The sequence below is a fragment of the Vicia villosa genome, unplaced genomic scaffold, assembly GCF_029867415.1.
Source record: "Vicia villosa cultivar HV-30 ecotype Madison, WI unplaced genomic scaffold, Vvil1.0 ctg.001193F_1_1, whole genome shotgun sequence".
In the NCBI taxonomy this organism is placed as follows: domain Eukaryota; kingdom Viridiplantae; phylum Streptophyta; class Magnoliopsida; order Fabales; family Fabaceae; genus Vicia; species Vicia villosa.
The window spans coordinates 256403-328491 of NW_026705528.1; the positions used below are offsets into that span (position 1 = coordinate 256403).

The 72089-nt window shown below is 37.1% G+C and overlaps 2 protein-coding genes across 2 annotated transcripts; both read right to left on the reverse strand.

Annotated features, from left to right (window-relative positions):
• Nucleotides 1-27878: 27878 nt before the first annotated feature.
• On the reverse strand, nucleotides 27879-29005 carry LOC131633957 (histone H1). The gene is made up of 2 exons (XM_058904634.1): nucleotides 28708-29005; nucleotides 27879-28596 (listed from the first exon to the last, which is right to left on the reverse strand). The coding sequence occupies exons 1-2, from the start codon at nucleotides 28903-28905 to the stop codon at nucleotides 27982-27984; spliced, it is 813 nt and encodes a 270-aa protein (XP_058760617.1). The 5' UTR covers nucleotides 28906-29005; the 3' UTR covers nucleotides 27879-27981.
• A 4749-nt stretch (nucleotides 29006-33754) lies between these two features.
• LOC131633944 (histone H1-like) lies at nucleotides 33755-34817 on the reverse strand. The gene is made up of 2 exons (XM_058904622.1): nucleotides 34660-34817; nucleotides 33755-34583 (listed from the first exon to the last, which is right to left on the reverse strand). The coding sequence occupies exons 1-2, from the start codon at nucleotides 34708-34710 to the stop codon at nucleotides 33993-33995; spliced, it is 642 nt and encodes a 213-aa protein (XP_058760605.1). The 5' UTR covers nucleotides 34711-34817; the 3' UTR covers nucleotides 33755-33992.
• Nucleotides 34818-72089: the final 37272 nt, after the last annotated feature.

Below are 72089 nucleotides of genomic sequence, written 5' to 3' on the forward strand. Positions count from 1 at the left end.
TATGTTTTATGATACTCAACTCCTGCTAAAGCTGTATACCTTTTGAGAGAGGATGACGAAAGCGATACCGTAACCTCATACAGTATGCTTTCGAACAGACTATGCTGACGATGTACAGGCATTGTTTCAATTCCTAAACAGTGGAGATATAAGGATGATAATCCCTCGTCAACCCCTTTGAGCCTAAGGAGTAGAAGTTTTATTTCTTGAACAAATTAAAATCCTTGATCATAACCTGGGGCAGGGTAGTTCTCAGTTATTTTGGCTGTACATTCTATTTCAAGGGAATCATTTAGTACACCTTTCAACAAAGGTTTCAATTACAAGCGTTCATCCGCACACATCAAAGAAGTGTTGGAGACACCAATCAAAAGCCAATGATGGTTCATCAATCATTAAACAAGGCAGTCAATATCTTTCAAAAAAAAATGATGGAAAAAACATATACAAAGAAAAGCCTGCTAAGTCAAAAATCAAAAAGGTGACTTAGGCAAAAATCAAGGCATCCCGCTGACTGTAAGCTCAAGATAGACAGTTCAGGCAAAAGTTAGGGATATCAAAAAGATGAAAAAAAGAGAAGTCAATAAATTCCTGAACAACACAATGTTGTAACTACCAAAAGGAAGAAGTGACTGCTGTCTCAAAAAGTGCTATTTGCTTGTGAACCATCATCATTATCAAAAGGTGCAAAAGTCTCTTGGAACCCGAATGCATAAGTTGAATTAACTGAGCTTAGGACTGAATAACATCACGAAGAGGGGTGGGTATAATAAAATTTTGAGCCTTTATCCTTTGTTTCTTAAACCGTGAACCAAGCCACGTTACAACCCTTGAAAGTCCTAACTGAAGCATGGTTAGTTCGAAAGCATACTGTTACCAAAAAGGTATCCTGACTCCTTAAAGTTTACCAAAATGCTGAGTTGATATTTCTTTTTTACAAACATCACGTTGTTACAAATATCATGTTTTACAAATATCGCGATTTTACATCTCTTGTTTTAATGTTTTCAAAAACTCAAGACAAACGTATGCATTGCATCTCATGAATTCATTATTAAACATATTCTGCTACGTAATTTCAAATGATAGCATCAGAATAAATTTGCACAGGGTACAACTAACGATCGAAAGTTATCCCGACAGACAAGATTACTCCAAGAAGTCATGTCTCTTACGTATACAAGGGGCATGACATGTTTTGCCCAATCAATCTAGGGCAATCCAGTCAAGATTATAAGAATCTCTCAAGAGCCAAGCAATCAAAGGCATACACCTCAAGTGGGTTTCAAACTATTTCCCAATCAATCTGGGGCAATCAAGTCAAGATTCCGAGATGCTCGAACAATCAGGGGCATGCATCCAAGAATATCTAAAGCTACTCCCCAATCAACGTGGGGACATTATCTTGAGCCTATGATTACTAGGGGCATGTCGCCCATAGTGTACATCTCATGAAGTCCTCGCGAGGCGAATCTTTCCAAAGTTCCTACTAGCTGGGGCAAATCTATGCAAGTCCAGTCCAACATCTGGATCGATACTCATTGGCGTGTCCTGAATCAAGTAGTAAGTTACTATGATACTGGGGGCAACTTTCAAGACGCCCATGTCTCCCCACAGAGCCAGGATCACAAAACCACATCCCCGCAGAGTAATCATTAAGAAGACATCTTCAAATACTCTCGTCCAACAAGAGATATAGATCCCCAACAGAGATTACATCTTCAATACTATCATCTCTCCAACACTTTGCTCTTCTCCAAACATGGTTTACTAATATCTCTCATCCTCAGTCAGGGTGCATCAAGATTCTGATCATCTCCAAGCAGAAATCATAAATTCCCAGCTGAGCATCTTCAAGACAAGATCAGGCAGTACAATTACAAGGACATAAAGATCTACTTTCTTAATCAAAGACCACATAAATCATATTCACATATCATATGTCATAAACATGTTCATACACTGCATACATTACCTCATAATGAACTCATACATAACATACGAAGCTTCTCATTTATTTTGAGAGACTCATTATGTAATCCATGCATCATGACATTGCATAAATTTAATCTTACCTTTTTCAGAATACAGGTACCGACAAATGAACGAAATCTCCAACTTTCCAAGATCTAATTCAGCTACTACGAATGGTACTGACACGATCAACGCTCGAAGATCTAATTTATTTACCACGAACGGTAATGACACGATCACTTTCAAAGTCTAATTCAGCTACTACGAACAGTACTGACACGACAAAAGATCTAATTCGGTTACTACGAACGGTACTGACACGGTCAACTCTCAGAGATCTAATTCTATCATCACGAACGGTGTAGACACGGTCACTGACCTTCTCGGTCTAATTCAGCTACTACGAACGGTACTGACACGACAGAAGATCTAATTCAGATACTACGAACGGTACTGACACGATCAAATTTCAGAGGTCTAAGTCTATCATCACGAACGGTGTGGACACGATCACTGGCCTTCCCAGTCTAATTCAGTCACTACGAACGGTGCTGACACGACAAGAGAATCTAATTCTATCATCACGAACGATGAAGACACGATTATCTCCTCAAATCTAATTCTATCATCACGAACGATGAAGACACGATTATCTCCTCAGATCTAATTCTATCATCACGAACGATGAAGACACGATCATCTTTCCAAGATCTAATTCAAGTATCACGAACGATACTGACACGATCAATTCCCAAGGATCTAATTCATCTACCACGAACGGTAATGACACGGTCAACGCGCAAACAACATCTTCTCAAAATTCAACTACCAGATGGCATCCACAAGCCCATCTCCGACAAAAGTCCCTACTTCAAATAGGGCAAATTTCTTGGTATTCTTATGTTCAATCATCTTCCACCTTCAGATACCGACTGGCGCGCAAACCACTCTACATCTTCAGGTTTAAGATAATTAAACAGGGGCAGCTGTCATACCCCAAAATTTGCCCATGCTATCTTTCATACGTAAAACCAAATCAAAAGACAAAGCTCCAAAACACAGTCTCCCACACAGAAGTCCTAAACTAGGGTTTGAATAATTCAGAGGAAAATCATTGAATCAATGGCTCAAGGTGGTTCCATAAGGTCACTAACATCCCAAAGCATCTCCATATAAAATTTCAAGTCAAACTGAGCAAGTGTAGGCCCTCAAATCCTGATTAGGTCAACAGTCGACTCTCAAGGGCAAAACAGTCATTTCAAGTCAATATATAGTCAAAACTCAAGATATTTGGTCAACAACATCCTCATAACCCTAAAATCATCATTTGATCAAGGGTTGATCATGATGATGCAAGGAAAGATCAGAAAAGTCAAAAGTCAAGAGTTACTATTTTGGGCATGAACTGAAAAAGTCAACCAAACTTTGAAAATTCACCAAATATTCATACTTTATCAGAAAAATTCCCACCAAAGCTCATTTTAAAGGGAATTCACTCCTCCATCCAAAGGTCCAAGAATCAGAGCTCATAGGTCAATGGTTTGAGAGATATGACTTCATACATTATAGGTCCTTTTCAAAAGTCAACAAAAAGATACTTCTTTCAAAAGGACATAAAATAAGAATGGAAAAAGATTTTTGATGTGAGACCAAAGACACTGGTTAGAGGACTCCCTAAGGTTTCTAAAAAGTATTAGAACACTTCCATATCTCAAAAATTGAGAGAAATAGGCCTTGTCAAAGTTGAGCTATCTTGGAGGGAAAAATGTGAAAGAATTTGCTTTTTTTTACAAATGAGCCCAAGTCATTCTGATTCAAGCTTGATCCACAAGTCACCTAAAGCCCAAGGATCAATTCCCACGAATTTATGGGGTTTATTTAATTTATTTTGATTTTTTATTCAATTTAAAAAAGGATTAAAATCAAATAAATTAAGGAAAAATCAAATATTTGATTCAAGTGCTTACAAAGACCAAATCTAATCTCCAATTATGCCCCATAAACATCACAATTTCGTGCACTTGATTATTGGATCATTTAAGCCAAATTTGGAAGGATTCCATAATATTTTTCAATCAAATTTCTCAAAAATTCAATTACAAGATTCAACAAGATTTGCCCAAGTTATAGTGACCTAATAGGCTCTCTATAAGTAGACAAACCATTTAGAAGCAAGGGGACACGGTTTTGCAGCCAGAGAAACCTTAGTGAATCTTGCAAAATTCTACAAAAAATCAACATTGGTTTCTCAATTGCAGCAAGATTCAGAGCTTATTACCGACCGAACACGCTTCTCTGATATCTCCTGAAGATATCTGAACCATCTCCAGGGTCGCACACACTCAGAATCGTGCCCAGTTTGTTACGGTTTAGCCACGGCGGACCTGGTAGCAAAGTGGTAACCGAATCGTAGCAAATAAAACCAGGTCCAAACGGAGAAGATGAGCCAAAGCGCGCGCTCCTTTCTTTTAAATAATATGTGTCTATTAAATTGTTTATCTCCCAGGTTTCATCAGCGCGCGTCTTTGGTTGAGTTGGTAACGTGAAAGCCTTGCAACCTCAAAGGGGTGGGATCGATTCCCAGCAACGTACCCTTTGCATCATTTTTTTTATATTTGCGTGTGACCCTTGGCTAACAGATCACACGCCTCCAGCTCGCGCATACCCACCGTACGTCCTCAAGTCTCCGCCTTTGGATCTCCAGTGATCTAAATCAAAAGGCCCAGGACATGCCAAACCACCATGGACCATCGCGGACGCGCCGCACCCAATTACAAGCTGAGTTTCTAATTCCTTTTTTTGTTTTTATTTACATAATATTAGTTTTTATTTCTTTATTTCATTTTTCTTGTTTGTTTTATTTATTTTCAAAATTCCTTCAAAATAATTCTTTAACAAAATTGTTTTAAAACTTATTTTCCATAAAATATTAAAAAATAAGTCATTTATTTTAAGTATTGATAATTATTTTATAAATATTTAAGTTATCTTAAGTAATTATAATTATTTATTTATTTGTTTAAAATACTTACTAGGATTAGGAAATTTCAATCGAAACCTAATTTTCACCGATTTAATTAATTGGGTTGAAAACCAACGATTAATTAATTCGATTTCATTTATTATATTAAACTTAGTCAATTCGTATCCTAATCAGGGTTTACGAAGATCAAGCTATACACTGATATATTTCTTTTTCTGTGTTTTATCAGGGTTAGTGACATGATTCGTCCCAAGGGCGCGCCTTCAACAAACCTCGAAGTTAAGTAATTTAATTTTAATTTAATTTAAATTATATCTAGATTATTTTGATATTAGGGTTTGTTTTGCATTCACCTCTTTCTGCCTTGCCTTTTCAGGGTCAACCCTAAAGGCGCCCAACCAACCATATCAGATCAAATTCGAAGCTAAGTATCTATTTACTTTGTTTATTTTAAATTTCTTTATTCGTTATTTTTAGGATTAGTGACGTTTGCCTCCGAACCGATAATGCACTCACCCCTCTGTTTATTCTTTCTTTTCCAATTTTCAGAGTTTATCAAATGCCAAAGCTACGCGTATTGGTAACCCTAAACCCTAACTCTAATATTTTCTGTTTTAATTTTTAAATTATATCCCGCTGGTTTCAATTCCCCTCTCCTCCGCTGGTTACAATTTCCCTTCCCCATTATTATTGTTATATTATTGTGTGATTAGTAATTCTAGGGAGTGCAAGCCTGTTAATTGAATTAGAATAACTAATTATAAGATAATTTGATTGAATTAACCACGTGATTGTTGCACCCACGCACACTTTTGGGGTAACCTCTCTGTTGCCTTGCTGCCTGTTGCCTTGTTGCCTGTTGCCTTGTGTTTTTGCAGAATAAGCCATGTCCCTCGAATACGAGGATACCTCAGCCATGTTGCCTCGATAAAAAGGTCACGACCCTAAATGATGCTGCCTTCGATACACAAATGACCTCGACCCTCGGAAGTTGCCTACGGAAAAAGGCTGAGGTATCTTCTGGCTGCCTACGAAATGGCTTATTCTGATCCTTGCCTTAGACAACCTGCCCTTCTATGGCATGGGACAGTCTTATGGCAAAGGATGCTTCGATGACCCTTCAACCTCCAAACGAAAGGCTTCCTGCCCTCTCATGGCAAGGATAGACCCTTTCACCCTGAAAGGCTAAAAGGACTCTTTTTTCAAATTATAAGGTAATTGCCCCTAATTGCCTTGCTCTGGCTAAAATGTCTTTTATCAACTTTTTCTTAAACAAACACTCTCAAGGCTACGCTCATTTACGAGCTAAAGTCCTTGTTTCTTCATCTTCTATACATTTCTAAACTTTTGGTTTCAAAACGAGCAAAGCAATTAAGAGCCCATGGAAAACCATGGATGCAAAGGGTGCCTTACACCTTCCCTTTGCATAAATTACCCCCCGAACCCTATTTTATTTAAAAGGTTTTTCCTGTTCTTTTAGCATTTCCGATTTAATTTGGATAAAATAAAAGTCGGTGGCGACTCTTGCTTACCGCGACATTTCGATTGATAAAAAGTCAGTTCACCGTATTACACAAGTATTGAAGTTGAAGTGCAAACTTAAGCAAGTACCAACATACCTCAAAGAACTAGATACATGGCAACTAGATTGTAAGATTGTGTAGTCATTGTAGATGATGTTGCCAACGATGAAGGTGAGTTGGTATACTATGAATTCTATTTAGACATTGAGCTAGTAAGTGTAACTAAGGTATTAAGGGATGTTAAATGGAAGAGTAATGTGATATAAGAGTTGGACTCTATAGAAGTCAATAAGACTTGGTCACTAGTTGATTTACCACAGGGAAAGAAGTTGATTGATGTGGAGTGGATATACAAGGTGAATCTAAGTTTTAAAGGTGAAGTGATTAGACACAAAGCAAGGCTTGTAGTCAAATGGTTTCTTCATAAATAATGCATTGACTTTGATGAAGTATTTGCACTTGTTGCTTTAACCAATGTCAACAACTGGTCCATATGTTTGAGTAGGTGTAAAGTGTGTTTTTATGAATGGTCCTTTAGATAAAGAAATGTATGTGTCACAACCAGTTGGTTTTGAGAAAGAAGGTCAATAAAACAAAGTTTCCAAATTGCATAAGGCATTGTATGCTGTGATACGGTGAACTGACTTTTTATCGATCGAAATGTCGCGGTTAAGCATGAGTCGCCACCGACTTTTATTTTATCCAAACAAATTCAGAAAGGCTAAAAGAAACAGAAAAAAACCTTTTAAAGAAATCTAAGTTCGGGGGGTAATTTATGCAAAGGGAAGGTGTAAGGCACCCTTTGCATCCATGGTTTTCCATGGGCTCTTAATTGCTTTGCTCTTTTTTGTTTCAGAAATGTAGAAGAAAAAGAATAGGGACTTTAGCTCGTAAAACGAGCGTAGCCAGTTTTTGAAGAATTTTGAGAAAGAATATAGAAAATAGAGCATGGCAAGGCAATTAGGGGCAATTACCTTAAACTCAGATGATAGGTCTCTTTTTAGCCTTTCAGAATGAAAGGGTCAGTCCTTGCCATAAGAGGGCAGGAAGCCTTTCGTTTGGAGGTAGAAGGGTCGTCGAAACATCCTTTGCCATAAGACTGTCCCATGCCATAGAAGGGCAGGTAGTCTAAGGTAAGGATCAGAATAAGCCTTATTCGTAGGCAACCAGAGGATACCTCAGCCTTTTCCGTAGGCAACTTCCGAGGGTCGAGGTCATATTTGTGTATCGAAGGCAGCATCATTTAGGGTCGCATGACCTTTATTTATCGAGGCAGCATGGCTGAGGTATCCTCGTATTCGAGGGACATGGCTTATTCTGCAAAAAAACACAAAGGCAACAGGCAACAAGGCAACAGGCAACAAGGCAACAGAGAGGTTACCCCAAAAGAGTGCGTGTGTGCATCAATCATGTGGTTCTATTCAGTTATTTATCTTGTAATTAGTGACTCTAATCCAGTTTAAATTTCCACTCCCTAAATTACTAACCACGCAGTATATAAACCAATAAAGGGGAGGGGAAAGTGAAACCAGCGGATCCCCAACAGGGTTTGGCACAAGTAATAATAAAAGCCATAAAATAAAATAGGGTTTAGGGTTACCAACGACGTAGCTTTGGCATTTGACAAATGATCGGTAAAATAGCAAGTGTACTATTTTGCCTCTGTAGTAATAAAGGGAAAATTCCCCGAATGTCGATCTCAAGGACTGCACGTTAATATCAAGTTCAAATTATAGTTCAATTAAACAAAAAACTAATGTTGGGGTTTTGTTTGCAAATTGTTACTAAACAATAATTAAAATAAGCAGAAAAGTAAATTGGCTTTTTGACAAATATGAGTATTATGCTAGGGTAAAGTGTGTGACTATTTCTATAATAACCTTGGATTTAGATCTCCTCAACAAGTTCATACTATTCAATTACCAGCCCTTTAGATTATTTTCCCCTAAGTCCTTAGTGGGAAAACCTTTGAACATTCATCCTAAATCCTAAGTCCTTAGAGAATTATGATGAAATCAAGCCTTTATGTTATCAAGAGTTAACCGGTAACTATAGGGTATCCCTAGTCCTAGGTGATATCTACTATAGTCTAATCGTACAAAAACCTTAACAACCGCGGTCCAGCAAATCGTTAACCGTAAATCATTCCTTGTTTGTCCGACAAAGAAAGCATAAAAACATTGTATAATCAAATTGAATAATAAAACATGCAATTGAGGAAATCAAGAATTCAAAGTCATTACAAGATCCAATCAGGGACACCCCCTAGCATTGGGGATTATCTACTCATATCGTTCAAAGAAAACAAAATATAAAATAGATACATTACAAGAATTGAGATGAAAGTTGATCTTCAATCGCTTCCGTTCATGAAGACCTTCTTCTCTCCCAAACCCTTGTTTTCTCCAATCTTCAATCGTGTCTTCTCCTAGCCAAAAAGTCCCTAATTCATCTTCAAAACCCTCCTAAATAGTGCAGACTCACTTAGGTTGGTTGGAAGTACCCAAAATGTCCCTTGGCTCAACACTTAATTAAAAATCACAAAAATCAGCAAAATCAGCGTTTTAGCCAACACTGGCCGTGTCAGGCAACACGGGTGGCCGTGTTGGCCTCCTGAACTTAATTTATCAAAATCACACTCAGCACTGCTGACACGGGTGGCCGTGTTAGGCAACACGGGCCGTGTTGGTCCTTAACTTCAGAATTTGGATTTGCGTTCTTCATGAAAGTTGTAGCCCTTTTCGTTAGCGAAATTTTGCCACCGGAACCGCGTCATTCCGAGTTACGAAGCTCCAGTTATGATCAAAATACTACACGCCTGTCACGATGAGAAACATGTTGAAAATTTCTAGATCTCACACTTGCTAACACGAGCCGTGTCAGCCCCGTGAATTTCATCTCTTTTTCATTTTCTTGGCCACGCTTCATGCTAACACGGCCAGTTTCAGGTGACACAGGTGGTCGTGTCAGACCTCATGTAGCTTGATTTTTCACTTCCTTCGAAACTCCCTTTTTTGTACTTTTTCGCATTGATTTGTCTCGATTTATTCCTTGGAGCCTGCAAATAGTAAAATACACAACCAAAGCATAAAATGACGAATAAAGAAATAAAACACTCAATAACATAACTTAAACATACTTAAAAACAACGATAAATATATGTGTGAAAACCACTGATCAAACTCCCCCAAACTTAAACCGTTGCTTGACCTCAAGCGACAATTACAAAAGTTAATGACCCTCAAAGCACACGGTGTTCATACGTGAGATATCCGTCTGTATTGATCAAGAAACAGTTGGTTCGGCATTCACATGACGCGACGAGTTTTGTTACCACATTAAACCTCAAGCTCCCGTTTCGGATACCTCTCCAACTATGCTTTGCACTTAAGTCTCTTTCCGATTTTCCTCCTCTTTCATTCGGACAATCATATTAAGGCACTCATTTCTTATAATAATCATAACCTGCATGAGACGAGTCGAGGCTTCTTATTTTCTTTTCCTGGCACCAAACTAGCAGCATTGGCTACTTTTTATTACCGATGAAATTTTCAAACTTTGCAGTTATATATTGTCCTTTTGGACGACGTTTGGGGTTCAATCTCCTTTGGGCTGAATAACCGGGTGAGGGTTACCCAACTTAGCGAGCCGATTGCCTTTTACCGCCTTTTCATCATTTGGTGCCAACTTTATATCTCTCTTTTTTTTTTCTCAACCAGTCATCATGCAAGTGAATCTGAATTATGCCAGACTGTATCAATAAACTACTCGATAAGTACTTCTCAGGAGACAAGTACTATGGTGCAAATCTACACGTTAGACTCGTATCTCTTTTAGGGAACCAAGGGTGTTTAAACAAACCTCTTGTCACATTATTCCGCACTTCCTGTCCTCAAACAATCCTCGCTTCATCTCTATATACTATTCCCGGCCGCTCTTCGGACAAAAACTTCTTCAACAAAAATTAAAATTTCGGTCAAAATTTGGGCAGAATTCACTTTATGGTTTCACATCATACCAATAACATAGAAATAACATAAAAATAAAATGCAAAGAGAAGAGAGAAGAGCCTCCCCCAAACTTGAACTAAACATTGGCCTCAATGTTTCAGAACGAGCCTGAGAGAGGTGACTCACAGAGGGTAATTGGCTCTAATGATCACTTCAAAGCTTTCACCAGAGACGTCCTCTTTTATTTCCTGAAAATAAAATAAAAATAAAAAAAACAGAGAAATTAATTATTAAAACCGTGGGTTGCCTCCCACGAAGCGCTTCGTTTAACGTCGCATGGCTCGACGGTCCATTCCTCTTGTTAGGGTGGCATATATGACACAAAGAACACATCATCTTTTTTCTTTCTTTTGTTTGGTAGCAATCCCATGAACTTAAAGTATTGATGATGTTGCTGCCAAATCCTCTTTAGCTTTATTTTTTTGAACAAGGCATAAATGTCTTCCAGTACTTTGTCAATTTCTTGTCTTTCATCTGCCTTGTTGTAAAAATAGTTTTTGGGGATACTCTCTTGTTGAAAATTTTCATGTTGGATGTCCACATCTTCACAAATTGTTAAATTTGTGGTTTTATCCAAAACTCGATCATCTTCAAGTTTCCTTATTTCTTCTTCCCCATATTTCTTTTTTACCTCAAATTCTTCTATTCTTACTGCATCCTCTTCATCTGATGTTAAGCATTTTTCTTCTGGTTCCACATATTCTTCTTCCAACTCTAACTTTCTCCAAATAAACATATCTGGATAATAGTTAGCTTCCTTACATTCATTCATAAGGATTCTTACCTCCCTCTTATATGCTTTGAAAATTTTAGTCGCCTCTTCCAAGGTGACTCCTGAATCAGGGGACCAACATGCAGGAGATACAGGTGGCAATGTATCAAAACAATACATAGCTACAAAACTCAGACAATTTGTTAGTAGCAAAGTATAGAAGAATTCATGAAGAAAAAATAATTTGAATCTTTTTTTTTTATATTTTTTTTTTATAATAAAAACAAATTCAAATAAACAAAAACAAAAACAAAATTTTAGTTGACGAGCAACAAAATTTCAATTGAACTAAAATCAAAACTCTATATTTTAGCAGTCCCCGGCAACGGCGCCAAAAACTTGATCGGTAAAATAGCAAGTGTACTATTTTGCCTCTGTAGTAATAAAGGGAAAATTCCCCGAATGTCGATCTCAAGGACTGCACGTTAATATCAAGTTCAAATTATAGTTCAATTAAACAAAAAACTAATGTTGGGGTTTTGTTTGCAAATTGTTACTAAACAATAATTAAAATAAGCAGAAAAGTAAATTGGCTTTTTGACAAATATGAGTATTATGCTAGGGTAAAGTGTGTGACTATTTCTATAATAACCTTGGATTTAGATCTCCTCAACAAGTTCATACTATTCAATTACCAGCCCTTTAGATTATTTTCCCCTAAGTCCTTAGTGGGAAAACCTTTGAACATTCATCCTAAATCCTAAGTCCTTAGAGAATTATGATGAAATCAAGCCTTTATGTTATCAAGAGTTAACCGGTAACTATAGGGTATCCCTAGTCCTAGGTGATATCTACTATAGTCTAATCGTACAAAAACCTTAACAACCGCGGTCCAGCAAATCGTTAACCGTAAATCATTCCTTGTTTGTCCGACAAAGAAAGCATAAAAACATTGTATAATCAAATTGAATAATAAAACATGCAATTGAGGAAATCAAGAATTCAAAGTCATTACAAGATCCAATCAGGGACACCCCCTAGCATTGGGGATTATCTACTCATATCGTTCAAAGAAAACAAAATATAAAATAGATACATTACAAGATTTGAGATGAAAGTTGATCTTCAATCGCTTCCGTTCATGAAGACCTTCTTCTCTCCCAAACCCTTGTTTTCTCCAATCTTCAATCGTGTCTTCTCCTAGCCAAAAAGTCCCTAATTCATCTTCAAAACCCTCCTAAATAGTGCAGACTCACTTAGGTTGGTTGGAAGTACCCAAAATGTCCCTTGGCTCAACACTTAATTAAAAATCACAAAAATCAGCAAAATCAGCGTTTTAGCCAACACTGGCCGTGTCAGGCAACACGGGTGGCCGTGTTGGCCTCCTGAACTTAATTTATCAAAATCACACTCAGCACTGCTGACACGGGTGGCCGTGTTAGGCAACACGGGCCGTGTTGGTCCTTAACTTCAGAATTTGGATTTGCGTTCTTCATGAAAGTTGTAGCCCTTTTCGTTAGCGAAATTTTGCCACTGGAACCGCGTCATTCCGAGTTACGAAGCTCCAGTTATGATCAAAATACTACACGCCTGTCACGATGAGAAACATGTTGAAAATTTCTAGATCTCACACTTGCTAACACGAGCCGTGTCAGCCCCGTGAATTTCATCTCTTTTTCATTTTCTTGGCCACGCTTCATGCTAACACGGCCAGTTTCAGGTGACACAGGTGGTCGTGTCAGACCTCATGTAGCTTGATTTTTCACTTCCTTCGAAACTCCCTTTTTTGTACTTTTTCGCATTGATTTGTCTCGATTTATTCCTTGGAGCCTGCAAATAGTAAAATACACAACCAAAGCATAAAATGACGAATAAAGAAATAAAACACTCAATAACATAACTTAAACATACTTAAAAACAACGATAAATATATGTGTGAAAACCACTGATCAACAAACCCTGGAAAGGAAAAAGAAGAGACAGAAAACAGAGAGTGAGTGCATTATCGGTTCGAAGGCAAACTTTATTAACCATAAAAGTAAAAATAATGAAATTAATAAATAAAATAATAATAAAAGACACTTAGCTTCGAATTTGATCTAATACGGTTGGCGGTCGGAGGAAACCTCGGAAATAAACCTGAAAAGGGCAAAGGCAGAAACAAAAGAGTGAACGTATGCACAGTTCAAGAAATATAAGGGCAAACCTTAAAATCAAAGGAAACAAAGTAGACTTTGAAATTTAAATGAATCGAATACTTAGCTTCGTATTTGACGTGGCGCGTAGTCGGAAGGTACTTGAAGAGTCAGCCCTGAAAAGAAGGCACAGAAAGGAAATATATTCAGTGTAGGGCAAACCCTAATTAGGATTCAAATTGAGTATAATGGTAAATTGATTTAATTAATTATTGGTCTCGCGACCTAATTAATTAAATCGGGATAAAAAAATTAAATCGAGTGTAAAAATAATTTTTAGGAATTCTTTTGGAATTAAAATACAATAAATATGAATTTTTAAAGATTAAGTAATTAAATATATAAATTAAAATAAGAAAATAAATAATAAAAATGTAATAAAATAAATATGTAAATATATAATATATAATTAAGAAAATAAAATCATTATACTAATTAAATAAATAAGTATATAAAATTAAAATAAATAAATATAATAGATAAGTATATATAATAAATATATTAAATAAAATAATTAAAAAAAGTGTTTTAGAAAATAAATATAATTTTTATAAGTAAAAGAGAAGAAAAACAAATAATAAAACCTATATATAAATATATGAATATATAAAAGAAATCATATAATTAAATATAAAGAAAAATTAAAAAAACTTAGCTGGATCCAGTGTGGCACGCGTGTAGAGTCCATGGTGGTCATGCAGCTTTGGAGGCGTTGGATCTGCTGGGCTAGTGATCTGATGGCTGTTGAAACGAAGGCGCGTCATATGTGCATAGGCGAGAAGCACCTGATCATTCACAGGAACGCGCGCGCAAATGTTTGAAGTCAGCCAACCACCGCGCGCCACGTAATCGTCTCCACTGGGATTTTTCAGAATGCGCTTTTTACAGCGCTTGTTCAGAGAAGCTGTAAAAAGTCGTACCTTCTACACCTGCGAAAACATGAACTTCCACAAAACAAAGCGAAAATCTGGCGCACCCCCATGGATACGATCGTCCAAGTGCCACGAGTTCAGTAGTACCTACCATTAATCCTAATTTTGCCTAGAACATGAAAGCCTAAATTAAAGCTTCAAAACCCTAACATGGTATAACGATCAAAACGGCATATAAATGTAATTAATTCTCCAGAATCATTCAGTATGTCACACAGAACAAATATATGCAATTGGATTTGATTATTCATGCGTGTGTTATGCAAATCGAAGAGAAAAAGAAAGGCAAACCGTGATGCTTTTAGTGGTTGATTCCGAGCGTTTCAACCTTGGAGAACGGTTGGGAATTGTTCAAGGACCTTCAGGGAATATGATTGACTACTTTGAATGCTTTGAATCGGCTTTAAACTCAGAATTGAATTTTGAAATTTTCTTTTGACTTTTGCACTCGGGTTTGTTCTTTGGAGGCAGCCAAAATTCTGAACTAGGGGTCTGAGATTGATGTATTTATATAATTGAGTGAATTAAGTCAACAAGTTTGATCAAAATCCAATCCAATCATTCTTTGCAAGATTGAAAAATTTGATTCACATATACTTCTATTTTAGTCCAATTTCAATCTCTTTCAATCCAATTTCATTTATCACTAATTTGGAACTGAATATTGAGTATTTTCTTTAACTAATGATAATTGAAATTAGAGAGGAACCAAATCTTTTCAATATTCTTTTTGAATATTTGATTAAATCATGATTTAATTGAATATAAATTCATATAAAATCAATTTTTTAATCAAAAATTCGTGGCCTTCTGATTAGAGCTTCTAGATGACTTGTTTAGCAAGATTGGATTAAAAGAAATTGGGCCCATTTGCAAAAATATTCAAATTCTTTCATATTTTTCCCTCCAAAATAGCTCAACTTTGACAAGGCCTATCTCTCTCAATTTTTGGGATATAGAGGTGTTCTAGGACTTTTTAGAAACCTTAGGGAGTCCTCTAACCAGTGTCTTTGGTCTCATATCAAAATCATTTTCCATGCTCATTTTATGTCCTTTTGAAAAAAGTGTCTTTTTGTTGACTTTTTGAAAAGGACCTATAATGTTTTAGTCCATATCTCTCAAATGAAGCATTTTTAGACTTGGCATGTGAGACACAATTTTGTAGAGAATCAAATTTCCTTCAAAATGAGCTTTGGATGGAAAATTGTGGATGTTCCATGTGAGAGTTATGGCTGGTAAAAGTTCAGTTGACTTTTCCTATACAAAACCCTAATTTAGAAACTTTTTGATTTATTGATTTTTGTTCTTTCCTTGATGAACCATGATCAATTATTGATCAAATGGTGAATGACACTTCAATATGAGGATCTTGACAAAAAATCAAGAGTTTTGACTTTGCTTTGACCACAGTTGACCTTTTGGATCAATCGGTCGACTGTTGACTTTCTGAACTTTTGAGTGACCAGAACTTTGAGATATGTCTTGATACTTGTCATGGAGGTAATGTGAGACATGTTGAGCCATATGAGATGCTTGGAAGCCATTGATTCAGTGATTTTCCTTTGAAAGAATCAAACCCTAGTTCAGAGCCTTTGTATAGGAGAATGTGTCTTATGAGTTTTGCGCATTGATCTGATTTTGAATAGGAGAAAATGTATGGGCAAATTTTGGGGTATGACAGCTGCCCCTGTTCAATTATCTTAAACCTGAAGATGTAGAGTGGTTTGTATGCCAGTCGGTATCTGAAGGTGGAAGATGATTGAACACTAGAATACCAAGAAATTTGCCCTAGCTGGAGTAGGGACTTTTGTCGGAGATGGGCTTTAAGATGCCATCTAGATGTTGAGACTGAAGTTTTTGGGAAGTAATTGTTTGAATGTTGATCGTATAGTAGATGAATTAGATTTTAGGAGAGTTGTTCGCGTCAGCATTGTTCGTAGTAACTGAATTAGACTTTGGAAGATGATCGTGTCTATACCGTTCGTGATGATAGAATTAGATCTTTTTGTCGTGTCAGTACCGTTCGTAATAACTGAATTAGACTTAGGAAACAGTTGGTCGTGTCCACACCGTTCGTGATGATGGAATTAGATCTCTGAGAGTTGATCGTGTCAGTACCGTTCGTAGTAACCGAATTAGATCTTGGAGAGATAATCGTGTCTACATTGTTCGTGATGATAGAATTAGATTCTCTTGTCCTGTCAGCACTGTTCGTAGTAACTGAATTAGACTGGGAAGGTCAGTGATCGTGTCTACACCGTTCGTGATGATAGAATTAGATCTCTGAGAGTTGATCGTGTCAGTACCGTTCGTAGTAACCGAATTAGATCTTGGAGAGATAATCGTGTCTACATCGTTCGTGATGATAGAATTAGATTCTCTTGTCGTGTCAGCACTGTTCGTAGTAACTGAATTAGACTGGGAAGGTCAGTGATCGTGTCTACACCGTTCGTGATGATAGAATTAGATCTCTGAGAGTTGACCGTGTCAGTACCGTTCGTAGTAACTGAATTAGATATTGGAAAGGTGATCGTGTCATTACCGTTCGTGGTAAATGAATTAGATCTTCGAGCGTTGACCGTGTCAGTACCATTCGTAGTAGCTGAATTAGATCTTGGAAATTTGGAGATTTCGTTCATTTGTCGGTACCTGTATCCTGCAATAGGTATAGTTATGCAATGTCATGATGCATGTATTATGTAATGAGTCCCTCAAAATAAATGAGAAACTTTGTATGTTATGGATGAATTCATTACGAGGTAATGTATGCAATGTATGAATACGTTTATGACATATGATATGTGATTTATGTAGTCTTGATTGAGAAAATAAATCTCTATGTCCTTGTGATTTTGATGTCTGATCTTATTTGAAAATGCTTAGCTGGGAATTTATGATTCTTGCTTGGGGATGATCAGTAACTTGATGGACCCTGATTGGGGCTAAAAGTATTAGTAACCCATGTTGGAGAAGAGCAAAGTGTTGGAGAACCAGCAGTGTTGAACATGTACACTTTGTTGGTAGCCATGTCTATGTCGAGAGCGTTTGAAGATATCTTCTTAATGATTACTCTGTGGGGATATGATCTTGTGAAATTGGAATTGCAGGAAGGCATGGATGCCTTGAATATTGCCCCCACTATTATAGTAACTACCATTCCTGGATTTGATTAGGACACGCTATGGAGTATTTGATCAAGATGTCACACTGGACTTGCATAGATTTGCCCCAGTTAGTAGGAACTTTTAGGAAGATTCGCCTCGCGAGGACTTTATGAGGTGTGCACTATGGGCGACATGCCCCTCAATGTCCCATGCTGATCGGGAAGTAGCTTCAAATCTTCTTGGATGCATGCCCCTGATTGTTTTGGCATCCTTGAGAGATTCTCGGAATCTTGACTTGATTGCCCCAGATTGATTGGGATGTATGCCTTTGACTGTTTGGCTTTTGAGAGATTCTTCGAATCTTGATTGGATTGCCCCAGATTGATTGGGCAAAACGTGTCATGCCCCTTGTATACGTAGGAGGCATTGCTTCTTGGAGTAATATTGTCCGTCGGGATAAATTTCAGTCATTAGTTGTACCCTGTGCAAATTCTTTCTGTTGCTAACATTTGAAATTATGTAGCAGAATATGTTTAATAATGTATTCATGAGATGCAATGCATACGTCTGTCTTGAATTTTGAAAAACATTAAAGCAGGAGATGTAAAAACATGACATTTGTAAAAACATGACATTTGTAACAACGCGATGTTTGTAAAAAATGAAATATCAACTCAGCATTTTTGGTAAACCTTAAGGAGTCGGGATACCTTTCGTTATGACAGTATGCTTTCGAACTAACCATGCTTCAGTTAGGACTTTCAAGGGTTGTAACGCGGCTTGGTTCACGGTTTAAGAAACAAAGGATAAAGGCTCAAAATTCGATTGTACCCACCCCTCTTCGTGATGATCTTCAATCCTAAGCTCAGTTGATTCGACTTATGCATTCAGGTTCCAAGAGACTTTTGGATTTGCACCTTTGATGATGATGGTTCACAAGCAGAGAGAACTTTTGAGATGACAGTCACTTCTTCCTTTTGGTAGTTACAACTTTGAGTTGTTCAAGAATTTATTGACTTCTTTTTTCATCTTTTTGATATCCCTAACTTTTGCCTGAACTGTCTATTTTGAGCTTACAGTCAACGGGATGCCTTGATTTTTTGCCTAAGTCATTTTTTGATTTTTGACTTAGCAGACTTTTCTTTGTATATAAGTTTTTTCATTTTTTTTTATTTTTTTTGAAAGATGTTGACTGCTTTGCTTAATGATTGATGAACCATCATTGGCTTTTGACTGACATCTCCAATACTTCTTTGATGTGTGCGGGTGAACGCTTGTGATTGAAACCGTTGTTGAAAGGTGCACTGAATGATTCTCTTAAAATAGAATGCACAGCCAAATTAACTGAGAACTACCCTGCCCCAGGTTATGATCAAGGGTTTTAATTAGTACAAGAAAGAAACTTCTACTTCTTAGGCTCAAAGGGGTTGACGAGGGATTAAGATCCGTATATCTCCACTGTTTAGGAATTGAAACAATACCTGTACATCGTCAGCATAGTCTGTTCAAAAGCATATTGTATGAGGTTGCGGTATCATTTTCGTCATCCTCCCTTAAAAGGCTTACAGCTTAGCAGGAGTTGAATATCACAAAAAATATGCAAAGTAAAGACATAATTTAAAATGAGTGGTAGCGAAATAATTAATTCAAGACAAGCATATGCAATGCACTGATGATGATTATTAAAACAGATAATGTCTATCATAATTCCAAAGTTTAAACAAACAGAATAGAAATTGCAAATGAAAGTAAATCTAATGATCTAAAGTTCATCCACTCTGACATTAATCAGTCTTGTCGTGACTGTGCATGGGAGCAGTAATCACTATAGGAGTCTTGGGATGAGGGAATTCAATTTCACCAGCATCGATCATATCTTGGATCTTGTTCTTTAATGGCCAACAATCATTCGTATCATGTCCAGGGCTATTGGAGTGATACGCGCACCTCGCATTGGGCTTATAGCTAGGAGCGGAAGTGTTGGGCTTCACAGGAGGATCCCTCAAAGTAATTAGCCCTTTCTTCAACATCTGTTGTAATGCTTCAGCCAAAGTCATGTTGATCTTTGTGAACTGTCGTTTAGGTGCCTCTGACTTGCGCCTTTGTTGTGGAACTGGTGTAGAGATCAGAAGTGTCCTCACAGATTGATTGTGTTCGTTGCGACCTTTCCGATTGTACACAGCCTTAGTCATGTGAGGTTCTTCAGGTGAGTTGAAGTCAATGATCTTTTCATCAATTAAGTCTTGAATCTTGTGTTTCAACGGTCCACAATCCTCTGTATCATGACCAGGACTATTCGAATGATAAGCACATCTCGCATGATACTTATACCCAGGAGCGGGATTAGTAGGAAATGAATATGGAGGAAATAGAGTTATCAAGTTCTGATTGAGTAGTTGTTGCAGAGCTTGAGACAGTGGCATGGATAACGGAGTGAATGACCGCTTAGGTTTGGATTTCCATTTATCTTGCACACCTTGCTCCCTTTGTTGGTCCTTCTCCTTCTCAGCCATAAGTGCCTTTAATTCTTCTTGCCCCTTGGCCAAGTTAAAGATCATCTCTTGGAATTGGTTGTTCTGAGCTTGGAGATTTTTGACAGATTGTTCAAGGTCCATGATGCTGAAATAAACAGCGAGGGAGGATGAGAGGCCTATTGTAAGAAACCTGTTATGCGATGTTATGAATGCAAATGCAATATTTTCAAGGATCTTTAGGAATTTAGTCAGCAACTTTAGAAAATGATTTGGTCGCGCCTTTGTCTGAAGAAATCTGAACTTTGTCTTTGAACGTCAAGCTCACCATATCGAGTGGGTCATCGCCTCTGATTCGGGATACTTCTGAATTTGAAAGTGTATGGCTAGAGGAAAATAAATCCTCTTGCCCCTTGATAGGTACTGAGTCTCTGAATTGGAAGACATGTGGCTAGAGGAAAATAAATCCTCTTGCCCCTAGATAGGAATTCAGTCCTTGATAAGAGCACCTGAAATTGCGCGCCCTAAATTCCTAAGATCCTTGAAAGGGTTAGTTAAATCATGTTATGCTTATGATGTCATGATGTCATGATGTCATGTGAATGCAGTGCATTAGGCGTAGTGTGAGATAGTAAGGACAAACAAGTCCTTTCAACAAAACCTGCGAGGAAATGAAGGTTAGTAGCAAACACAAACAAGTCACACAAGTCACACAATTTTTGGCTTAAGGTTTGCATGGAGTCTGATCAGGTGTCCTTCCCAAGGGTATTTCTATGGATAAGGAGATTTCAGCAATGGGTTCTACAAGTTATCCAGAATTGTCAGCCCTTCTAAAGCACCCTCGGACATGATGCATTCGCACCATGCAATGATACTTTGAGAAAGAACCTATCTGAATTGTAGCATCGGGTAGCGACTAGTTCTTAACATTTGTCAAGAGTAGTCCCCCCACTACATTCCTAAAGGCCAGGATGGGTTAAGGGTAACTAAAGGTCCTTGAGCTCCGGCGCACCCACAGACACATACATAGGCCCCCTCATTTGAGAAAGGTGTGCATATGCTATGGAGTCCTAACTCAAGCGTGAACTTCATATTGACTCATCTACCACATATGTGAAAGAGGTTGCCATGACTATGTCACTCCTAATCTTAAGTGTTCTTGAATCCGGGAATAGGATTCGTCCTTCAATTTTCCCAAAACAGCCCTGAAAAATAAAACAAGCAAAGCAAACAATAGAAAACAATTAAGTGATTCCTAAACTTTTAAGGTAACCCCTCTTTTATCGAAAAATACCCAGCAGAGTCGCCAGTTCTGTGATACGGTGAACTGACTTTTTATCGATCGAAATGTCGCGGTTAAGCATGAGTCGCCACCGACTTTTATTTTATCCAAACAAATTCAGAAAGGCTAAAAGAAACAGAAAAAAACCTTTTAAAGAAATCTAAGTTCGGGGGGTAATTTATGCAAAGGGAAGGTGTAAGGCACCCTTTGCATCCATGGTTTTCCATGGGCTCTTAATTGCTTTGCTCTTTTTTGTTTCAGAAATGTAGAAGAAAAAGAATAGGGACTTTAGCTCGTAAAACGAGCGTAGCCAGTTTTTGAAGAATTTTGAGAAAGAATATAGAAAATAGAGCATGGGAAGGCAATTAGGGGCAATTACCTTAAACTCAGATGATAGGTCTCTTTTTAGCCTTTCAGAATGAAAGGGTCAGTCCTTGCCATAAGAGGGCAGGAAGCCTTTCGTTTGGAGGTAGAAGGGTCGTCGAAACATCCTTTGCCATAAGACTATCCCATGCCATAGAAGGGCAGGTAGTCTAAGGTAAGGATCAGAATAAGCCTTATTCGTAGGCAACCAGAGGATACCTCAGCCTTTTCCGTAGGCAACTTCCGAGGGTCGAGGTCATATTTGTGAATCGAAGGCAGCATCATTTAGGGTCGCATGACCTTTATTTATCGAGGCAGCATGGCTGAGGTATCCTCGTATTCGAGGGACATGGCTTATTCTGCAAAAAAACACAAAGGCAACAGGCAACAAGGCAACAGGCAACAAGGCAACAGGCAACAAGGCAACAGAGAGGTTACCCCAAAAGAGTGCGTGTGTGCATCAATCATGTGGTTCTATTCAGTTATTTATCTTGTAATTAGTGACTCTAATCCAGTTTAAATTTGCACTCCCTAAATTACTAACCACGCAGTATATAAAGCAATAAAGGGGAGGGGAAAGTGAAACCAGCGGATCCCCAACAGGGTTTGGCACAAGTAAAAATAAAAGCCATAAAATAAAATAGGGTTTAGGGTTACCAACGAGGTAGCTTTGGCATTTGACAAACCCTGGAAAGGAAAAAGAAGAGACAGAAAACAGAGAGTGAGTGCATTATCGGTTCGAAGGCGAACTTTATTAACCATAAAAGTAAAAATAATGAAATTAATAAATAAAATAATAATAAAAGACACTTAGCTTCGAATTTGATCTGATACGGTTGGCAGTCGGAGGAAACCTCGGAAATAAACCTGAAAAGGGCAAAGGCAGAAACAAAAGAGTGAACGTATGCACAGTTCAAGAAATATAAGGGCAAACCTTAAAATCAAAGGAAACAAAGTAGACTTTGAAATTTAAATGAATCGAATACTTAGCTTCGTATTTGACGTGGCGCGTAGTCGGAAGGTACTTGAAGAGTCAGCCCTGAAAAGAAGGCACAGAAAGGAAATATATTCAGTGTAGGGCAAACCCTAATTAGGATTCAAATTGAGTATAATGATAAATTGATTTAATTAATTATTGGTCTCGCGACCTAATTAATTAAATCGGGATAAGAAAATTAAATCGAGTGTAAAAATAATTTTTAGGAATTCTTTTGGAATTAAAATACAATAAATATGAATTTTTAAAGATTAAGTAATTAAATATATAAATTAAAATAAGAAAATAAATAATAAAAATGTAATAAAATAAAAATGTAAATATATAATATATAATTAAGAAAATAAAATCATTATACTAATTAAATAAATAAGTATATAAAATTAAAATAAATAAATATAATAGATAAGTATATATAATAAATATATTAAATAAAATAATTAAAAAAAGTGTTTTAGAAAATAAATATAATTTTTATAAGTAAAAGAGAAGAAAAACAAATAATAAAACCTATATATAAATATATGAATATATAAAAGAAATCATATAATTAAATATAAAGAAAAATTAAAAAAACTTAGCTGGATCCAGTGTGGCACGCGTGTAGAGTCCATGGTGGTCATGCAGCTTTGGAGGCGTTGGATCTGCTGGGCTAGTGATCTGATGGCTGTTGAAACGAAGGCGCGTCATATGTGCATAGGCGAGAAGCACCTGATCATTCACAGGAATGCGCGCGCAAATGTTTGAAGTCAGCCAACCACCGCGCGCCACATAATCGTCTCCTTCATTGGGATTTTTCAGAATGCGCTTTTTACAGCGCTTGTTCAGAGAAGCTGTAAAAAGTCGTACCTTCTACACCTGCGAAAACATGAACTTCCACAAAACAAAGCGAAAATCTGGTGCACCCCCATGGATACGATCGTCCAAGTGCCACGAGTTCAGTAGTACCTACCATTAATCCTAATTTTGCCTAGAACATGAAACCCTAAATTAAAGCTTCAAAACCCTAACATGGTATAACGATCAAAATGGCATATAAATGTAATTAATTCTCCAGAATCATTCAGTATGTCACACAGAACAAATATATGCAATTGGATTTGATTATTCATGCGTGTGTTATGCAAATCGAAGAGAAAAAGAAAGGCAAACTGTGATGCTTTTAGTGGTTGATTCCGAGCGTTTCAACCTTGGAGAACGGTTGGGAATTGTTCAAGGACCTTCAGGGAATATGATTGACTACTTTGAATGCTTTGAATCGGCTTTAAACTCAGAATTGAACTTTGAAATTTTCTTTTGACTTTTGCACTCGGGTTTGTTCTTTGGAGGCAGCCAAAATTCTTAACTAGGGGTCTGAGATTGATGTATTTATATAATTGAGTGAATTAAGTCAACAAGTTTGATCAAAATCCAATCCAATCATTCTTTGCAAGATTGAAAATTTTGATTCACATATACTTCTATTTTAGTCCAATTTCAATCTCTTTCAATCCAATTTCATTTATCACTAATTTGGAACTGAATATTGAGTATTTTCTTTAACTAATGATAATTGAAATTAGAGAGGAATCAAATCTTTTCAATATTCTTTTTTAATATTTGATTAAATCATGATTTAATTGAATATAAATTCATATAAAATCAATTTTTTAATCAAAAATTTGTGGCCTTCTGATTAGAGCTTCTAGATGACTTGTTTAGCAAGATTGGATTAAAAGAAATTGGGCCCATTTGCAAAAATATTCAAATTCTTTCATATTTTTCCCTCCAAAATAGCTCAACTTTGACAAGGCCTATCTCTCTCAATTTTTGGGATATAGAGGTGTTCTAGGACTTTTTAGAAACCTTAGGGAGTCCTCTAACCAGTGTCTTTGGTCTCATATCAAAATAATTTTCCATGCTCATTTTATGTCCTTTTGAAAAAAGTGTCTTTTTGTTGACTTTTTGAAAAGGACCTATAATGTTTTAGTCCATATCTCTCAAATGAAGCATTTTTAGACTTGGCATGTGAGACACAATTTTGTAGAGAATCAAATTTCCTTCAAAATGTGCTTTGGATGGAAAATTGTGGATGTTCCATGTGAGAGTTATGGCTGGTCAAAGTTCAGTTGACTTTTCCTATACAAAACCCTAATTTAGAAACTTCTTGATTTATTGATTTTTGTTCTTTCCTTGATGAACCATGATCAATTATTGATCAAATGGTGAATGACACTTCAATATGAGGATCTTGACAAAAAATCAGGAGTTTTGACTTTGCTTTGACCACAGTTGACCTTTTGGATCAATCGGTCGACTGTTGACTTTCTGAACTTTTGAGTGACCAAAACTTTGAGATATGTCTTGATACTTGTCATGGAGGTAATGTGAGACATGTTGAGCCATATGAGATGCTTGGAAGCTATTGATTCAGTGATTTTCCTTTGAAAGAATCAAACCCTAGTTCAGAGCCTTTGTATAGGAGAATGTGTCTTATGAGTTTTGCGCATTGATCTGATTTTGAATAGGAGAAAATGTATGGGCAAATTTTGGGGTATGACATATGCACTTTAACAAGCTCCAAGATCTTGGAATCAAAATATTGATGGTTTCCTAGGAGAGATAAGATTCATGAAGTGTACATCAAAACATGGTGTGTATGTAAGAAAGAACAACACTAATTAGCTGATAATACTATGCTTCTATGTATATGACTTATTAATCACAGACAGTTAGGTAAAGGAATTTAAAGATTTCAAATTAGGCCTGATGAAGGAATTTGAAATGATTGATCTTGGCAATATCTCATATTTCCTTGGAATTGAGTTTTACGAATGTGTTAGAGAATTGTTTATGCATCAAAGAAGATATGCAAGTGAGATACTTAAGACATTTGAGATGGAGCACTGCAACTCTACACCAACACCAGCGGAGCCAAGATTGCAATGGACAAAGAACTCGGATGAGGGTGACATGGATTCAACTCAATATAGAAAATTCATTGAATCACTCAGTTATCTTTGTCACACAAGAGTTGGCCTTGCATACAGTGTAGGTATGGTGAGTAGGTTCACGCAAAAGATAAAGTTGTCACATCTAGTAGTAGAAGGGAGTGCATACTTGTTGAATACATTGATTCTAGTTGGCGTGGTGATTTTGATGATAGAAAATCAACAGCATGTTATGTGTTTATTATAGGTGGTGTACTGGTAGCTTATAGCTCAAGAAAGGATCTTGTGGTGGCTTTGTACTTATGTGAAGCAGAGTACATTACAACATCACTATGTGTTTGTCAAGTTATATGATTGGTAAATTTGATTGATGAAGTTAAAGGCAGATTCCATGAAGTCGTGACCATGAAGATTGACAACTTGTGTCATAAACTTGGCCAAAAGTCTTGTTGTACATGGCAGGAGAAAATACTTAGAGATGAGATTCCAATAACCTTATAAAGCAAGTAGCAATGGAAGGATGTGCATAGAGCATCGTAAAAGTGAAGACCAAATTGCAAACATCATGATCAAGTCAAGTCAATGGAAGCAATCAAAAAACTTAGATGTTTAATGAATATAGAGAACTTGGACAAAATGAATCAGGTGGGGTTAAATGTAATTTGGTGTGCATATTACTTGGTTATGACAGTTAGTGTGCATACAATTAATTAGGAGTTTGTTAATTACTTGAAATGCAAGTAACAACTACATATACTCTTGTAAGGTGACCCTTCAAGTTAACGCAATGGATCATATTCTCTTATTCTCAATCTTCATCTTTTCAGCAATTCTTAAAAAGTGTAAAGTGTGTAAAAAAACATTCTGTAAAATTAAACCAAGCTTAAGAACACTGTGTGAATGTGAGTGATTGGATGCAGGGCCGGCCCTGGGCCCGGGCAAGCAGGCCCACAGCCCAGGGCCTCAAAAATATGGGGCCTCAATTTTGGGGGTGTAGTTAATAAATTCTAATACTGAAATAATAAAATATATATATATATATATATGTTAGCGAAACTATTTACATCTATTTGCTTATAGCCTAGCGGCTAAGTCACCTTTTTATGAGCTTAGCGGTCTCGGTTCGAGACTCATTGACATCTAATTCTTTAATAAATTTTCACATGGACACTCCCTTCTTTCGTTTTTGCCTATCACAATAAATGTTTCACGTCACGTCTTTATTATTGTATATTTACTTTCCTTTCCTTTACATACCCGATACTACTATGTGACTTTCAATACACTTGTATCATTACATTTCTTATTCAACACCCATGTTTTTCCTTTATTTTTTGTAGTTTTTTTTTTACTATTACTCTAATTAATGATTAGTGAATATATTATTAAATTTATAAAAAGTAATACAAGTTAAAAATAATATACTAATTGATATTTTTAACTATACAAAGAGACTTAATTCTCATAAATGTTGTGTTTGCAACAAAAAAAAAGTTTTTTTTTTTAAATTTAAGTTAATAAAATTTAATTTTAATATTAACAATATTACAACAAAAATTAAATGAATTGATTTTATTATTAATTAAAAATTTATTAGATTAAACAATATTGATTATAACAACTTAATAAATAATGTTGTTCTGTTAAGTATTATGGACAAAAATTATTTTAGAATTTGCCTTAGGCCTTAATGTGTTGGACCGGCCCTGCAAATAATTACATAAGTTAACACTCCATTCTTTTATAGCTCTTTCAATCTAACTACAACTCTGTTTTTTTTTAATCTTATTTCTGAGATTTTTCTTCATTGCGAATAAAACGTCAATTTTTTATCAGGGGCCTATTTATTTATTTGTTCTGGGCCTCTAAAAAGTCGGGACCGGCCCTGATTGGATGCAGTTTAACTTACTGTTCCAACAATTTCATAGAAAATTTGTGTATTAATACGTCCAAATTTTAATTCTGGTTCATAATATTATTGATTACCTTTCATTCAATTGGATGCAACATGAAATTTCAAATTGGAATACCCCATCTTGAAGCATATAAAGTCTTGGCCAATTAACACTCAAAACATTCCACCTGCTTTAGATTAGAAGTATGCTAAGATGGTCCCGGCTGTCTCATTCAAATCAAATTAACTAGTCGTAATCAAATTAACACTCAAAGCCCGTCTGAGGATCCATAAAGCTTTTGCATCCCTTGTCTAACACGAGTACTTCTAACCAAGAGTTTTAACTTGAAAATTCATTATCATGGTATCTCTAAGGTAGGATTAACTCCTCAAAATTAGTTATTATTGTGAAATCTACCTCCTCTTCAAACTTATTTGTTATTTTGGATTCTCGTTACAGAAGAGGCGACATCTCTACAAATAAATTTGAAACTAATTAATTAATAAGTTGGACAAAGAAATTTTGTATGTATTATAAAAACTTTATTTAAAACTAATACAAGTAACTAAACTGAAAACGTAGAGATCTTTACAACATCAAAACTAAACTCTCATTTCCTTCCACCTCTCTTAACTGAAACCTTCTTCACTGGAGACTTCACGCTTTTAGCCTTCACGCTCTTAACAGGAGCTTTCTTTGCAGCCACAACTTTCTTCACAGCGGCAACTTTCTTTCCCGGTGTTGTCTTAGCCGATGTCTTTGCAACCTTAGCTGGCTTCACCTTGGACTTCGGTTTAACAACTGCTTTTGGCTTGGCAGCAACTTTAGTCTTGACAACAGTAGATTTGGGCTTAGCAGCGGTAGTTTTGGGCTTGGCTGCGTCTTTTTTGGGCTTTGCAGCTACAGATTTGGCCTTTGAAGCAACCTTTGGCTTGACGACAGCTTTAGCTTTTGGCTTAGCAGCTGGCTTAGCTTTCACAGCCTTCTTAGCAGCTGTCTTTGGCTTCGGCTTGGCAACTGCGGGCTTCTTCGCCGCCGCAGAAAGCTTGAATGAACCTTTAACCTTAACAAGCTTTCCAGAAGCAACTTTTTTCTTCAAATTTTGAAGCAATAGCTTCTTGAAGTTTGCAGGAAGCTGTTTGTGTTTCTCTTCAATGAATTTCGCAATCGCGTATTGGCTCGAACCGTTCTTCTCCTTCAGCGACACTATTGCATCCTTAATCATCTGCAATTCAATCAAACAAATCAAAATTCAGATCCAATTTAAACTATAATTAGTTACGAAACAGTAAAATTGAACAAACGAAGAATTAGAAATCAGTGAATTGAATCGAACCTCTTCGTAAGTTGGATGTGCAGCAGGGTTTCGTGGCTTAGAAGCTTTCTTAGGCTTTGATTCCTTGGTTTTCTTCGTCTTTTCTGCTTCAGCTTTAGGTTCCTCCTTCTCCGGGACCTGAGGCTCGGTAATTGTTGGTTCGGTGACAATTGGTTCGGAAACAGATTCCACCGCGACAATGGGTTCTTCTGTGGCCATTGCAAACTTAATTGAACGTGTATGAAAAGAAATTGATGAGTGCGAAAGACTACTAATTAGTTTGAATTAAACTTGTTGCGTGAAAAATGCATAGAATTTAGTTTGTTTAAATAGTGAAGTGTGTTTGAGATGATATTCGGTTGCTTAATTCTCATTGGTTCAGGGAACCCGACAAGGATCGATACCTTCATCTAGCTTTAATCTGAGCCCTTCGATGAGGCTGCTATCAACGGTTGATTTTGACTGATCCGTGGAGAATAGTATGATGGAATGTTAGATTAGGGATGTCGGTTGTTTTAGTTGTGCTTTTAAGCTAGATTCATTTGGTCATAGCATGAGCTGTGGTTTATGGATTTGACTGATTTTTTCTACATCTTCTAGGATATTTTATCAGCTTTCTAACGAGTGTTTCAGCTTGTAGAATGGATTGGTGGTCTGGGAGAATTTTGGTTTTGAAGGCACAAAGGTCATGACTAGGGTTTTTTAGGATGTTATCAAGGTTTTTCTCTAATTCAGGGGAATGCTTTCATCAGAAATGTTATCAACCTATCTCCTGTGATAATAGATTAACTAAGGATTCTATTGCAACAAAAATCATGAAAAACTGATGAGATTTGAATATAGAACAATTGTCTAAAAGGCCAATGAAGTTGAACAAGTTCTGCTAAGAAACTTGTGTTGCCAACTATTGTGTATAGACTATAGAACACAGTTGCTACTCATACATTATGTTGAATTGTCATTCATTTGTATAAAGTTAATATTTTATTTTAACAAACTATGGTTTTTCAGCATAGCTAAGTCTTAAAAGTAAATTACAGTATGCTAATGCAACTATGTGTGTTTGAAGTCAATGTCTTGCTTACTTTGTGAGATGATAAAATTGTTAAGTTTGTCTTGAGCTTATTTGTTAATAATGAGATAATATACTTTTAAAATCATTATTGTGTGTATTTCTTAAGATCAATAATAAAATATTTTGTAAAACAAAATAATTATATTTATCAATAAACAAGAGTTTAGGTATAAGATGTTGTACAAAAACAAGAATAAGTTCAAGATAAATATTTCATAAAATCGATACTATAAACTATCAAGAGAACTATCAAAGTAAAAATAAATCACAAACAACATATCACAAGATATTTTCATAATCTACATTTTTTTACAGGATAACCTACATAATATAATGTTTATGCTATGGATAAAATTTATATGTACAAAATATATTGAGCTTTAAGAGGAGGTGTTTTCTCCCATTCACGAAGTTTTCATTTATTGGAAGACATTTTTATCTCATCTCCTTTTTATTTGATCGTTTTTTATATTTTTTATTGAAAAAACTTTAGATATAATTTCTTAGTGGTTTATTCTAATTTTTAGTAAAAATATGACAAATATATTTGTACATATTCCATAATTCTTTAGGCCGGGTGCTCAGGTCGGATGAACTGAGCAATGCTAAGAAGTAGTAGCAGCCGAGCTGCTGCTAAAGCATATAGAAGATGGAAGTCGGGATGATTGCTCGGAGTTATCATGGTCGGCCCGAGAACAAAGGAATCAATGGCCATAAGACGTTACAAGTCATTAATGGAGTTGGTTACGCATGGTTAAAGAAGATGTTACAAGTACTTATGGATGGTTACAAACGTTACGAAGCTAATTAATGGTCATTAGTCCAAGAATTTCACTATAAATAAAGGCTCGCATTCGAGGGATAAGCAAGACACAATTCTTAGGTGCACGCATTCCACAATCGTGCCACCAAATCCCCCAATCCATTCAATATCTTCCTCTGAGGCCTATGTCGAGGAGGAAGGTATCCCTGAACAGCTGCGACCTCGCCAGATTCGCTTTCGGGAGGTATTCCAAATATGTTCTACAAGAACAGTATTTAAATATTCTTTAGAGAGTGAAAATAAGAGGAAATCGCATATGTGGAATTGTATTTAAGTTTTCTCCTTTTTTAATTATTCCTGCAAAGAACATCAATTGGATAGTTCTCTTGAAGCTGGTCAGGGGGGACTGTAAATGTTTGTGGCAATTTGTGTGTTCCGATGATTAGTCAATCTCGTTCATGTTTGCTCTAGTCAAGTATTTGTATTGTCATCCTTCCTTCCAATATTAACCAGGTTTAATGGCCATTAAGAAATGTAACGGACTCCATTAACGATTTGTAATTGATTTTATTAACGATGTGTAACGGATTCATGACCTTTGATTGGCCATTTGGGTATTGTAACGGAAACGCGCTATCAGATGCAGCTTCCTAGAATCCGAGATGGGGAGTCCATCCCGGCAAGGAATAAATCCGGAACACAGGTTATGGCACCTTCATCGTGCCATTCATAAATTGTTGGTGTGCAGTCCGGCCTTTTCCAGCCTATATATCAAAACTTTGGGATGTACATTATTTATTCATTGAGATGTATGACTCATCAGTTTTGTAGTACTTGCTTATTTTTATTTTTATTCTTATCTATCACCATGCCCCATTAATATTATTTGTCAACGATAACATTTATGTCTTTCCAATATGCTAAAGAATGTGAAGCTTATTAGTTTCATGGGACGATATAAAAGGCATCAACCAAATTACTATATTTCATTATCAAATCTTATCTCCTCATGAGATGTAAAATGGATCTTATTGGAGATATGTCATATTTCCTCAAAAAGACATGATTTCAACATTAGGGTTACTAACTACCTCACCCAATGGGTAGAAGCTCAATCGAAGAAATATCATAAAAAACTGGAGGATGTCGCATGATCAATAAGAAAATCCAAAATGGCTTCTACATATTTCACTCCTTGAAAACTCACCTATGGTCAGGTTGCATTACTATATTTTGAAAAATAACTTAGTTTTACTTAGAGTTGTCGAACAAAATCATATCAATATTGATAAATACCTACAAACTAGGTTGATGGAGTTTGAGTCTCTTGGAAAAGATCACTTAGAGTTATCAACTAACAATTATTATAATAAGGAGAAATTGAAATGTGTGATTAGAAAAATTTCAACTCGAGAGTTACTCATATTCCAATTAGGCATGGATGAGTGATGTGATCGAAAATATTTCCAATCATTCACTAGTTTTTCACTAGAATAAGTATGAGGAAATGTATTATCTTGATAAATGGTTTCTAAAGTCTCCATTACTTTTACTACCACATTTTATAGCAACCTTGGATAACAACCGCATCCAAATAGAAACCATAACAATTAGTCTTATCTCACCACCAGACTATAATAAAGGTGTCGAGGATGCAGAGGAAATAAACTCTGCTAAACTCATTGGGCATCTTCCTTACAATCATAGGTTAACAACTATAGTGGTTGCACTTAAATGATTTCTTGCAACATCAAAACCTTTTGTATGCAGTGGGGCCACTATATGTGCTCAAAAACCATCTCTACCACGTAATGTCCCTTTTAGAACAAATTAAATTCACCTGAAGATAGTATCAACTTCAGCTACTAGAGGAGCTATGGAGAATAAGGTGGTCAGCAAGGAGGGAGGTTGTATTTATGAGTGTTTAGTGTTCAAAACCATCATTATATGTCTATTATAGGGGATCACTCTAGATGACCTAGCATGTTCACGACCGTTATGAAGTAGCCATATGCAACCTTGCGAATGTATTGTTTGACATTAGAGCTCATCTTTTTATTTTTCTCTTCAATATGAACTCCTTCATGACCCAAATTATCTTACTCAAAGCTTCTCAAGACGATATCAATTAACTTAACAATATCATATGCGTCTCTCCAAGGAGTTAGGTATTAAATGTGTTGTTGTTACAAGGACTTTCGATTTTCAAGCGATTTCCAAGCCTGTGATCTCGCCTATTTTGAGGGTTAACCATATGTAAAATGCAACGAGGAAGAAATACCAACTGAACTCAAGTACCTATAGATCTCATCTTAACATCACCATATGAAAAACTTTTAAACAGTAAAAATAGATGTTGTGAGGACTCTCTCTAACAATCTTGCTCTAGGAAATTTTTTTCCTGATAGCTAGCTTGTGCTTTAGTTTGGTGGTTTGTAGAGCTGTCAAAATGACCGATATGGACCGGCCCCCGGGCCAAGAAAATCCTAGAGTTTGGACCTTCAAATTAGAGTCTATATTTTTTTAGAGCTTTTTTAGGCCAACCCTAAAAAGTCTGTTACCTATGAGTTGTGGGTACCCGTTAGGCCTACGTAGGTATAAATTTTAAAAAATTATATTAATACCTACCGTGTGTTACTGAAAAAATAACACATTAATTTTTTTTCACCTTACTAAATTTGATCTCTATTCAATTCTTCTCTTTCAAATATTATACATTAATATAATCAATTTTCTTATTATATTCTATTAGTTTTTATTTTATGTTAAATTTCTGAATATTATTTTATACAATTTAGACATGTATTATATTTATAAAAGATAATATAATATTTAAAATATATTATTTTTATAATAATATAATTTTAATTTTATTTATAAATATTATAAAATTTTAATTTATTTTAATAATAAAAATTATTTAGAGTCGGATAACTACCTTATAATCAAATTCATATTCTAGAGCCCATTTTATAATCAGATTCATTAGAATAAGATTATCCATTTGTTTTATGAGTAAATTAAAAATTCACCTATATAATACACACGGTAAGTTTCAAATGGTTTTTTCTAAAGATGCTTATTGATTTTTGTATCAATAAGAAATTGCCTTGATATTTACTCATATCAGTTAATTAAATAAAAATAATTAAAATACAAATAATATGATACAATTTAAGACTAGTCAATTAAATTGTACTGTAAACAATTACATTACGAATCGCAGACCATGAATGAAAATCTAATAATGTATATTGCACTAATTGTCCAGCCATTTCATAAAGTTAACAAACATGCATTCAACCAAGTCACTAGCAATTTACATAGGATTTTCCAATCGATAAACTAAACTTAAAAAATAATTCCCATAAACCCCATATCTATTACTGATTCTGTGAAAGAAAGAAAAATAAACATCTAATACTTTAATACTTTAACTACGCAGTAAAAAACTTTACAACGGTAAAACTATTTTCTTCCACCTCTCTTCGTCGTAACTTTCAACACCGCCGGAGTCTTCACATTTTTAAGTTCCTTAATCTTCACCGGAGTTTTCTTCGCCGCCACAGCTTCCTTCAACACCGCTGGAGTCTTCACTTTTTTAAGTTCCTTAATCCTCACCGGAGTTTTCTTCGCCGCCACAGCTTTCTTCACCACCGCCTTCGCAACAGCAACCTTTATCCCCGGCGTCGTTCTCGTCGACGTCCTCGCAGCCTTAGCCTTCGGTTTCACATCAGCCTTCTCCTTAACAACAGCTTTCGCCTTCGGCTTAGCGGCTGGCTTGGCCTTCGCCGGTGTCACCTTAGCAGCCGGTTTTGTTTTCGACTTCGCGACTGCGGGCTTTTTCGTCGCCGGTGCCGGTTTCGTCGCCGGAGCAAGCTTGAATGAGCCTTTAACCTTAACAAGCTTTCCAGAAGCAACATTCTTCTTCAAATTCTGAAGCAATAGCTTCTTGAAGGTTGAAGGAAGCTGTTTGTGTTTCTCTTCGATGAATTTCGCAATCGCGTATTGGCTTGAACCTGTTCTCTCTTTCAGCCCCGCAATCGCTTCCTTAATCATCTGTAATTAAACCATGCAAATCAGTAATTAAGTATAATTTAAAATTAATCATAAAATAAAAATAATTATATCTAACCTCTTCATATGTAGGATGTGAAGCAAGTGGTTTGGAGGTTTTTGTTGCCATGAGTAAGTTTGGGGGTAAGAAAAGATTGGGAAACTAAATGAAATATCTTAGGATTAATTAATTGGATGTTTAAGAAAGAAGTTGAAAAATTGGTGTGAGAAAATATTGAGTTTTGATAGTTTAAATAGTAAAGGGTGTTTGTGACAATATTTAATTACTTAATTTTTATTGGTTGAGAGATACTTCACACGGATTGATTATTTATTCTAGCAATAAAAGTGAGCCGTTGGATGGGGTTTCTATCGACGGTTGATGGAGTGTAATTGAGGGATGGCGAGAGTAATGTTTACGGCTTGGATTTGAGGTGTTAAAAGTTGTTTTGGGTGTGCTTTTAAGCTTGATTTAATTGCTTGTAACTTGAGTTGTGTTTTATGGATAAGGGTGGGGTTTTTTTGTTCTATTAGGATTTTATGTGAGCTTTCTAATGAGTGGTTTTAAGTGTTGAATGGGTTTGTGGTTTGGGAGAAATTTTGATTTGAAGGGACAATGGTAATGACTAGTGTTTTTTTATGATGTCATCAAGGTTTTTCTTTTATTAGTGGGAATGCTTTGATTGGGGATGAGATCAATCCACTCCATGTGGTAATGTGTTAGTAGAGGATTCAATTGCATCAAAAATCATGAAAATCTAATGAGATTTGAATATGGAACAATGGTCTAGAAAGTCATTGAGGTATAACAAGTGTAGTCAAGTTTTATATATACAACAAGAATGAAGTTGTAACTATGTGACATGTTTTTCTTTTGCAAAAAATTCAATTTTGTAATGAATCAATATGTTAGGTCCCAATAATAAATATACACAAAAATAAATTCATCTGTTTAATATTAGTGTTATAAAATGCATGTGACAAGTTTGTTGCAAAATTATGTATGTTGGACATTAACCTACCACACATGTTTGTTCCTTTCACACATATTTATCACATTCTTAATCTCATTACTTAATATTTTAAAGTTATTGTACTTGTAAGATCGTGAAGGACCAGAGGAGACAGTACAAAGCTCATTAAGGACAGGCGATGTCGCATATCACCTGAGGTGGGTCTTTTAGTGTTTACTTTGAATTTTGATAAATAACTATTAGCCTTTCAAATAATGATTTGGTTACTTGCAAGATCGATTAGATTGATCCTAAGACATATGCGTCTAAGTTTCTAAAGTTTGGTGTAGTTTGTGTTTAAAAGTAAAGAGTTCGATATTAGAAAATAATGTAGAAATGGTTTGCAACAATGGAAAATAACGTAGAAAGACTTCGACGTAACAATAAAGTGCGGAAAAATAACTTAACAAAATTGACTTTGTATTGAATAAAAGAAAGTACTTTTCACTCAGTGACTCTTTTCTCAATATGCTAGATACTTTGAGTAATTGTGAGCTTGTATGTAATTGAACACACGAATCCTATTGTTAGAACCCATATTTATACTAAATCGAAATAATTGTCTTCAAACGGTATGTTCTTCAAAAATCGACATGTTTCTATTTGCATGTATCTTGTCTCTAACTTGTTTCCACGTGTCCTTCGTCAATGGATAAGGCCAACAAACAGTTATTTAACTTGATTTTGAACTATCTTCCTCCCGGTCGAACTTATCTTCAATTTCACTTAATATTTCACTAATTCCATTTTCATGATTGCAGTTGTAGGAACTTCGATAACTTTTCTGCAAACTTATGTGTCGAACCAAATATCCCATATATAGATATGTCGAACTAATCGTCAAACTAGCTTCAAATTACTACAACTTTTATTCTAATCGACTTTTTGTCTGATCATCAAATACGTTAAAAATACCCAGCTAACAAATTGACCCCAAAAATGTCGTTTTCGATCTAAAGGAGAAAGGAGACTTTTTTAACATTTTGACGCTTCTGTTCAATTACTGCTCTAACATCATGGTCGTCATGGCTATTTCTCAAAACGTCTTTTTGAGATGTGCAACTTCTCTGAAACGTAATGATAGCTCCCAGTCCTTAGGAAACATGGGCCTCCACTGAAACTAAAGCTTAAGCACATGAACTAAGAATATTGTGTCCCACGATCTCAAGCCAACAGTCACCTTAGAAACTAAACAGTTTATCTTCTTCCACTATAAATACCCCCTTCCTCATTCTTTCCATTTTCTTCCCCTCATTTCTTCACACTTTCTATGTGTTTCCTTTTCAAAAACCAGTCATCTGCTTCAAATCCTCCTGCTTATTCCAAAACGGTGGCCTCTAAATCCAAGAAAAGCAAAGATGCTAAAGGCTCCAAGGCTACGCTCCCTCCTGCTAACACCATTCTTGATCCTCTAATTTTTGGGAATCAAGAATGGGTAGCTGAACATCCACTTACAGAAGAAAAGGCTTGTATTTATCGGTCACGTGTTCTTATTCCTTTTCTTATTTCTGGAAAAATACATGCGTTGATGGGTCATTTGCCTGACCCTAAGGCAAATGTTAAGAAACTTAGAGATTTTTTTCTTGCTTATCCTCGCACCAAGTTGTTAGTTTGTTTATTCAAGCCAACACCTGCTGCTGATGAATCTAATGCCAAACCAGCGAATCAAAACAAAGCCTCTAAGGCTAATCATGTCGACGAGACAAAAGAAACTAAGGCCTCAGGGTCTAAAGACAAGTTCGTTGTCAAAAATGCAAACCATATCGGCCTAAGTTACATGAGCAACTCTTATCGAGTGTTTCACCCTTATCCACTTTTTAAGGACCCTGGGAATTACCTATCCTGGTTGAAAAGAAGAAAGCCCATACTTGGAAGGATATGGGAATTTATGACTTGATTCAACTATCGAGGGTAGGTCCAACGTATTTCCAAAATATTTTGGTCGCCTCTATTTACTTTTGGGAAAGCACGACCAATACTTTTCAGTTTCACTTCAAATTGATCACCCCCACACTCTTCGACATGGCTGCTATCACTAGGCTTTGACCAATTGGAGAGATCTTCGACCATAATGAGAGGAACGAAGACACCATTAAATTTAATACAGACTGAGCCAACTTTGGGCACTACATGGCGGACCATCACGACATTGAGATTGACGAAGTCTCAGATGAAGAGCGCATTGCTTTCTTGGCGCTTTGGTTGTCGTGATGCATCTTTTGTTGCAATTCGTTGAAGGTTGCGCAAAGGTTCTTGACTTTGGCGAATCATTTGCATGAAGGAAAAAACATTTTCCTGAGTAAGCTGATATTGAGGTCTCTCTACAAAACTTTAAGGGATGTTGTCGATTCTTTGAAAGACTACAAGTCTGGCACCAACTTTCTACTGGCTGACCCATATTGGATGCTTCAACTATGGTTGAATGCTATATTCAAACCTTCGCTTCAATTCCACAGGCCAAATATTGATGATGAGGTTATCAAAAACGAAGGATCGAAGGCACACGCCTAGCTATGATGACCCAACTAATATCGGATGAACTTTATAAGACTCCTTCATGGGATACATGATGATGTTTTCCAAACGCCATTATTTCTCTTCATTTATGGCCCCTTTTTCAAATCGAACCCATGGTCCTAAATGGTTCACCCGAGAATTTCCTCCTCTTGAAGCTGATCAAGAAGTTGAATCCCTAACAATATAGGAAGCCTTTCTTGTTCCAAAGTTGCTTTTAACTCGACTTGCGATCTCCAAAGATCATGTGAAACTCTTCAGCTACCAGCCAAATTTGGTATCTTGACAATTTGGCCTCAACCAAATGTTACCCGAATCTTTTTATAGTCGAAAGAATGATCTCTGCTTGAACAACGTTAATTTTATGAGGATAAATGCGCCAAGCGCTTGGAGCGATTCTGCAAAAGCTACAAAACTTACTCCTTTTTCTTTCCAACCTTCTTTCTATTGCACCCCAACATTTGACACTTGGTGAAGAACCTACTACACTGACAAATTTTTTGAAGTGTCTATTTTAGCACAACATCTAAATAATGTTTTTTCTTCCATACAATAGCGGTTCAAGAAAGTTAAGCTCGACACATTAAAGAAATTCAAGCCTTCCAACGTTGCTTCAAAACTGTTTATAGGCTAGATAACCTTAGTCGAACCATCCGCGAGCCTGTAACTACTTTAAAAGATTTTTTTTGAAGAAACTCCCTAATTTGAAAATACCTTTGTATGTTAAAAATAAAGACTGGTTTGAATTCGCCTTCAAAAATTTCATCCACCCAAGTTTCCCTCTTTGCCAAGTGTTGATCTAGCTTTGGCATTTCGACCTCCATTCCCGCAATGGTTCGTCTATGGGAATTTCTTGGAATATTTGAAAAAAGATTCTTTAAAACTTGCTAAACGGGTGGTTCCGACTAAGCACACCTTAGACAGTTTCAAAGGCCACCTTCATGTCGACATAGAACATGTAAGGGTACTTTCTCCAATACATGAAGGTGAGGATAAAAAGGATCTTTCGATCACTACTTCTTAAAGTTCACTTCATATCTTGTGATATTAACCTTTTTCTTTTGTTTACTTCTTAGTAACTGCTATTAAAAAACAAATCAAGAGGCCCATGCTAAAGTTATGGTTCAAAAGGCAATTCAAGAAGAAAAAGAAACAACCCAAGAAGTAGGGTCGAAAGTTCATTTTTTACCTCATCTTTAAATTTCTTATGCATATAACAATTGTTTTATTTTAAAAATATTTGTATTTCTGAAGGCTCACAAGAAACCTCCTCTAACACGTATAAAGTGTTAGAAGATCGGTCGATCGAAAGAAGCTCCAATAATAATTGTCATCAAAGTTGTGTCTCTTTACACCTCTCCTAAACAACCAAACCAAAACAAAGAAAAAAGGCGAAGACTTCGGAGACAACTTCTCAGAAGACTCTAGCTATTCTTGAGGTTGCTCCCAATACCAAAGTCAAGAAGGCAAAACCTGTTGTCCTTGAGGGAATTGAAGGTGGCCAAGAGACAAACAAGGATGTTGCTTCTGATCATGTCAAAAGCAATAACTCCAGTCTTGATGGGGACGTAAATAAATTACGTGATTTCGTCTTAATTTCTCTTTGAACATGTATCTATGAATATTTACCATACTCTTCTTTTCTTTCAGGAAAACCTCATTGGTACTGCTACTTCAAGCATTAAGTATGTTGTGTTTCCTCCTACTAGTTCTCCTTATGTTCATCTCAAACCGAATAAGGGTTTTGGAGGTGAAATCATTCAACTAAAGGATCATGTCTAGAAACTTTCTCCGCCAACCACAGAGTATCAACATTCTTAACAATGTCTTTCTAGTAGTGATGACGAGGGTTCTGACCCCGGGAAAATGGACGAACTAGATGAAGAAATGCCTGACCAAGACAAAGGTCTTTCCTCTGAGACTTCTGATGACACTGGTGATCATGTGGAAGGTGCTCAAAATAAAGAGGATACATCTAACTCTTCTACGGAGAAACAAGATGATGATGACCTTGCCACTGCCAAAACTCCACCAGAGACTAAGCCAATATCAACAAGACATTTGGCATCGTAGCTGATCCTAAGCAAACTTCCACAGCGGCTGCTGTCTCATCATCACAAGAAGAGTCAGACAACCTCAAGAAGAACAAAACTTATGAATATTTGAGGTTAACGATAAACACAAGAATAAGTTCATCCGATAAGTATTCAAGCTCCTCGATTGCATTTGGTGGTAATTCGAAGGCAGAACCTACTAAAGCAAATTGATAGCCTTAACCTTTCTTCTAATGTTGCCAATTTTGTGGTGGAGTTTGGGCTTCTTTTCGACCAAATATACTCTGATATTGCTCACAAAAGAGAAGTCGTGAATAAACTAACAAACAAACATGAAACTCAGACTACAAAGTGGGATACGACTACTGTAATTCTTGCTGTTTCTTTTTGTTAGAACAAGATTTGTTCTGATCAATTATCTTAGTTTTGATGATAACAATAATATGAATTTTGCTTAAGATTATATGGTACTCTAATCCAATGCAATTTCCCTTTCAGGAAATATATAAAGAGTACGCATAATTCAGCGCTCAGAAGCTTTGTCTCAAAGGGTTCAGCATGCAACATCAGAACATGGTCTGGCAAGACATCAGAAGATGGTCGAAGCAGAATCAGAACATGGGTCTATGGAAGCATCAGAAGAACAAGAGAACAGAAGCACTGAAGTTCTGATGGTATCACGCTCAGAAGCACTTCAAGGTCAGAAGATCAGAAGATGCTATGCACCAAGCTGTTTGACTCTGATGATATTCAAACGTTGTATTCACAAACATCAGATCAGAAGGAAGTACAAGTGGCAGGCTACGCTGACTGACAAAAGGAACGTTAAAAGCTACTAAAGGCTACGTCAGTAGACACAGCGTGAACAAGGCTCGAGGTAGTTGACAAAAGCGTATAACATTAAATGCGATGCTGTACGGAACACGCAAAGCATTAAATGCATTCAACGGTCATCTTCTCCAACGCCTATAAATATGAAGTTCTGATGAGAAGCAAGGTTAACGATTCTGCATCAAAAACAACTCAAATTAACTTGCTGAAACGCTGTTCAAATCTAAACTCAGAATCTTCATCTTCATCAAAGCTCACTACATTGCTTTTGTAATGTATTAGTGAGATTAAGCTTAAACGATTAAGAGAAATATCACAGTTGTGATTATCGCTTTTAAGAAGCATTTGTAATACTCTTAGAATTACATTAAGTTATAAGGAACTAGAGTGATCGTGTGGATCAGAATACTCTAGGAAGTCTTAGAAGTGATCTAAGCAGGTTGTAACTAGAGTGATCGTGTGGATCAGTAGACTCTAGAAAAGTCTTAGAGGGTATCTAAGCAGTTGTTCCTGGAGTGATCAGTGTGTGATCAGAAGACTCTGGAAGACTTAGTTGCTGACTAAGTGGAAAACCATTGTAATCCGTGCGATTAGTGGATTAAATCCTCAGTTGAGGTAAATCATCTCTGAGGGGGTGGACTGGAGTAGTTTAGTTAACAACGAACCAGGATAAAAATAACTGTGCAATTTATTTTTATCTGTCAAGTTTTTAAAGCTACACTTATTCAAACCCCCCCTTTCTAAGTGTTTTTCTATCCTTCAATTGGCATCAGAGCGCCGGTTCTAAGGTGCAAGCACTTAACCGTGTTTAGAAAAGATTCAGGAAGAGAAAAACGCTTCAGTAAAAGATGGTTGATGAAAGTGAAAAGTCTACACCTGCATCTACATCTGGCTCTGCTGAGCAATACAACGGTAACAATGGTTATACTAGACCGCCGGTATTTGATGGTGAAAACTTTGAATACTGGAAAGATAAACTGGAAAGTTACTTTCTGGGTCTAGATGGTGATCTATGGGATCTTCTGATGGATGGTTACAAACATCCAGTAAATGCCAGAGGCGTAAAGCTGACAAGGCAAGAAATGAATAATGATCAGAAAAAGCTTTTCAGGAATCATCATAAATGCAGAACTGTTTTGCTGAATGCTATCTCTCATGCTGAGTATGAGAAGATATCTAACAGGGAAACGGCCTATGACATATATGAGTCCTTGAAAATGACTCATGAAGGAAATGCTCAAGTCAAGGAGACTAAAGCTCTAGCTTTAATCCAGAAGTATGAAGCCTTCAAGATGGAGGATGATGAAGACATTGAAAAGATGTTTTCAAGATTTCAAACTCTTACTGCTGGATTGAGAGTTCTTGACAAGGGATACACCAAGGCTGACCACGTAAAGAAGATCATCAGAAGCTTACCCAGAAGATGGGGTCCTATGGTGACTGCATTCAAGATTGCAAAGAATCTGAATGAAGTTTCTCTGGAAGAGCTTATCAGTGCATTGAGGAGTCATGAAATAGAGCTGGACGCAAATGAGCCTCAAAAGAAAGGTAAGTCTATTGCATTAAAATCAAATATCAAGAAATGCACTAACGCTTTTCAGGCTAGAGAAGAAGATCCTGAAGAATCAGAATCTGAAGAAGAAAATGAACTGTCTCTGATCTCCAGAAGGCTAAATCAACTCTGGAAGACCAAGCAAAGGAAGTTCAGAGGCTTCAGAAGTTCAAAGAGATTTGAACGTGGAGAATCTTCTGATGACAGAAGATTTGACAAGAAGAAGGTCATGTGCTATGAATGCAATGAGCCTGGACACTTCAAGAATGAATGTCCAAATCTTCAGAAGGAAAATCCCAAGAAGAAGTTTCATAAGAAGAAAAGTCTTATGGCAACCTGGGATGAGTCAGAAGATGATTCAGACTCTGAAGATGAGCAGGCCAACTGTGCGCTGATGGCGACAGAAGATGACGAATCAGAATCTACATCAGAATCAGATTCTGAAGAGGTATTTTCTGAACTTACTAGAGATGAGTTAGTTTCCGGTCTAACTGAACTTCTGGAACTCAAGTCTCAGATTAGTCTTAAATACAAAAAGCTGAAAAAGCTATTTGAATTTGAAACAAAGAAGCTTGAGTTGGAGAATTCTGAATTAAAAGAAAAACTTTTAAAATTATCCAATAATGTTGGATCTCCTTCTGATTCAGAAAAATCCACTCCTAGTCTAAACCATATTCTGAAAGAATATGATTTAAGTTTCAGGAAGTTCTTATCTAGAAGTATTGGCAGAAGTCAGCTAGCTTCTATGATATATGCTGTGTCTGGAAACAAAAGAGTCGGCATTGGTTTTGAGGGTGAAACCCCATACAAACTTGAACCTGTTGATGAAATGAAATTCACATACAAGCCATTGTATGATCAGTTCAAGTATGGCCACTCCCATGATATTAGGCACACTTCACATGCTCAAAGTTTTCACATAACACACACCAAAAAGCATGTGACACAACCTAGGAAATATCATGAAACTCACATTAAAAATTATCATGCTGTTCCTCCTATTGCTTACAATGTTAAACCCAAGTTCAATCAGAACTTGAGAAAATCTAACAAGAAAGGACCCAAGAAAATGTGGGTACCTAAGGATAAGATTATTCCTATTGCAGATATCCTTGACTGCAAAAAGGACAAAGCACAACATGTCATGGTACCTGGACTCTGGATGCTCACGACACATGACAGGAAGAAGGTCTATGTTCCAAGACCTGGTGCTTAAGTCTGGAGGAGAAGTCAAGTTTGGAGGAGATCAGAAGGGCAAGATAATTGGCTCTGGAACTATAAAGTCTGGTAACTCTCCTTCCATTTCTAATGTACTTCTTGTAGAAGGATTAACTCATAACCTCTTATCTATCAGTCAATTGAGTGACAATGGTTATGATATAATCTTTAATCAAGAGTCTTGCAAGGCTGTAAATCAGAAGGATGGCTCAATCCTATTTACAGGCAAGAGGAAGAACAACATTTATAAGACAGATCTGCAAGATCTTATGAGTCAGAAGGTGACTTGTCTTATGTCTGTTTCTGAAGAGCAGTGGGTCTGGCACAGAAGATTAGGTCATGCTAGTTTGAGAAAGATTTCTCAGATTAACAAACTGAATCTGGTCAGAGGACTCCCTAATCTGAAATTCAAATCAGATGCTCTTTGTGAAGCATGTCAGAAGGGCAAGTTCTCCAAACCTGCATTCAAGTCCAAGAATGTTGTTTCTACCTCAAGGCCATTAGAACTCTTGCACATTGATCTGTTTAGCCCAGTCAAAACAGCATCTGTCAGAGGGAAGAAATATGGATTAGTCATCGTAGATGATTATAGCCGCTGGACATGGGTAAAATTCTTGAAACACAAGGATGAGACTCATTCAGTGTTCTTTGATTTCTGCATTCAGATTCAATCTGAAAAAGAGTGTAAAATCATAAAGGTCAGAAGTGATCATGGTGGTGAATTTGAGAACAGATCTTTTGAAGAATTCTTCAAAGAAAATGGTATTGCCCATGATTTCTCTTGTCCTAGAACTCCACAGCAAAATGGGGTTGTAGAACGAAAGAATAGGACTCTGCAAGAAATGGCCAGAACCATGATCAATGAAACCAATATGGCTAAGCATTTCTGGGCAGAAGCAATAAACACTGCATGCTATATTCAGAATAGAATCTCTATCAGACCTATTCTAAATAAGACTCCTTATGAATTGTGGAAGAATAGAAAGCCCAACATTTCATATTTCCATCCTTTTGGATGTGTATGCTTTATTCTGAACACTAAAGATCATCTTGGTAAGTTTGATTCCAAAGCACAAAAATGTTTCCTTCTTGGATATTCTGAACGCTCAAAAGGCTACAGAGTATACAATACTGAAACATTGATTGTAGAAGAATCAATCAATATCAGGTTTGATGATAAGCTTGGTTCTGAAAAACCAAAGCAGTTTGATAATTTTGCAGATTGTGATATTGATATATCAGAAGTTGTTGAGCCAAGAAGCAACGCATCAGAAGCAGAGCTTCTCAGAAGAAAAGAATCGGAAGATCAAGTATCAGCTTCTCTGGAGGATCTAAGCATTTCTGAAGAACCATCTGTCAGAAGATCATCCAGACTCATCTCTGGTCATTCAGAAGAGTCATTCTTGGGAAGAAGGATGATCCAATCAGAACAAGAGCATTCCTTAAGAACAATGCAGATTGTCAATTAGGTCTTGTATCTTTGATCGAGCCAACTTCTGTTGATCATGCTCTAGAAGATCCAGACTGGATAATTGCTATGCAAGAAGAATTGAATCAGTTTACAAGGAATGATGTTTGGGATCTTGTTCCTAGACCAGATGGATTCAATATAATTGGTACAAAATGAATCTTCAGAAACAAGCCCAGAATTAGAAGATGAGAAGTTCTTATATATGGGTATCTTCTGAAATGAAATCTTTTTCTTAAGAAGTTCTGATTAAAATCAATTAGAAATTGTGATTCAGTTACTACTAACGTTTCTTTGTCTAAGTTGATTCAGAATCTCTTTAAAAGCAAAACAGCTGTAACTGGCTATCCAGATGGTAAACACGTGTTCACTACTCCTGGACAAGCGTGCGTGCAGTTGAGGGGACGTCTACTTAGGTAACTGTGCAAATCACGTCTTTTGTCTTTATTATCTCTCCTCATGTCACGTAACATTAAATGCTTTTCATCATTAACTCCCTTTCAGTTTTCTTTTTATATTCTTCAAACGTTTCTTTTCCCTCTCATATTTCTCTCACTTTGCATTCAGTTTCTTTTTCGTTCTCTCTCTTTGTTTTCATATCATAAACCCTAGCAGTTCCAATATCTGAAAATTCATCATGAATCCATCGTCAAGCTCTGGGAATCAAGATAATGATCGGAAACAAAAGAGAAAGGCATCTGCTGAACCAGGAACCAAACCAAAAAGAGTAAGGATCTCCTATGACCCTCTCAAAGTGTATCAACCTCTTGACGGTTCCCCTCAATCACCTCCCTCTTCAAAGACCTCCACCACCTCTTCCTCCTCATTCATCCTCTCGGAACCACCTTCTTCACCATCTGATATCTCCTTCCCTTCAACCCTTCCATCAGATATTTCTTCATCTCTCTCACACCCTTTTCCCACCAGAACACCTAATCCCTATAGTGTTGTTCTTCCCGACTCAAGGTTCACTGTCAACCCTCCAACCCCTACCACTCAATCATATCTGGAGCTTTTACATGCTGATGTAAATGGCTGGTTGGAGATTCTGGGTGCTGCTCACCTTAATCATCTGGATGAGTATGCTACAAACAACCTTTGAAATACCTTTCGTCAGGATTTTCTGGATAAGGCTACAGACACTCAGAGAAGGATTATGTCTGAAGCTCCTGGTGTTCGTGGTCTCCGGTTGGAAGTTGGTGAGAGCAGCCATCACCATCTCATCAGGAACAGAAGTGTTCTTGAAAGGAAGATGCCAGCAGATGAGTTGAAAGAAGAAAATCTCTGCAGAGACATCGTAGTGTGGAGACCATGGTTTCCTGTGCTGACTGGAGATTTTCAGTGGCTGTTCAACTGGTTCAGAATGAACCCTTCTGAAAAAACACCTCACATGGTCTTTCCAGTAGTGGTTTATCGTGCTGAAGTTGCTGGTCCTACTCCTCCAACAAACCTAGCAGCTATTCTTCAAGCATTGGAAGATGGAACTTCTGAGCTGCCTGAACCAGAATATGCTAAGGCTACTTCTGAGTCAGACTCAGATGAGGAAATGGAAGATGCACAAGCTGAAGATCTCCTAGTAGATCACCCTGCTGAGATTGCTGTCCCTCTGGGCAGAAATACTGGTGCTTCTTCTTCCGGTGAAACCTCAGCTCTGATGGAGACCTTGGAAACTCTTCATCAGAATCAAGCTATGCTGGCTTCTCGTTTGGACGCGCAAGAAGCAGCCAATGCTGAGTTTCGCTCTTTCATGACAAGGCAAGCTACAAGCACTGACGGGATTCATGATGTTCTGGCGCGGATTTTGCGTAGGCTAGGATCTTAGTCTTTTGGTCTTTGTAGTTTTCTTTCCTTGTTGCATCTGTTTTTCCTGCATTCCTCTCCTGTAATCCTTCGTTTGATTATCAATGAAATGTTTCTTTGTTTTTACATTCCAGTGATTTTATTTGTCGTTTTAATCATCTGAATCTTTTGAAAAATGCTTTTTGATGATATGACAAAAAAGGGGGAGAAGATAAATGATAAATGATTTGATTAATCTATCAGTTGCTGGGTAAAGCTCCCACACATTCACTAACAAGAACTGCAAGTTCTATATGGTTTAAGTGTTTTGCAGGTATAAACAAGTGAAGAGAATCTTCAAAGAAAACACAAGAAGCAAAACCATGGAAACTGAAGCAAGCTGAGTGCTGTCAAGCTTCAGAAATCAGAAGCAAGAAAGAAGAATGAATCAGAAGCACTGATAATAGAATTTGATCCATATTTGTCTATTTGTTCTGACAAAATTCTATTTGCTCTGATACATATAATGTTATGGCTCTGATACATATAATGTGTTCGAATATACATTTTATGTTCTAACTCGCTTAAGCTGACTTTTGTCGTTTAGTTTTTGTTCTGTAACATTTCAGGATGTAGAGATGCTCTGATGATGCTCTGGTACATTCAACAATGTTCTGATACAAATCTAGCATGAAGTGATGTTGGTAGAAATTCAAGCTCTGAAGCTATCCGAGGGAAGCAGAAATTCAAAGCTGTGAATGTTCTAAAGATCCAGAAAACTCAAGTTCTGAAGCTGTCCTAAATGGAAGCAGAAATCAGAAGCTGTGAATGTTCAGAAGATCAAAGAAATTCGAGTTCTGAAGCTGTCCTGAATGGAAGCAGAAATCAGAAGCTGTGAATGTTCAGAAGATCAAAGAAATTCAAGTTCTGAAGCTGTCCTAGATGGAAGCAGGAATCAGAAGCTGTGAGTGTTCTAGGGATCTAAAGAAATTCTAGTTCTGAAGCTGTCCTATGGAAGCAGAAGTCAGAAGCTAGGAATTCTCTAAAGACAGAAGCTTATATGATCGTCTCTACCGAAATAATCAGGGAAGTCTTTTATTAAAGTTCTTCGAGTATTTATTTCAGGGGGAGATTACTTATCTCAGGGGGAGATTGTTAATCTCAGGGGGAGACATATTCATATGCTTATGCTATAGCTGTGTAATTTGTCTTTTGCCGTCTGTTCTTTCTGATCGCAAATTCATATCATTTATATATGTTTTTGTCATCATCAAAAAGGGGGAGATTGTTAGAACAAGATTTGTTCTGATCAATTATCTTAGTTTTGATGATAACAATAATATGAATTTTGCTTAAGATTATATGGTACTCTAATCCAATGCAATTTCCCTTTCAGGAAATATATAAAGAGTACGCATAATTCAGCGCTCAGAAGCTTTGTCTCAAAGGGTTCAGCATGCAACATCAGAACATGGTCTGGCAAGACATCAGAAGATGGTCGAAGCAGAATCAGAACATGGGTCTATGGAAGCATCAGAAGAACAAGAGAACAGAAGCACTGAAGTTCTGATGGTATCACGCTCAGAAGCACTTCAAGGTCAGAAGATCAGAAGATGCTATGCACCAAGCTGTTTGACTCTGATGATATTCAAACGTTGTATTCACAAACATCAGATCAGAAGGAAGTACAAGTGGCAGGCTACGCTGACTGACAAAAGGAACGTTAAAAGCTACTAAAGGCTACGTCAGTAGACACAGCGTGAACAAGGCTCGAGGTAGTTGACAAAAGCGTATAACATTAAATGCGATGCTGTACGGAACACGCAAAGCATTAAATGCATTCAACGGTCATCTTCTCCAACGCCTATAAATATGAAGTTCTGATGAGAAGCAAGGTTAACGATTCTGCATCAAAAACAACTCAAATTAACTTGCTGAAACGCTGTTCAAATCTAAACTCAGAATCTTCATCTTCATCAAAGCTCACTACATTGCTTTTGTAATGTATTAGTGAGATTAAGCTTAAACGATTAAGAGAAATATCACAGTTGTGATTATCGCTTTTAAGAAGCATTTGTAATACTCTTAGAATTACATTAAGTTGTAAGGAACTAGAGTGATCGTGTGGATCAGAATACTCTAGGAAGTCTTAGAAGTGATCTAAGCAGGTTGTAACTAGAGTGATCGTGTGGATCAGTAGACTCTAGAAAAGTCTTAGAGGGTATCTAAGCAGTTGTTCCTGGAGTGATCAGTGTGTGATCAGAAGACTCTGGAAGACTTAGTTGCTGACTAAGTGGAAAACCATTGTAATCCGTGCGATTAGTGGATTAAATCCTCAGTTGAGGTAAATCATCTCTGCGGGGGTGGACTGGAGTAGTTTAGTTAACAACGAACCAGGATAAAAATAACTGTGCAATTTATTTTTATCTGTCAAGTTTTTAAAGCTACACTTATTCAAACCCCCCCTTTCTAAGTGTTTTTCTATCCTTCACTTTTTTCGTAATATCAATTATGTTGTTTTGATTTTCATTTCTAGACTTGTCAATGACTCTTTAGCCATTTTGGCAATTTACTTGAAATACGATTTTGGTTTCACATTTATATAAATGATGTACCTTTGGATAAAATCTATAATTGCCTCTAAGTCAACGTTAACAAAGGGTATGCCTTCAATCCACTTAGTGAAATAATCAATCCCAACTAAGATATATTTTTTATTCTTGGATGACGCCGGTCGAATTTCACCAACTAAGTCTAAAGCCCAACCTCTAAATGGCCAAGGATTCACAATGTCATGTAACTCAGTCGCAGAGACATGTTGGATGTTGTTGAAGCTGTATAGCGGCAAGCAACAAAAGATTTGGAAGTATTACTCCGAGATTTATCTTGTCCACAGAGATGGTCGTTAGAATTCCATTCAACAGTTTCTATGTTTTCGAGCTCGGGTTTGAATGGGTTGAAAGTAAAAGCGGAAAATAAAACACATGAATAGAAAACAAATACATTCTTAGGAGAGAATAATTTATCAGGCATGCAAATATACCCACTCGTCACAAACTTAAACTTATCGACCAATTGCACTCAACCTACAATACTCGTTATTACCATCATGTGTCTCTCACATCAATGTTCATCTCTAAAGCACCTACGAGACCAATCACAACCAAGGTTATCGCTAACACAAAGTTGCAAGAACATCCGTATTCTCGCGTCGGCGATCTCTCGCGCGCAACTCGAATACGGAAGCATTACGCTTCAACACATAAGTGATTATCAGCTCTAAATCTATCTCTAGAGTTTAGAATCTAATAGAAATCTATACCTAATCAGGATTCGTGAAGTTTATTTCTAAAGCAACACAAATCCCAAACATAAATGCAAAAATATTAGAGAAGATAAAAATAACGACTTATAAAGCACATTTTATACAACACCATGAGCAATAAATATACATAAGATTCGAGTAAACATACAAACAAAACCCAACACAAAGGAAATACACAAAGAGGAGAAGAGATAAACCGAACATCTTGCGAGTTGTCAGCTCCAATTGATGAGCAATCCACCTCCGATCATCCAAATGCACGACCCAATGTTGTTTTCAAAGCTAACCCTAACCTAAGAATGAAGTTGATGAATTTGGGACAAAAATTCCCCAAAACCATAACCCTAGAAATGTTATAAATGAAGAACATATAAAAAAAATCTGTGTAGGCTCGCCAAGCGAGCTAGGCTGGCTAAGTGAACCTACACTTATTCCTAAAATATCTAGTACAATAATGAAAATCTTGCTTAGCGAGCTAACCACGCTAAGTGAGCTCTGGAAAACTCTACTTCTCTGTTTGTGAATATCTAAGCGAGCTACATCTTGGCTTAGCGAGCTTTTGCAGAATTTTTTCCTTATTGCTTCAAAACTGCGTATTAGAAGTCGTGTCTTCGACACTTTATTCCTCGAGGCTCCGATATGCATAAATACTTATAAAACAAAGGAAAAACTATCAAAAGATACATAAAACGAATCAAAACTCAAGTATACAAATATTTACATAAATTTAGGATTTTATTATAAAAACAGAAAAAATTGAATCAATAAGTCCCACAAATATATACTCAAAATAACGATATTTTGGCACTTATCAGATGCGTGAATGTATTTGGCATTCTTGGCAACCTTTAGCAAATTCAATACAATCTTTTAGCATTGTAGGCCAATAAATCTCACATCGAAACAACACCCACTTCATCTTATGTCCAGCCTGATAAACACCGCAAGCCCCACTATGGACGTTCGACAAGGCTAAATACGCCTCACTCTTACTATAACATTTTAGTAATACTCCTTCTTGTGTTTTCTTAAACAATTTGTTCCCTACAATAGTATAATTTAGAGAATGATATTTCACCCTTCAATCAGCTGACCCTGAGGGATTTTATAGATACTCTACTATTGGCTTTTGCCAATCAGTATCAGACAAAGCATCAATGGCGAAGGATCTGCAAAACCCAACTTCAATATTTCTAAATCCGACGAGGCTATCCTTGTTGCCATAACTTTTCCTCGAACTTCAATTGTTTCTTCTAATATTCCTCTGGACACTCTATATCTTGATGTAATTTGGGCAAGTTCATTTGCTTCCTGGTTCTCTAGTCGAGGAATATGCAAGAGCTTTACAAAATTAAATTGTTTTAACAATCGATTTGCTATAACAAAATACATGATTAATTTTTATTTAACACACTTATATCCCTTAGTGAGTTGCCTAATTACCAGTTCAGAGTCTCCTTTTATTTTGACTCTTCTTGCCCCCAATTCCAACAAAATTTCAAGGTCGACTATCAAAGCCTCATACTCAACCTCATTATTCGAACAAGGCCCCTCAATTTTGTACTTGAACTTTGTTGGGATCTTATTTAGAGAAATGATTAGGACTCCTACGCCAGTCCCATTTTTATGGCTAGACCCATCGAAGAATAACTTCCAAAGTTCAAGCTCTAAGTGATTTTGGGGCATTTTTCGACCAAAGCATGGTCTACAATGAAATAAAAAATTACCTGCCCTTTCAAGGCTTTTAAGGTCATAAATGTTAATGAATATTCTGGTAGGGCCAACGCCCATTTGCCAATCCGACTATGAAAAACCGGCTTAGATAACATGTGTTTAATTACGTCGAAATGAGATGAAACAAAAACATCCATTGGTTTTATATAGTGCTTTAACTTGATACAAGATAAGTATAGACACTTGTCATACCCCAAAATTTTCCCATCACATTTTAAAATATTTTGGCTCGAGCACTGAGAAATAAGCCTGACTATCTCTCTCCTAAGCAATCAACCCACAACTAGGGTTTTGCTTCTCTCTAAGTAAAATCAGGTTCTAACACGTCAAGTGGACCTCATGGACTCTCAAATGCCTCAAAGGATCCTCATGTCAAGTTTCAAGCTCTGATTCACAAGACTGCTCAGTCAATGGTTCAAATGGTCAACAGTCGACTAGTTTGACCTAAAAGTCAACTATGGTCAAATCACAGTCAAAATTCCTGATTTTTGGTCAACATTAGTATTTTGAAGTCACATTCATCATTTGATCAAGAATTGATCATGATTCATCAAGAAAAGTTCAGAAATCAACAAAACTTAAAGTTTCTAAATTAGGGTTTTTGAAATAAAAGTCAACTCAACTTTGACTGATCCTAACTTCCACATGGTTCATCATAAATTTACAAACCAAAGCTCATTTTGAAGGAAATTGAATTCTCTACAACTTTGTCTCTCTAAAGCCAAGGCCAAAAATTCTTCATTTGAGAGATATGAGCCAAAACATTACAAGTCCTTCTAGAAGATCGCAGAAAGCAGTTTTTTGTCAGGAGCCATATCTTCAAAATAATATCTCCAAATGGAAAAAAGGTTCCAAAGTGGCTTGTAGAGGACATCCTGGGCTTTCCAAAAAGTCCTAGAACATATCCATATGATAAAAATTGAATAAGTTATGGCTTGCACAAGTTGGGCGATTTTGAGAAAATGCACTCAATACAAAATGAAGATTTTTGGGTTTTTGAATCAATGGGCCTAAAATATGGATTCCAAACGTGTCTATGGGATTTATAAGGACTCTTATTATTTTGTTTTTATAGTATTTATCTTTATTTATTTGAATTTTAATTCATTTAAATATTAATAAATCATATAAAACATGAATAATTTGTTTTAAATCCAAGATTTGATCCTACAATCAGTTTCAATCATCCAATATATCAATTATGTGATTCAAACTCGTGCAAGAAGGATTTGGAGAGAGAAATATTGAAATTGGCCAAGTTTAGAAAGTTTCATAACTAATATTCAATCACATATCAATCTTCCAATTTACTAAGATCCTATCCAAAATTGTTGACCTAAGTTCTCTCCATATATATACACAAGAAGTCTGAAGTCAGAAGGGACGAAAAAAATTGGCAAAGAATAAGGGCTTCAAGGTTTCAAAAACTCAAAGTTTAGGGCACGATCGTGAAACAAATTCCAGCAATTTTCGTTCAATTTCAAGAATCAATTCGCTCTCCTGAACCTTCCATTAGTTGACTCCAACACTCGGGCGAGCCAAACCGTGTCCAAAATCGTCCATATAAGGTGCACTTTTGGTAAGGTTTTTTATTTTATTTTTTAGCTTCTGTTTTGCAGCATGTAAATGATTTAAATGTGTACGTTGATGTTCATATTGATGTTTAGAACATTTTGGAACACTTGCTCTTAAGGTTTGATGCAGGAACAAGAACCTATCATGGTTAGGGCAAGAATTCCCATGTCTTTCGTTTCCATATTTACAGCAGCTTCTAAGGCAAGCAAATCGTACCATGGCCATCGCAAGGATGTGGATAGGTGATCTGGGCGCTCACATGTTTTGGCTAACGTTGTTTTGTAGAGTTTTGAATGTGTTGCAGAGTTCGAAGGGAAAGTTGCAGCTAAATCCGCAGGTAATTCCCTGGGAAAATCCGCAGGGTTACGCGTAGAAGATGATGAACAATAGCCTTTGAATGGCTGACTGTTACATGGCGTTGTATGGTTCGCACGTCAACGATGGCTTTTCCTCTCTCTCCTCCTCATTGGCCGGTCAAAGATTCTAACTCTTCTCTCTCCGCGCGATTGGCTGAAACAAGCAACTGCAGGGCCCCACTTTTGACCTTTTCTTTTAAATTTCAAATCAAATTTTATTTTTACTATTTATTTATTCGTGGTCAATTCAATAACGAATAACAAACATGGCGCAGTTGGTAACGTGAATGAGTTGCTAACCATAGTGTCATGGGTCCGATCCCCTTCTGTGACACTTTAATTTTTACAAGGTTTTTCCACAGGATTCAATGTTGCTGCCCCATGAACGCCCATGATACATCCTCGTTCATCTGCCATTGGATCTCCCAACGATCAGATCTAACGCGCCCAGGAGTGCTTCCCCATGGTGGACCTCCAGAAGGCTGCAACCCTGAATCCAGCGCCTCCCTCATACTCCTTTCTAGGTGTGATTGTTTATTTTTATTTATTTCCTTTGTCTTTCTTTTTTCCCTTTAATTAAACTTTCTTTCAATTTGATAATTAACCAACATAAAACTATAATTAGGTTTTAAAATTAACCTTTTTAACTTTTGTATTTTATAATTAGGATTTAACTTTTAAAATCAATTAGATGTTTAGGTTAATCTAATTAGTATATAATTAATTAATTAGGTTTATTTTCATAATTAACTTAGTTTGTAATTTTCACATTAGGTTAAATAATTAGATGATAATTAATTTAGTTAATTAGTATTAATCTTAATAATTTTTTAACCCTAATCCTATTTTCTTTTCGAATCCTAATTTAATCGCGATCTTCTCTTCTCATCTTAAAACTTTATGATTGTCGCGTGCCTGTTAATTTTTAGTCATTTAATTTTTGTTATTTATTTTAAATTTTAGAAATTATGTATAGGCCGCTCATTCGATTTTTATTGTAATAGTTTAGGTTTACTTTCCTGCCTTTATTTTTCTGCCCTACAGGTGTTTATTGTAATAGCGTAGGACATTTAATTCTGTTTTATTTTCTACTGTGGTTAGTAATCCTAGGGAGTGCAAGCCTTGTTAAAATGGATTTATCTCACTAACTTACAAGATAAAATATCTGAATTAACCACATGATTGATTGCACACACACACACCTTTAGGGTAACCTCTTTTGTTGCGATTCAAAAATAGTCAAGTCCCTCGAATACGAGGATACCTAAGCAAATGTCGCTCTTAGTTCATAAATCATCATAAGATCATAGTCCCTTCGATGTTGCCTTAACAAAAAAAAATGATCTTGTCCCTCGATGTTGCCTCGGTTAAATGATGATTGTCCCAATTGCTAAGGTATCCTCATTGGTTGCCTAGAATGACTATTATATCCTTCCCTAAGACTTCCCGCCCTCTTTATGGTAGGGACAGTCTTATGGCGAACGATAAGCCTCGATGACCCTTTTCAAATCCAATAAAAGGACTACCTGCCCTCTTTATGGTACGGACAGCCCTTTCAAACGAAATCTTAAAGAACAAGAAAGACAATCTTAGGGTAGGTGCTCTTAAATGCTTGCTCACACATTCGAACTTTCAAATTACTTTTCACACCCTTTTTTTTCAAATCAATTCAAAAAGGCTACGCTTATTTACAAGCTAAAATCCTTATTCAAATCTTTTTCTAATCACACACGACACTCTTCAAACAAAATAAATAATTCAAAGGGTTAAAAGGCTTTCACCCCCCTGCAATAGTAGCGAGATTTGATTTACCCCCCTTTTAAAAAAAATTGATTTACCCCCTGTAATATTTGGGCACCCCCCTAAGCGTGTAAAAACGAGGGTGGTAAATAAAAAAAAATATTTTACAGGGGAGTATTTTTCCCTCTTAGGGGGCAAAAGACTTACAATTTTAATATGATAGAGGGGTAATCCAATTTTTTTTTTAAAAAGGGGGGTAAATCAAATCTCGCTACTATTGCAGGGGGTTGAAAGCCATTTAACCCTAATTCAAACAAACAAGTGAGCTAAGCAATTAAGAGCCCATGGATAACCATGGATACGAAGGGTGCTTACACCTTCCCTTTGTATAACCTACCCCCCGAACTCAAATCTTTTTAAAGGTCTTTTTCTGTACTTTTTGCCTTTCCAAATTGGATAAAATAAAAGTCGGTGGCGACTCTTGCTATCCGCAACATTTCAAAAAGTCAGTTCTCCCACCGTATTACAACACTACTACGAAAAATACATTTAACAATGGTTGGGAAAAATATATAACCACACAGGACCATGCGTTGTTATGTAGCGCGTGGTTGTATAAGCGGTACTTATAATCACGGCCATGGGACCGTTGTTGTATTCTAGAAAGTGTGCGCCATATCACAATAGTTTGTTAACCTAACTGTTGTGATATAACTAAAGGTCCCATGTTCGATTCTCAGCATCAACATTTTGTAATTTATATTATTCTGGTCACCGTTCAATATACTAAGAAAATTTTCAGGATTTTGTTGAATCGGCTCGTGAAAGTTTTCACATGATTTATTTTGTGAGTAAGAGGTTTGGATTTTTTAATGAACATGGATGCTTGATAATGGAATTTCGTAGTTGACTTTTCCTTATGAATGTTGACCTTTTTTTGTATGTTCTTTGTAATCCAGATAACTAAGCCAAATGCCTTGTATTCTAATTGGTGAGGGACCAAACTTGAATTAGTACGGAACCTTGATGTGTGTGACTTGGACTTTTGAGAGTGAACTCTAAACTTGTAACTTTGAATAATGCCTTGACGTTGTTACTAGAATACCAAGAAAGTCATTTAAACCATACAACTTTGTATGCTCAAGCAACTTTGATATCCCCTTGACAGCTCTTGAACTAATGGAATCACTTGAACCAAAATCTCAAATTCATATATCAACCAATGGAGCCCTAACTTTAATTTCTCAATTTATGTTAACTTGTATGACAAGCAACAAGCAAATTAAAAGAATACACATGCCTCGAACAAAACGAGTCCTTTAAACACGCTCACACTTTAACAATTCAAACCATAAGCCATTGACTTAATGATCGCAAAAGAAAAGTTTGAGGAATCCTTGTAGACAAGGATAAGAATTGAAGCATGGAAAACCCTGAATTAAATGTAGTTCATGATCACCCAACTGTCATACCCCAAATTTGTCCTACTCCTTTATTTCTAACTGGCCTAGGCTTCTCATTTCATACGCATCATCTTTTCACTAGGGCATTAACGTAACATGTATCATTAATCAATAAAATTGGCAAGGGATCGAGGTCGCAGATAGAGTTGAGGTTTCACATGGTTCGAAGTTCATATCTCGTGCAGGTTTGTTCTTATTGAGGTTCTCAACTGATCATGGAGTGAGGTCCGTTTCGTTGTGCTTGTGTCAACTAGTGGATTTTCAGGGTTGTGCCTATGATTATCTTATTGTCAAGATTTCATCTGGTTCATTCTCCAATTCAAAGTTTGGTTCGCCTGATTATGTGACATACAAGCTATTCGTCTAAGGCTCCATTAAAAGAGTGTGGATTCATTCATTTGGAGTTTGTACTAGGTCATTTTCAATGATGGAGACATTTGATGTAACTTTGACTACTGGTCAAAGTCAACTATGGAAGGTTGACTTTTTACCAAAATTCATAATGGGTCATTTTGGGACTTTGTCTTATGATGTTGGGTGCTGCACAGTGAAGAGATTTAGAAACTTGAAGAATAGCACATGGAGAAAAGATTTGAAATTCAAAAGTGATATTGGAGGAAAAGACAATTCAAATATTATTTGGAAAACTATTACAAGTTACATCCATGATCCAGTTTTATTACAAATTCACTTCCAAGCAAGGAGATATGTTACAAAAATAAAATCACAAGAAAATCAACAGTTGACTTTTGACTCCAAACTTTGACTGCCAACCCTTCCACTCGATATGCCAATCTAATCCACTTCGTCACCAAGAAACCTACAAAATAAATGTCCATATCAGTCTATATTCACCAAACAAAAATCAAGTTATACATACATATAACCAAATCCTCAAAGCTTCAATTCAAGTCCCTGTATACACTCACCAAAGGAAAGCCATACATGATATATGAGCATACATTCAGTTTTGATACTAACAGCCCTTCATACAGTATACATACCAGCTCTGTACTTCAAAACAAGTGACATAACCTCTAACCCTTCTGGTCTGCAGTGATCCCTAACCAAACAGGCCCTGCATTGTGCATACATGAACCCATATCATTCAAAATAATTAACAATTCAAAACAGTCCCACACTAAACCAAACCAAAATCCAGCCATCACCCAATTCAATACACCATTCAGGTCTAGTCCACACCTTAACCTTTGAATACCTAACTCAAACCATATCAGTAGCAGTTGTTTCACTTAAACATTTGTTGCACCTAAACATTCACAAAAAGGACTGATTACAAACTGAGATTAACATAACTGTCAGTTTGAATTCACCTTCAAAATTCCATGAAACCAATCCCTGCAAACATATGAACAGCCTCAGATTCATGCCATTTCAAAGCAAAAGCTGTCAATCATCAATGATACAAGCCCTGAAACTAACATTCCAGTCACTAATTTTCAATATCATAAAAAAAACTTTCAGCAGAAATCTACAACAAAAACAGTCCCCTAACAATCATTCAAACATAAACCACATATTCAATCCATAAACAGGGGATTCATTCATAACTCAATAATTCTAACCATGTCAACTGCTACAACATAACACAACCAGACAAGAGACTCACCAATTCCCAAATTGAGCTGACGGTTCTGCATCAGGATACGCACCGGATCAGCACAGCACATGAAGCGACCCGAGCTGCACACCTGCATCATACGGTACCGAGACAGTCCAGCCTTTCAAATTCCTACATACACACATGTGTACCAAAACAAGCCCCTCACCACTGTCTTTCAAATTCTAGTGTTCTCCACGCTTGGAGCAACTTCACCATGATCACAACAGGATAAATCTACTCAGTATCATAACAAAATTCAACTCAGCAGCATTCAGGATGTAGAAGACAGATGCAACATGACCTCCATTTGTGCCATAAACCTGCTGCTGCCAAACGTCAACTAAAAATCAGAAAAAGGGGATTCGCAACAGTCCAATACACGCATTCATCATCCAAAAAAAAATAATAAATAAACAAAACGGCCATGCATATGAAAGACTAGTTCAGCCATACATACAATCAATTTCGGACTCGGACTTATCAGTGTGTTCAAGCTCTGCCTACAGCCAGCCTTGTGAAAGCATTACAAGCACCTGCATTTTGAAACCGTGTCAGTTCAGAAGATAAGTATCGGTTCAGGGAAGTTACCATACAATTCACATCAGCCCATACACAAATAATAAGCCACACTCATACCAAGTTCAAAACAAATTCCAACTGAGCATCACAACTAACATCCATAGCCAACAGAATCATGACCACCATAACTAATTTCCAAACCTTCTAACCGTTTCCTAACTACCATATAACTAACCTCAGCTCTAACCACCTATAACAAACTTTCATAACCGAAAAAAACAGAACTTAACCGATTTGTAACTAACCTTTTTCAGATCTCAATCTCACCATCAATTTCATAACCAATTCATTCAATCTAATGGCTCACATCTCTTCTCTCTAACTGAATTCAGATCCTTCTCCTCTATATAACTCACTCTTCACCTATTTCATCTTCTCTCTCCGCCATTCACCACTACCATCCATCTTCACTCTCTCCCCAATTCACTCAGTAACAATCTTCTTCCACCAATTCACACTCTCTGAATCATCTCCTTCATCTTCTTCACACTCCATTCATCTTCATCATCAATCTCCACACACACCATACGACCTCTGCAACTTCATCCCTCACCTCACCATACGCTCGATTCTCAGAGCCATTGAAGCTCATCCTCAGAGCTTCAATGTGCTTGAGCTTGACCTCACAATCACTCAATCCTCCGCCGGAACAAACATCACAGCCAGAAATTACAAAAAGAAGAAGAGAAGAAAAACAAAGAAGAAGGAGAAGAAGAAGGACGTAGAAGGAGAATAGAGGAGCAAGGGACGATTACCTGGATTTGCCTGGTATTTTCTTTTCCATTTGAGCATCTTCAAGAAACTCCGGTACCGGTAAGTCTCCTTCTCCTTCATGCTCGCGCGTTATTGTTCAACCTTCGATGCTATGATGTGCATTTTGCCATGCTGAATGAAAATCCTAAGGTCGCAAGATTGAATTTGCATCCATTGCCTCTCGATTTCGCATTTTGTTAGACCTAGGGTTTTTATTTTCGTTTCTGATCAGAAGAATTGATAGGGAATTAAGGGGAGCGAGGTGAGTATGGGAATAGAGACGGATAGGAGGGGTCATCGGAGTTCGTTTATCACGGCGGCGCTGTGAACTTCTGATCGGAGATGAAGGATTTGAGGGAGGATCCGCCGCCGTTACATGAGAGAGGAAGAGGAGATAGTTTTTAAGTTCATTAGTCACTAACGTAGAACCCTAAATCCCCTTTTTGTTTTTGTTTTTTAGTTTTAATTTAATTCCTTTTTTTTTTGGTGAAATAAGAAAAATCTGATAACAATTGAATAAGTGTTTGGATCATAGTCAATTCTCCTGGGCCAAGTCACACTCCCAATGGCCTATCACGCCCCCATTTCTGATACAAAAATCTGATACCATAACCTCGGGCCATTCTACTGTAGCACACCCCTTTGGCCCACGTTATCTTGCTAAAAACTGAATCAAACAAAAAACAGTCTGTTTGGGCCAACCTATTGGGCCCTGCGTCCAGATTTCTAGTCACGCCTCTAATTCAATATGCACCCCCTGGATCCCTATTATTTTCATGCAAGACTTTAGGTTTTAATTAGTTTTACAATACTTTTTTTTAGATAATAAAAGAAACAATAAAATCAATAGAAAATTTCTTGGTTAGTTTTTAGATCATTTTTAGGAATTAATCTTGGTCCCTTTCATTGATAATTTTTCACTAAAAACTCATAAAAATAGTGGTATTTTTAGTTTAATTTTGCACTAATACTTGAATCATTTTCTTTATGTTTTGTACCATTTCCATGCTAATTTTTGTATAATTTTTGTGTGACTTTGTTACTTGTTTTGGCCTTATTTTAGGCCTATTTTGATACCATTTTAATGCTCCCTTTAGAATTTAATCACCATGTTAACATTAGGATTTAGACTTGTACATAACAATAACTCTAGGCTTAGAAATTAGGCTAGTCCCCCTCTTTTTCATTCTTTTTCTTTTACAACATAAAACATCTAATAAATAATTGAATAAACTCCCATAAAAAATACCAAGAAAACTCATAAAAAATGACTAATAAATACTTTGACTAATAAAAAGAGAATGGAAGCTTGTAACTTCCCTTGCTTAAGGGATGTTCGAGTGCTTGGGGCTCCCTTGCTTAAGGGTTCCATTCAGGCGTAAGTTCCCAACCTCTAAAAAACACAAACCAAAGAGTAACTCGAGTTTCCCTTGCTTAAGGGATTTCCTCGAAACACTCAAACTCTCTCTCTCCTCTCTCGCTTTCTTAAGGGCACCGTTATTTCCGCTCCATTGCATCCTAGGCTGTCCCCTTGTGCAAGAGCGCGAACGTTAACGCCGCCCAACTAAAAAACACAAAAACAAACAAAACTATGGAGCCGAACTACGGCGCTCTGATTCCTGAAAAGGATACGTAGGCATCAAGTCGCGGGGCTTGAACGAGCACACTTGTAAATATTTCCTTCTTTTCCCCGTACTTCTTTTGCATGCATTCGCATATAGACATAGACATAGTACACACCCTTTAGATAGAAACAAACATAGGTGGATACCATCGAGTACGATGGGCGCGAGGGGTGCTAATACCTTCCCCTTGCGTAACCGACTCCCGTACCTTGATTCTCTGGTCGCAAGACCTTGTTCCTTCCTATGTAGGTTATCTGATATTCCTTTCCCTTATGGGATAAATATATTGGTGGCGACTCTGTTCATTTTTCGCGAGCGTGCGACAGCTGGCGACTCTGCTGGGGACTACCTAAGCAAGTCGATCCTAGCCTTTGTTTGTTTTATTTTATTGGGTGTTTATGTGTTTTTTTGTCTATATCCTGTATATATGTTTGCATGTTTATTTTTCTGCTTGCATATCATGCTTATTTCTGTTTGCACATCATGCATATGGATTATATTTTGTGTTCCCTGGGGTCTTCTGTTCTGTTTTGCAGGTGGGTGGTTTTTTGAGGTAAAAGGCCCACTACCCAGGCCAAGTGACATATAGGATTAGCGTGGATGCTCATGTTGACTCCCGTAGCGCTTGCTATGGCTGAGATTGGCATGGGGTACCACAACTGGGCGAGGTTCTTTCATGGAACACTGTGTCTGGAACGCTTGTTGCCTCAAACACTTTGTACCCCATGGGAACTGTAGACCCTAGTGACCATTAGGGACCACCTGTCCGTGTCTAGACTACATACCCGTGAGATTGGGGTGGGACAGGAAACCTTGACTCCTACATACCTTTGACTCTTCATATTTGAGGTCGGACCCTTATTTGGTCTGTTCTCATGGTGCTTGATGTTCTGGTATTCAGAAAGGCGTCGAACCTTTGATCCTGTGACATTTGGCCTGCAAGGAGGTTTTATATCAGTCATTCAGAGGATTGTACATATGCTACTAAGATTATATGGACCTTGATCCCATGCTTTGCATTGCATAACATCATTGCTTTATCCACTTCATTTGTGGGGGATCCTAAAGTCTATTTCCAAAAAAAAAAAAAAAAAAAATAGAAAATAGAAAAAGAGAAAAGATACTCCATATAAAACAAAGCCTTGATTCCGAAAAAAAAAAAAGAAAAAGCAAAAAAAAGAAAAGAAAAGATATTCTATACAAAAAAAAAGAGAAGCTTTGATTCCAAAAAAGAAAAATGAAAGTGTGTGAAAAGACTTTAGGATCTCTCATAAATGAAACATGCATTCATACTATCATGCATTTCATAGTTCTCTCAGAAGATTGTGGGGGCCCTTTCTACTCCGATTCTGACTTCAACGATACAATTGACTTCTCACCGATAAGTGCTCGAAGGTTAACGTTGGAACAACTCTGTGAGGTTTTTTGGCTAAGATGAGAACAGAAATGGGGACTAACATGAATCAGTATATGGAGGTTATTCAAGCGTTTTCTCTTTGACAAGAAAAATTGAGACGAGTTCCTCCTAGGCCAAATGCAAATGTTGATCTCACCCATGAGAAGGTCTTATGTATCAGAATGTTTGAAATAATGTTGAGATTCCTATTCTTGGTAAAGAGAATTCACATCATTGAAGTCTTCAAGTTTCCGAGTATTGAAAGTGACAAAAGGTTCCACCTCCTGGAGAAAAGATTGAAAGCCATAAAAAGTCGTGACTCCACTGATTCAGATGTTATTGGTTTGTGCCTAATGCCTGATATCAAGAAATGCAAGGATCATCCACTCTCACTCCTAATAACGGATATTGAAGCTAAATTGGTAATCATCTCCTGTACATGTGTGGAAGTTGCTTGGGGCTCCCGATCGAGGGATAAGCAAGACCTGGTCTATCTTGAGCATTGCGCCATTTGCTTTGTTCGAATCCCTTAAAGCATTACCAATTCTGGAGTGACTTCGTCAGATTCTTTTTCCAAGAGGTAATCAAGAATTTCCTGTAGAAGCATCTCTCATTCTCAAGGTTCTTGTGCCCAGTTGTATCCGTGGAGGTTGATGTTTCAGTTGGTGCTTTGGTCTTTCCTTACAACAGATAGCTTCCCTAAGTTTGACGGCCATGCAAGGTTCCTCCATGTTTGATGGTGATTACCACTCTAGCAAATATGCTTGGGGCTCCCGCACGAGGGATAAGCAAGACGTACTCTTATCTTGAGCATTGCACCACTCGCATTGCTCGAATCCCTAAAGTAAAGTAAAAAAAAAAATTTATTACAACTCTTGGGTGACTTTGTTGGAGTTTTCTTTGGAAGTAACCTGAAGTGTTTGGAAGGAACTGTAAAATGTATTCAAGATCAACAAGTTCAGACGGAGTCAAGCCTCCTCTACTATGGCAATCATCAATTCATTTATGCATTTTCATTTTTAATTTTCCTTGTTTTGTTAAATGTTTCTTCCATGTAAAACTTGTTTGTTTTTAATGAAAATAAAAATGCATTGCATATGCTAGTTTCGAATCAATCCATTCGTGTTCACTCATATCTTTCTGTCTATCGATATCAAACTCTGGATTAAGCAAAAATATCAAAAGGAGAATGATGAAAAAATAAAAACGCAAAATCTAAAATTGTGTGCTTTTGAATAAAACCCCGCTGAGGATGTACAGGCATTGTTTCAAATCCCCAAACACTGGAGATATAAGGGAGATAGACCTTCGTTAACCCCTTTGAGCCTTGAAGTAGGAGTTTCTTTTCTATACAAAAAAAACCCTCACATTTAACCCAGGGGCAGGGTAGCATTCAATTAATCTGATCGAGCATTCAGAATTCATCAGGAGTATGCATCCAAGGATACAACAATGGTTATCTTTCAAAAAGATTGAGGAAAGTCAATATCACAATGGTAATCCCTCATCAATCAAAGAATGAGGCAGTCACAATCACTCCCACAAGTCAGAGATTCAGGATCACACGACTTATTCAAAAAGGAAAGAATTAAAAAAGAAAGAAAGAAAAGCCCGCTAAGTCAACAACTTGAAAACAAGTGACTTAGGCAAAAATTAGGGCATCCCGCTGGACTCCAAAATAAAATTCAAAAGAATTTGTCCAGGCAAAAGTTAGGGATACAACCAAAAAAGCAAAGCAGAAGCGAAAAACAAGGATTACAAAATAAAGATCCTCATCAAAAGAACAAAGTCGTGTGATCAGACAAAAAAAACTGAAAGGTAAGGTGACCGCCATGTCTAGAAGGCATCATTGGTTCCTCAATCATCTCAAACTCCTATTGAAGGATGAACGCTCGTATCGGGTTAAGTTGAATTTAGGACTGGAGAACATCACGAAGAATGGGTGGGTTAGGTTAGACTTTGAGCCTTAAATCCTTTCTTTCTAAAACCATGAACCAGACCACGTTACAACCCTTAAAAGACCTAATTGAAGCAGGGTTTATTTCAAAAGCAAGTTGTGTAAAACTGACTCCTAGATGTGCGCTTACCATTTATGCTGGTATCGATATGACGAATAATTCAAACACTGAATGTCATGACTTTGTTTTAATAACTTTGATCTCGAAGCTAGCATAAGCATTGCATTAGGACTATCATCTTCAAAACAAATATCTTTTACTTGTGAATGAACACTTGACATCAAGGAAGATCAAACAATGAACAACTGCAGAAAAAGTTGATCGATTCCATGAGCCATTCACTTCAAAGGCTGACTACTCCAAGGGGCAAGTTGTGTGAGGACTGTGTCAATTGAAGCATCCGTTCAAGCTTCCATCAATCTGGGGCAATCAAGTCGAGGAATCTCTCTTGGGTTCAACCAATCTGGGGCAGTTACGTCGAGATTTGACAAATCTCTCCAAGGATCCTTTGGGGCAAATCCCCTCGTAGTTCACGAAGCTTGGGGCACAATCTTCTGAGTTTTATTGCCTTCTCCCCGATCATAGGAGTCTATTTCTCCTGGAACCATGGTTTCTCCCCAAGCACATGAGTTTATTTCTCATGGGAGTTGTCCCATTCCCCGACCTGGTCTCCTCTTCTGAAGTTCTCATCCTCAACATGGTGAATCGAGGGAATCTCCTCAAGCTCACCATCCCCAAGCAATTCAAGATGTAGGGAAAGTCAGATGAAGTCACTTCCTCCCCGACAAAGCTACATTTCAACCCTCAATGCAGTTTCCAATGATCTTTGGTACTGCAAGGTTTCCAACACCGATCCATATTGGCGTCTCAAGACAACAAGCAGCGGACCCCAATAATCATGCTTCTCTATCACTCTAATGCCTTTATTTGGCACTCTGCATATAGTTTTCATTGCATATAACATTACATCTTCAAAAGCGTAGCATTTCCATTAAAATGGAACATTACGCCATAGAAAAATTCAAACATGCATCAATGCATAAGCCAGTTTGTATGTGCCCGAAAGGTACGAAGTAATATATATCCCCAGAAGAAGTGTCATCTTCTCTCTCCAGTGCGGATCAGACACAATGTCTTTCTTCATCAAAATCGTTGTCCCCAAGGTTATTTCCCGTGTGTTGCGTGCAGATTAGAGTGCGAATGAGGGTGGGCAATCAACCCACCTCATTTTTCAATCATTTGAATAACCATACTAGGTGTGTGGCAGTTCGAACGATTGCCACTCTTGAAGAGTTACACCCCGCCTGTGGCCTGAGGGATTAATGTAATTCTTATGCTACGCCAGCATCAACATCTTCGTAATTCTTCAATGTTTACCGATGTCTTTTGATCGAGTCTAGTCGTCACTAGTCTCCGTGGCCCATTCCCTCGTACGGAAAACTTTTGGATCTAACCCCCGTGTTGTGAATCCTTTACCTTCCAACATTCAAACAATTCCAAAGCCCAGTTCTCGCCCTGGCAAATCAAGTCAAAGCCCGGGTTCCCGTCCTGGCAAACCTTTCAAAATCCAGTTCCCGTCCTGGTAATCATCTTTCTAAATCCAGTTCCCGTCCTGGTAATCATTTTCAAGGTCCAGTTCTCGTCCTGGTAATCATTCTTCAAAGTCCAATTCTCGCCTTGGCAAACTTTTTTCAAAGTCCAATTCTCGCCTTGGCAAACTTTTTTCAAAGCCCAATTCTCGCCTTGGCAAACTTTTTTCAAAGTCCAATTCTCGCATTGGCAAACTTTTTTCAAAGTCCAATTCTCGCCTTGGCAAACTTTTTTCAAAGCCCAATTCTCGCCTTGGCAAACTTTTTTCAAAGTCCAATTCTCGCATTGGCAAACTTTTTTCAAAGTCCAATTCTCGCCTTGGCAAACTTTTTTCAAAGCCCAATTCTCGCCTTGGCAAACTTTTTTCAAAGTCCAATTCTCGCATTGGCAAACTTTTTTCAAAGTCCAATTCTCGCATTGGCAAACTTTTTTCAAAGCCCAATTCTCGACTTGGCAAACCTTTTTCAAAGTCCAGTCCTCGCCCTGGCAAATCATTTCCATCATTTTCAGTCCTCGTCTGATATCTTATGGTGAAGTCAGTTCTCGCCTGACAATCACCATTCATCCATAATTTCTTACTATAAAACCAATTCCCAATCCCCAGCAAGTCATTATTCTCTTTCCCCATTCAACCAAAGCATCCATAAATCATTCCACCAGAAAAAACAAAAATTCTCTCTCCCCAGCAGATATCAAAACAAAACAAAAATAAAGATAACACTTACACCATCTTCTCTTCAGGACAAATTTCTGGTACTTTGATATTTAATCTTCTTCTACCTCGAATGTTCGAAAGGCTGACGCCAATCTCACCTTCAGGTTCAAGACGATTAAATAGGGGCAGCTGTCATACCCCAAATTTGTCCTACTCCTTTATTTCTAACTGGCCTAGGCTTCTCATTTCATACGCATCATCTTTTCACTAGGGCATTAACGTAACATGTATCATTAATCAATAAAATTGGCAAGGGATCGAGGTCGCAGATAGAGTTGAGGTTTCACATGGTTCGAAGTTCATATCTCGTGCAGGTTTGTTCTTATTGAGGTTCTCAACTGATCATGGAGGGAGGTCCGTTTCGTTGTGCTTGTGTCAACTAGTGGATTTTCAGGGTTGTGCCTATGATTATCTTATTGTCAAGATTTCATCTGGTTCATTCTCCAATTCAAAGTTTGGTTCGCCTGATTATGTGACATACAAGCTATTCGTCTAAGGCTCCATTAAAAGAGTGTGGATTCATTCATTTGGAGTTTGTACTAGGTCATTTTCAATGATGGAGACATTTGATGTAACTTTGACTACTGGTCAAAGTCAACTATGGAAGGTTGACTTTTTACCAAAATTCATAATGGGTCATTTTGGGACTTTGTCTTATGATGTTGGGTGCTGCACAGTGAAGAGATTTAGAAACTTGAAGAATAGCACATGGAGAAAAGATTTGAAATTCAAAAGTGATATTGGAGGAAAAGACAATTCAAATATTATTTGGAAAACTATTACAAGTTACATCCATGATCCAGTTTTATTACAAATTCACTTCCAAGCAAGGAGATATGTTACAAAAATAAAATCACAAGAAAATCAACAGTTGACTTTTGACTCCAAACTTTGACTGCCAACCCTTCCACTCGATATGCCAATCTAATCCACTTCGTCACCAAGAAACCTACAAAATAAATGTCCATATCAGTCTATATTCACCAAACAAAAATCAAGTTATACATACATATAACCAAATCCTCAAAGCTTCAATTCAAGTCCCTGTATACACTCACCAAAGGAAAGCCATACACGATATATGAGCATACATTCAGTTTTGATACTAACAGCCCTTCATACAGTATACATACCAGCTCTGTACTTCAAAACAAGTGACATAACCTCTAACCCTTCTGGTCTGCAGTGATCCCTAACCAAACAGGCCCTGCATTGTGCATACATGAACCCATATCATTCAAAATAATTAACAATTCAAAACAGTCCCACACTAAACCAAACCAAAATCCAGCCATCACCCAATTCAATACACCATTCAGGTCTAGTCCACACCTTAACCTTTGAATACCTAACTCAAACCATATCAGTAGCAGTTGTTTCACTTAAACATTTGTTGCACCTAAACATTCACAAAAAGGACTGATTACAAACTGAGATTAACATAACTGTCAGTTTGAATTCACCTTCAAAATTCCATGAAACCAATCCCTGCAAACATATGAACAGCCTCAGATTCATGCCATTTCAAAGCAAAAGCTGTCAATCATCAATGATACAAGCCCTGAAACTAACATTCCAGTCACTAATTTTCAATATCATAAAAAAAACGTTCAGCAAAAATCTACAACAAAAACAGTCCCCTAACAATCATTCAAACATAAACCACATATTCAATCCATAAACAGGGGATTCATTCATAACTCAATAATTCTAACCATGTCAACTGCTACAACATAACACAACCAGACAAGAGACTCACCAATTCCCAAATTGAGCTGACGGTTCTGCATCAGGATACGCACCGGATCAGCACAGCACATGAAGCGACCCGAGCTGCACACCTGCATCATACGGTACCGAGACAGTCCAGCCTTTCAAATTCCTACATACACACATGTGTACCAAAACAAGCCCCTCACCACTGTCTTTCAAATTCTAGTGTTCTCCACGCTTGGAGCAACTTCACCATGATCACAACAGGATAAATCTACTCAGTATCATAACAAAATTCAACTCAGCAGCATTCAGGATGTAGAAGACAGATGCAACATGACCTCCATTTGTGCCATAAACCTGCTGCTGCCAAACGTCAACTAAAAATCAGAAAAAGGGGATTCGCAACAGTCCAATACACGCATTCATCATCCAAAAAAATAATAATAAATAAACAAAACGGCCCTGCATATGAAAGACTAGTTCAGCCATACATACAATCAATTTCGGACTCGGACTTATCAGTGTGTTCAAGCTCTGCCTACAGCCAGCCTTGTGAAAGCATTACAAGCACCTGCATTTTGAAACCGTGTCAGTTCAGAAGATAAGTATCGGTTCAGGGAAGTTACCATACAATTCACATCAGCCCATACACAAATAATAAGCCACACTCATACCAAGTTCAAAACAAATTCCAACTGAGCATCACAACTAACATCCATAGCCAACAGAATCATGACCACCATAACTAATTTCCAAACCTTCTAACCGTTTCCTAACTACCATATAACTAACCTCAGCTCTTACCACCTATAACAAACTTTCATAACCGAAAAAAACAGAACTTAACCGATTTGTAACTAACCTTTTTCAGATCTCAATCTCACCATCAATTTCATAACCAATTCATTGAATCTAATGGCTCACATCTCTTCTCTCTAACTGAATTCAGATCCTTCTCCTCTATATAACTCACTCTTCACCTATTTCATCTTCTCTCTCCGCCATTCACCACTACCATCCATCTTCACTCTCTCCCCAATTCACTCAGTAACAATCTTCTTCCACCAATTCACACTCTCTGAATCATCTCCTTCATCTTCTTCACACTCCATTCATCTTCATCATCAATCTCCACACACACCATACGACCTCTGCAACTTCATCCCTCACCTCACCATACGCTCGATTCTCAGAGCCATTGAAGCTCATCCTCAGAGCTTCAATGTGCTTGAGCTTGACCTCACAATCACTCAATCCTCCGCCGGAACAAACATCACAGCCAGAAATTACAAAAAGAAGAAGAGAAGAAAAACAAAGAAGAAGGAGAAGAAGAAGGACGTAGAAGGAGAATAGAGGAGCAAGGGACGATTACCTGGATTTGCCTGGTATTTTCTTTTCCATTTGAGCATCTTCAAGAAACTCCGGTACCGGTAAGTCTCCTTCTCCTTCATGCTCGCGCGTTATTGTTCAACCTTCGATGCTATGATGTGCATTTTGCCATGCTGAATGAAAATCCTAAGGTCGCAAGATTGAATTTGCATCCATTGCCTCTCGATTTCACATTTTGTTAGACCTAGGGTTTTTATTTTCGTTTCTGATCAGAAGAATTGATAGGGAATTAAGGGGAGCGAGGTGAGTATGGGAATAGAGACGGATAGGAGGGGTCATCGGAGTTCGTTTATCACGGCGGCGCTGTGAACTTCTGATCGGAGATGAAGGATTTGAGGGAGGGTCCGCCGCCGTTACATGAGAGAGGAAGAGGAGATAGTTTTTAAGTTCATTAGTCACTAACGTAGAACCCTAAATCCCCTTTTTGTTTTTGTTTTTTAGTTTTAATTTAATTCCTTTTTTTTTTTGGTGAAATAAGAAAAATCTGATAACAATTGAATAAGTGTTTGGATCATAGTCAATTCTCCTGGGCCAAGTCACACTCCCAATGGCCTATCACGCCCCCATTTCTGATACAAAAATATGATACCATAACCTCGGGCCATTCTACTGTAGCACACCCCTTTGGCCCACGTTATCTTGCTAAAAACTGAATCAAACAAAAAACAGTCTGTTTGGGCCAACCTATTGGGCCCTGCGTCCAGATTTCTAGTCACGCCTCTAATTCAATATGCACCCCCTGGATCCCTATTATTTTCATGCAAGACTTTAGGTTTTAATTAGTTTTACAATACTTTTTTTTAGATAATAAAAGAAACAATAAAATCAATAGAAAATTTCTTGGTTAGTTTTTAGATCATTTTTAGGAATTAATCTTGGTCCCTTTCATTGATAATTTTTCACTAAAAACTCATAAAAATAGTGGTATTTTTAGTTTAATTTTGCACTAATACTTGAATCATTTTCTTTATGTTTTGTACCATTTCCATGCTAATTTTTGTATAATTTTTGTGTGACTTTGTTACTTGTTTTGGCCTTATTTTAGGCCTATTTTGATACCATTTTAATGCTCCCTTTAGAATTTAATCACCATGTTAACATTAGGATTTAGACTTGTACATAACAATAACTCTAGGCTTAGAAATTAGGCTAGTCCCCCTCTTTTTCATTCTTTTTCTTTTACAACATAAAACATCTAATAAATAATTGAATAAACTCCCATAAAAAATACCAAGAAAACTCATAAAAAATGACTAATAAATACTTTGACTAATAAAAAGGGAATGGAAGCTTGTAACTTCCCTTGCTTAAGGGATGTTCGAGTGCTTGGGGCTCCCTTGCTTAAGGGTTCCATTCAGGCGTAAGTTCCCAACCTCTAAAAAACACAAACCAAAGAGTAACTCGAGTTTCCCTTGCTTAAGGGATTTCCTCGAAACACTCAAACTCTCTCTCTCCTCTCTCGCTTTCTTAAGGGCACTGTTATTTCCGCTCCATTGCATCCTAGACTGTCCCCTTGTGCAAGAGCGCGAACGTTAACGCCGC

What these genes read in the sequence shown, in the direction of transcription:
- LOC131633957 (XM_058904634.1), bottom strand. Translation starts at nt 28,905, where the DNA reads ATGGCCACAGAAGAACCCATTGTCGCGGTGGAATCTGTTTCCGAACCA. An exon ending in CACATCCAACTTACGAAGAG is followed by an intron (nt 28,597 to 28,707) that starts GTTCGATTCAAT and finishes ATTGAATTGCAG; the next exon opens with ATGATTAAGGATGCAATAGT.
- LOC131633944 (XM_058904622.1), bottom strand. Translation starts at nt 34,710, where the DNA reads ATGGCAACAAAAACCTCCAAACCACTTGCTTCACATCCTACATATGAA. An exon ending in CACATCCTACATATGAAGAG is followed by an intron (nt 34,584 to 34,659) that starts GTTAGATATAAT and finishes GTTTAATTACAG; the next exon opens with ATGATTAAGGAAGCGATTGC.